At 39.9% G+C, this 72,089-nt stretch overlaps 1 pseudogene; it reads left to right on the top strand.

The window, feature by feature from the left end:
* Positions 1–14,530: 14,530 nt before the first annotated feature.
* LOC118842600 lies at positions 14,531–69,673 on the top strand (annotated as a pseudogene).
* Positions 69,674–72,089: the final 2,416 nt, after the last annotated feature.

The following is a 72,089-nucleotide window of genomic DNA, read 5'->3' as shown; positions in this document are numbered from 1 at the left end:
ATCCCCAAACCATCTGGGATTTAGAAACATAGTTTTAGAGCTGGAAGGGATCTCAGAGAACAAACCCAATCCCTTTTTGTTACAGATGAGAGAACTGAAGCTCAGAGAGGCTGTGGCTTTCCAAGGTTATGCTGGCAGTATCGGATGTAGGATTTGAATTCAGCTCCTCTGACTCCCAACATTGGTGCTGTTGATACTCTTTCCACTGGGCCTTGCTGCTACTTATAGCTCTGATGTTAGCTGGTGACAGGGTGACACTTTACATCTCTGACCCTAAGTTTTCTTTTTAGTAAAATGAGTGATTCTTTAGAGGTTTTTTTTTGGGGGGGGGCGGGGTGTGTTTTTTGGTTTGTTTATTTGTCAATTCAACAAACATTTATTTAGCACTTGCTATTTACAGGATGCTGTTAGGCATTTGAACCTTACAACAGGCTGTTGAAACAGGGATTATGAGAGAGAACTTCTGTGACTTGTCTGTGGTCCCGTAGCTAATAAGTGTCAAAGGTGGGATTTGAACTCCATTCTTTCAAGTTCCAAATCTAGCAGTCCTTCCACTGAGCCAGGCCATAATCCTGTAATAAAACTCCACAAGGAACCTTGTCTCCTAATGCCAATATTATAATAAGATCCCACTGTGCTTTTTTTTTTTTCACTCTCTTCTCACTGAGACAAAGGAATGGTAATGAGAGCTTTGGGAACACAGGTGTTGGATAAATACAGTCATATGATTCTCCTCCTGAATTAGTGTATAAAAAGGGTGGCTAATGTGCCTGATAGAAGAGGTCAAACTCAATTCATTCTGCCTCATGAGAAAACAAAAGTGTTCTTTTATAGGGCAATATTAGGAAAAGTTTCTCTGTACCATTTGATGCCAGGGGGTTAGGGTGGTATTTGGGAAGGCCTAGAAGAAAAAACTGGCCTTTGGCCAATAGAATATATGGAGCCCTTAGGCAAGGTCCTCATAAGCTAGAGAAAAGTCTCTTTCCTAATGAGCACATCACTGGAAACAGGGTTTTCCCCTTCTTCAAAATGGACTTCAAGATTGTCTTCTTTTCTAAAACCTTTAGCTAAATGCACGTGGTTTGGTCACCTTTCACAGTCATAATAATAGCTGACATTTATATAGCACCTTATTAAGTGTTTCCCACACATTATTTTTTCAATTCTCACAACAACCCTATGGGATAGATAATGCAAGAATTACTATCCTATCCTCATTTTATAGATGAGAACACTGAGGCTAGAGCAGTAAAGTGATTTGTCCAAGATCTCATAACTAGTAAGTGTCAAAGCCTGGATCTGAACCCACATCTTCTGAGTCTGAGACCAAAGGGCTTATCACTCTATGGCACTGCCAGTATCTATCTTTGAAGAGCTATTATTTATTTTACATGTTCTTATATTCATTCTGTGTTTGTTAACCTAATGTGCAAAGCATGTAAAGATGTTACCTGCTTTGTTCCTGCCAACCACATGTGTGACTTGGTATTTGGACACATTGGAGATGACAAACTGTTTGGCTGTTTCTAGATGTGTGGTGGTAACCTGGTGTATGGGTAATTAAGATGGGACTTCTTTTTACTGTCTTCTCTTTTGGAGCATTTATTTAATCAAGTGCCCTTGATGAGTCCGGCCTTTGTTTCTTTGATTGAATCAGGAGTCTTTGATGACCTGCCTACCTCAAGGAAAAGCCTAGTTTACATGGGCTTGAGTGCATGTTTATGATGCTTTTAGGTCACGTGGGTTTGAGTCGCATGCTGTAACACCCTTTGACCCTGAACAGGGTATATAAACTCAGAGATTGGTGTTTTGCCTTTGCGGCTCTCACTCACTGGAAGAGTGTTGGTGTGGAGACTCTGGGTAGCTGCTGGACCCCACCCCCCACCCCCCACCTGGCTTTGAAGAAACCCAGATGTTGATGCTTCTCTGGTAACTATGTATTGCTATGGATGGACTGGTTTTTGTTGTTTGTTCTGTTGATATTGTCTCTGTTTTTAATTTCTATTTGTATTTGCTCTGAAGTTCGAGGTGCTGGCTTTCCCTAGAAAAGCAGATCAAAGAACCTGTGCTGGCAGCTCTTGTTGCTGGTCTTGTTGGGTCTTACACCTCAACAGCTGCTGCTAGCCACATTGTTGTTGTACCAAGTACTGAAGGGACTCAGTGTTTTGGTATGAAATGACAAAGTCTCATGCCCCGTGATAGTGCTACAAGCCAAGGTACTCCAAAAGTTAAAAGAAAGGGTATCTCCCAGTTCACTCCTCTTCCTTCAGCCCTTCACCTGGCATCGTGGAGCTTCAAGACTTCCATTGAGAGGGAAGAAAGGGCTGGTCCTTCCCTATCGGAGCATCATGACAACCACTCTCATGCAGCAGCTAAGGTAGGAAGATTCCACTGGGTGAATTTATACCTAGACCCCTGGCTGCCTTTCCTGCTTTGTATTCATTTCTTGAGTAAGTGACTAAACACCAATCTCAACTGGATGTGTCCAGAGGCAGAGGTTGCTTTGTCTGAGTTTGAGAGTTCCAGAAGTCCTGGGTCCACTGACTGAAACTGACTCAAAGCAAGAGGAATTTTTTCATTGAAGAGAATTACCACCAACAAGGGGAAGAGCCCAAGTCCCTGGACTGACTCACCAGAAGACATGAATTCTGAGAAAGACAATGCCGAGTGGAGATTAAATGTAATCTGCCTAATCAGAAATCATGCAAAATGCTTTATGCTTTTATGAATTTCAAGTGATAGCCTCCCAGGTGTTAGAAACATACTTAGTCTAGGAAGAAACAATACTCGTTGGAAAGCCAGGAAGGTTTTAATTATATTTTACATTTATTCTTTCTGAATAAATGGGTTCGGCCCCTGAACAGAGTACAGGAGAGTACAAGGACTCAGACAAAAGCCAGTCCTTTTATTGGCTCCTAATTCAAATCTCCTACCTGGCTCTTCATTGGCCAGATGCAGCCCCATGAGCTGCCCATGTCATGCCTCCCTCAAACAGCTCCTTAAGCATGTGTACAAGCCTCTAACATATTACCTAATCAGAAGCCCCCTAGATCACAGCTCTGATTAGAATCAGTCACCTGACTTACATTCTGCTAAAGCTGGGGCAGGGGAGGGGGGTACTTTCAACTCTGTGGAAACAAAACTCTTCCCATAGTTTTCCACACAGGAGATTTTAAAAGTGGTTATAACTTACTAAACCCTGTTTTAAGTTGTTCTGTTGATGCAGAGTCTTTTATGTCTAGCATTTCTTTTGTGTGAAAGAATAAAATACCTATCCCATTCCTGTTTCCTATTAAACGTTGAAGACCTTTTTACTTCTCCTTTCGGGGAGACCTAGACACAAACCAAAAACCTCAAATCATTTGTCCCAAGGCACAAAGGTGAAGGGTTCAATGAACCAAAGACTGTGGTAAAAAGGAACCTAAAGTTTTTCTTATGAGAGATCAGGCTCTTCTAGGACTAAACTTGATCCAGCCACACACATGGGGTGCAGAGGAGGGGAATGGTTTACCGGAGAAGGGAGTGGGCACAGTACACCAGTCACCTGGTCCAGTAGCAGCTCCTCAAAATAGTTGAATGGTATTGAAATTTCTGTAGCTACCCCCATTGTCTCCAATCTGGCTTGTTTTCCAGGTACTTGTTAATCAGGATTGGGGGAGGCTCTTGGGGGGGGGGTGTCATCCAGTTTGCAGCTTTTGTATTACCTGCCATACAGCACATAGCAAGTCATCCTCTACCTGTTAGCCAGCCAGTAGAAGTCCCTTCCCCTTATCTATTATCTCATTTCCTTATGATGTGGTGATTGGGGAGGAGCTGAGACACAATGGCCCATCCCCTTTTGCTGATGTGATCTATCCAAATTGTGTTTATCCCATTATGAAAGTTATCAATAAAAGCTGGCTCCATCTTGCATTTCTCACTGATCTCTATTGATCAGCCCATCAGTGCGTCACTACCTTGATGTCTTTTTTCGATAAACTCCTTTTAATTCTCTTTTCCCCTGAGTTTTGCTTCCTTAATCGGGGCCAAAGCCTGCACAAAGAATTTTCCTTTTAACAGGATGATGCACCTAGAGCTGGAAGGGAACTTAGAGGTCATCTTGTCAGCACCTTTCATTTTACAAATGAGGAAACTGAGGCCTGAGAGGTTACCCAGGTAGTAATAGCAGAGCCACAATTTGTACTCAAAGTTCAGCACTTTTCCCCATTAGACTATAAATTCCTCAAAGGATTATGTTTTCTGTTTGCTTCATAGCCCTCCCTCCACCCTTCTACTCATCTTTACTTAGCAGCATGTACAATGCTCTACTTAGTATTGTATGTAAACACATTTGACTGATTAACTGACTTGTTGCTGGGAAGGTAGTGACTTGTTGCTGGGAAGGTAGCAACGCATTTAGGGTTGTGCTGTCCCTACCCAGAGACAGAGTCAAATATTTGTTGCTGGAGAAGAGACATGAATGATAAAAACCAAGGGTCATCCTAAATGACTTGATACTTGACTTTGGCACGCAGTCAGTCAATCAGAGACTCACAAAATGTGCTCAAGACATTTTGGTCACCTTTAAAAAAAAATATGGGGGCAGCTATGTGGTGCAGTGAATAGAGCACTGGCCCTGGAGTCAGGAGGACCTGAACTCAGATACTTGACACGTACTAGCTGTGTGACCTTAGGCAAGTCACTTAACCCCAATTGCCTTGCCTTCCACCCTCAAAAAAAAAAGAAAATATCAGAGTTGGAAGGAAGCTGAAGGGTCACCAAACCTAATCCACACAATTTTCCAAATGAAGAAACTGAATTCAAGGAAGGAAAGTGACCTGCCCACAGTCCTACAGCCAATGAGTGGTAGAGTTGAGACCAGACTCCTGAGGGCTTTCCACTACTGTTTGTTTGTATGCCCCTCCTTCTCTTGTGTAAATACAGGGTGCTCCACAAAGTTGTAATAAGTATTTCATTCGTCTAGATGTGAAGTGGCATCTGCATTTCCTCTGTGCCTTTTTTCTCTTTACTTTGCAAATTATTCATGGACAGAGACAGTCTCAACCCTGGAATGAGTTCTACCTTCCCAGAACCTGATCTGCATTTCTGTTCACCAGGGGAGCTCAGTAAATACTGTTGACTCGATCGCCTACTCATCTGATTCTAGCCTCGAGTCCACACTTAATCAGAGAGCTTTATTCTCAGCATGTGAAGATCAGAGGTGACACCAATACCAACTCCAATTAGGTGGTAAAGGGGTAAGAGGGGGCGGAGCCTAAAGGGGGAAAAGAAGATCTAAAAAATGACTCAAGTGAAAAAAAAGGAATCAATTTAACAAGGGGAGTCAGCCAGTGGCAGGGACCACCGACAACTGGAGAAGCGTTTTTAATCAAAATAAAGAAATGAGTTTATGCCCATGTGTGGAATCACTTTGAAGGATCATCATTATGATGATCATCAGAGCTGGCATTTCTCTAGCTCTTTAAGGCTGGCAAAGAGCTTTCCATTTACAGTTAATTTCATCATGCGACAGCCCTGGGAGGTTGTTCCTATACCTATTCCCACTTTACAGATGAAGAAACCGAGGCAGACTGAGGTGAAGTGACCACGGTCACAGAGCTAGAGTTGACAGTTTTGAGCCTGAGCAGTAGACGAGATGGTGGTAGAATGGAAGCTCCTGAGGGCAGGGACTGTTCTGCTTTTCCCTTTACATTCCCAGAGCCTAGAACAGAACAAAAAGTCAGCCTTAATTCTTCACTCTCATCCAAAATTTGCCAAATTTTATTCATTCCAATCCCTCACCATCTCTCTATTCACACCACCAGCACTCTAATTCTGCCCACCATCCCCTCTTGCAATAACTTTCTTTAAAAAGAAAAAAAAGTTTATTCATTTATTTTAATACTCTTTTTTTTTTTTGAGGGAAGTAATGGGGTTAAGTGGCTTGCCCAGGGCCACACAGCTAATAAATGTCTGAGACCTGATTTGAACTCAGGTTCTCCTGATTCCAGGGCTGGTGCTCTGGTCACTGCACCACCCAGATGCCCCTTAACATTCTTTTTAAAATTTTGAATCTAAATTGTCTCCTTCCTTCCAGCCCCCTTCCCATCCATTGAGTAGACAAGCAATGTGATCTCCATTAGATATGTAAAGTCATCTTACACTGACTTTCTAACTGGTCTCCCTGTGTTCATCTCTGTAAGAGTTAGCAGGATGAGTCCTGTTTCCACAAAGGTTATCTGAATAAGGAATGCAGTCAACATACCCTGTTAGGCTAACAGTTATGTTTCCGTATTAGGAGATGGGGCCATAAAAGAAAGGTATCTCATGGAAAGAGAGTTTCAGAAAACAGCCTGGGGTTTCCAGCAAACAAAAGTAGGACCAAGGTGAAGGGCCATCTTCACTGGGCCAGCTTAGTAAGGTTCATATATATTAACTTACATGCCCCTAAGGAGGGGATAGTGCCATTTTGTGAACATGCATCACCTGAAGTGGGAGGGGGGACATGTAATAGGTGTTCTGGGGAGCCTGTGAACTATGCTGACTCTCACCAATCAGAGTCAACTAGGAGGGACTGGTGGCCTGTTACAGGTACAAAGGACCCACTCTCCCTTCTGTAGGGTGTGAGGGAGCTCATGATGAGTCCCACACCCGCTCCTGCAGGAACTTATTAAAATTCCAACTACTTCACTCCTCTTGAGTCTAGTTTACTGCGCCTATTTGGGCACAAGGGGTTACTTCTCACATCTCCAACCTCTTCCTTTCCCTCCAATCAGTCCTTCACATAGCCACCAAATGATATTCCCAATATGGAGGTCTGACCTCACTATGTCGCCCCTCTGGCTCCCCATTGCCAATACAAACTCCTCTGTCATTTTTAGCCCTTCACCATCTAAATTCAGTCTGCCTGTCCAAGCTTATTAGACATTCTTCTTCTTCTTCTACTCTATGCTCCAACTTAGCCTATTACTGACCCATGGATACTCCATTCTACTTGCTACCTCCATACCTCTGCATAGGTCTGGAATTCCTTAGAATTTCCCTTGCCTAGAATTCTTCTTACCTCCATGTCTTGGAAACTCTACCTCGCTTCAAAGCTAGCTGCTTCATCTTCTCTGAAAGTCTTGATCATTAGTGCTTGGCTTCAGTCAAATCATTCAGTATTTACTTTGTCCACATCCCATATTTACTTCTCTGAGAACATGTTGTATCTCCTTTGTGAAAGGGACACTGTACACTAAAGTCTCTGCTGCAGAGGCTAGGCTAGTCTTACCCTAAAAGGTAGGGAAGCTATCCCTGTGCCTTGATTGATTCAGTGAACTAATGATTGCAACCACCTAATCACCTAAAAATGCTGACTCTCAATAAAAAAAAGGGAACAAGCATTTATTAAACACCTACTATGTACCAGGCACATGCTAAGCCCTCTATAAATATTATCTCATTTCATCCTCACAACAACCCTGGGAGATGGGTGCTATTATTATTATTCCTATTTTAAATTTGAGGAAACTGAGACAGAGGTTAAGTGACCTGCCCAGGGTCACACAAATGATAAGTATCTGAAGCTGGATTTGAACTCGGGTCTTTCTGACTCTAGCCCAGTGCCACCTAGACATCAGTGTCCCTTAGATTTGATACTTCTGTGTGAGTCAACACACTCTTCTATCCCAATGCATCTTTCTGACCAGGAGCTTTCTACATGATGACAAGGGAGAGTCATATCTATCTGAACCAGTGCTGAATCCTCGTTAAGTTTCTTTCCATGCCGTTGTTAGAGAAACTCTTTTTTGGAGGGGGGAAGGCAGGGAAGGAGGGGTGAAGTTTCTTGCCCAAGGTCACACAGCTAGTAAATGTCTCAAGTGCCTGAGGCTGGATTTGAGCTCAGGTCCTCCTGACTCCGGGGCTGGTGCTCTACTCACTGAGCCACCTTGCTGCCGCTAGATAAACTTTTTTTTTAAAGCATTTTAAAGCAAGTTGTTTGTTCAGACTGACCTCAGTTAGGCCTGGCTCACAAATTACCTTATAGAATATAAACTTCCTAAGGGCAGGGAATATCTCACTCTTTAATTTGTATACCCTGGGTCCAGCACAGTGCCTGGAATATAGTAGGCACTTAATAAATGCTTGCTGATTGATTTACTGATGACATAGGGGATAATTAATGTTCATTTAGATGAATGCCACATGTACAGAAATAGAGAAGTTTGCAATAAGGGGCAGGTTTACAAAAGGAAATAATGTGTTAAATTGGGGATGTATTGAATTTTAGGTACCAATGTGACAATTCTGGTTGGAAAGGTCTAGCATGCTGTTGGAGTTGTATTAGAGTTCTGAGGATAGATGGGGGAATATCTATGTCTCCATCCAGGGGCATAGGGGAGGCAGCTCACACCAGCTCATTAGAACCAATTATTAAATTTCCAGAGTGAGCATTTATACCTCAGAAATCAGCAAGCACTACTAAACAGGGCTTGGTTTATTGTTTTGTTGATTGCTTGGACTTAAGAAAGGAATTGAGAAAAAATGTAAATACTGCAGATTAAAATTAAAAATGTGCTATGCATACCTCCCCCCTCCAGCCAGCTGTTAAACAGTTATTAGCGTACCACTGTCTCCATCTATCTACTTATGAGTATTGTCTTCATAGAGGTGATCATTGAATCCATGTGATGAAATCAACAAGTAGTGGAAATGTTAAAAGAAGAAATAAGATCCAAGGACAGAGACTTGGGAGACATCTATGTCTTGTTTTGTTGATTATCTAGACATGAAAAAGTGATTGAAAAAATGTAAAATTAAAAGTGTGTTGTGCATACTTTTTTTTCTGGAGAGCCAGTTGTTAAAACACCACTATCTCTATCTGTATACATGTGAATTGTTGTTGTTTGTCCTTCCTTCTTGAAGTGGACCAATGACGTCACAAGATCAATACCTTGACCTTAGAGTGAACTGGTTACATATGAGTATCATCCTCATAGAGGTAATCATTGAATCCATGGGATGAAATCAATAAGTGAAAGACTGTTAAAAGAAGAGGTGAGATCCAGGGACTGAGAGAAATGATTATTAATAACCAACTATTTGGGGAGATCCAGAGTTTCCTCCTTTTCTATAGTCCTCATTTCAAAGCTACTTCACTCAAAGTGAGAAGCTGAAAAGACCTTAGCCTGAAAGGGCCAGGGTCTCTCAATGCATCCTGGTTCATCTCCAGTCATCCCAGTGAATATCAGGCCACTGAACCCAGATGGCTCTGGAGGAGAAAGTGAGCCTGGTGACCTTGCACAGCCCTCCCTCACTCAAATCCAAGTCAAATGCAAGTCATGTCATCATTTCCCTGATGTCATGGTCCTCTTGAGAAGGGAGGACAAACACAACAACATTTCAAAGTTCAGTCTCTTAAAGGACACTATGATAAAGAGATTGAATTAACTCTACTCAGTCTTGGTCAGACCTCACCCAACCTTACCAGGAATCGATCTAAGGTAGGGAAGCTCATTGTATTCTACTCAAGTTTGAGTGGGGATAAATTCTTTGATAGATTGTCCAAAGCTGGGTGGTCTGGGTATAGAGATAGTCTCTTTGTCCAAGAATGACATGATGTTACTCTTTCTGCACCTCATTGGAGTAAGCCCACTTATTATTATACTCATTCTGTCATTAATTGTTTACCAGAGTTTATTGCACCCTCTAGAATACCCACTTTCGCAAGGGCATATAAACTCTCAGCTCCCCTCCTCCCCCCAGCACCATGGGGCATTTGAGAATGCAACTGACCTCTGTTATTAAAATGCTAGCATTATTATTAAAAGGACTAATTACCCAGAAATTATATCTCTCAAACTTTTTTAATGTCACAGTATAGAGACTTGGGACACATCTATGATTAAAAGGCAGGAGGAGGAACATGAACCTGCAAACATGAAAGAAAGAGAACCAGGAGAGAACAGTGTCAAGGAGGCCAAGGGAGCAAAGGGTTCTGGGAAGAGAAGGGGTAGAATGTGAAATGATCTGGAACATTTAAAAAGGATGAGAACTGAGAAAAAGCCATTGGATTTAGAAGTTAAGAGGTCACTGGTGACCTTCGAGAGAGCATTTTCTGTAGAGTGTTGGGGTTGAGGAATTAGTGGGTGGTGAGGAAGAGGAGCTGTTCCTTCTAGGATTCTAGCAGTGATGAAGGGGAAAAATGGAGGGTCAGAGTCTGAGCAGGAGCAAGAAGGGATTTTTTTCAGGATAAGGGAGAGTTAGTCATGCTTATAAGCATAAGGCAAGGAACTAATAAGTAGAAATATTGGCATTTTGGCTGTGTTTGGCTGTATTTCTTGAACTAGGCTTGTAAATGTCTTCTTTTAGCTGTCTCAGAAATTTCCTAGCTATGTGGCAAGTCCCATGACCTCTCAGCCTCTGTTTTCTCATCTGTAATATTGACAGGGATGGGATTCACACTGGACCCTTAAAAGGGAAAGACCACGTTTTGGGGACCTGGACCCCAAAGCCCCTGAACCCAGATCTCTGATGTTCGCCTGAGGCACGGGCCATCCAGTCAATGATCCTTTTAACTGCACTTTCACTGAGGCTCTTCAGCCACCTAACTCCTTCCTTTGCCTGCACATGGCCCCACCCCAGGCTACTTGCCACCCCTTAATCCATTCAGATCTTCCCACAGCCTTTCTGTATAAAGTATCAGTCTTACCCTCATCAGTTGCTCAGATTCTCAAAATCTGGCCCACTTCTGTTGGCATCACAAATAGCGCAGACTCACTAGGAATCTCGCCCACCCCAACTGGGGTTTTAATAAAGTACCTGGGCTGAAGAAAGGCTTGAGTGGGCAAATTCTTTCGAGGCAGACCTGTGCTCCTTGCCCTGGGGCTTCCCAAGACCCCTAGGGCACAACAGTAGGGGAATGATGATAACACCTACTTCACAGGATTGTTGTGAGGATAAAATGAGACCATATCTGTAAAACACTTTGAAAACCTAAATGCACTACACAAATGGCATTTTTTGTTCTTCTGATTATCATTATTCGTATGTATTGCTATTACCACCTAAAACTTCCTGATCTTGTCCAAACTTGATACAAACAATATTTATGATTAAAAATGCTAAGATCATAAATGGGCACTAATTATTTTATAAGCATTTGAGCCAAGACTGATCCACAAGATATTGCTGACATGCATCATTCCTTCATTCCTTCAATATACTTGTGATCTCCCTGGCATGGGCTGTCCCCTTACTCAGGAAGATCTCATCCCATTCACATTGTCCCGTCCCATACAGTCTCTCTGTAAATCTTCCTAAAATGTTAAAAAGTCTTCCCTTTGGTCTTTTTTAAAAATTTAATTTATTTTTTGATTACATTTTAAGTTTCAAACTGTCTTCTTCCCTCCCTCCCTCCAAACCCCATTGTATATATGTGTATATATGTGTGTGTATGTATATGTATATATACACATACACATATATATACATACACAGACTACATGTATTATAAATTATATATACTATACATACTATATATACATACATACACACATACATACATATGCTCTATCTATATATCATGCCACGCATGCTTCTATTTATCAGCTCTTTCTCTGGAGAGAGATAGCACCTTCCTTCATAGGTCCTTTGTAGTTGATTTGAGTGATTATAATATTCAGAATAACTTAGTCATTCACAGTTATTCTTCAACCATCTCCTAGAAACCAGTGCAATACAAAGGCTGTCTATCTATCTGTTATCCCTTATTCTTGCTACTTCACAGGTCTACATTCTTTAATGATCATATATGACCTTAGGGACATTTTTAAAGCTACCTCTGGTGTGCAAGTCATTGTTGGTAAGATGCTAGAGTTTGTGCTTCTCTGTCATCTGTCCATCTGTCCATATGTTTATGCATTGTCCTTTGGGTCACCAACAATTTTGTTCCTCTGAGATGATGGTGCCTCATGACTGGCAGCTATACCATGACTAGGAAAATATTGGCATAAAAAAGAGGGGCTTTGGCAGCTGGGAGCAGCTTGAAATTACTGGAAGTACTGCACAATTTCCCAAATGTGGACCAATTCAATAAATATTAGATATGTACCAGGCACTGTACTAAACACTGGGGATACAAGTAAGAAAAGCGGTCCCTACCCTCAAGGAGCTTCCACTCTAATGGAGGGAGACAACACAAAAAGAAAGCTGGAAAGAGAGGGGAGACACCAGAGGGCAACCTGAGCAGGGGCATCTTGTTCTTTGGAGTTAAAACCAAGTAGAACTGCAGATGGAGAGTGGAGGGAGTTGTAAAGTTCAGGTTCTGCCCTCTATAAAAGAAAGGAAGAAGTTCCCTGCTCTACCTTCCAGTCCTCCAGTCAGAGGAGAGAGGAGTCTAAGGGAGGTGGGAAGGTGTTGAATATCTAAGGCTGAGTGAGCAGAAGACGAATGAGATCTAGGGTGATCAGCTTATCCTGGGAGCAGCATCTTGTTTGTGGAGTTGAAACTAAGCCCAATCATTTATTCCCCTTAAATTCTATGCCCAGTCTTTTTGTCCATCTATAGCCCCTGTCCTGGGGGCAGCTAGGTAGTGCAGCAGATAGAGTGCCAGGCTTGGAATCAAGGAGACCCATCTTCCTGAGTTCAAATCTGGTTTCAGACATGTATTGTGTGACCCTAAGGAAGTCACTTAACCCTGTTTGCCTCAGTTTCCTCACCTGTAAAATGAGCTGGAGAAGGAAATGGGCAACTATTCTAGTATCTTTGCCAAGATGGTGTCAGCAAGCATCAGATACAACTGAAACAATTGAATAACAACAGCCCCTGTCATATATATGTGTGCGTGTGTATGTATGCATATATGTGTATACACACATACATATAAATATACGTACACATACACATGTCTACGTGTATGTGTGTGTATGCATGCACATGTGTATATGCACATATGTACACACACATGTATATGTATATTGTGGGCATGTGTATATATATGTAAGTATGTATGTATATACTGACAGATTAATTCAGGGTGCTGTTCGTCCAAACACAAGTTACACTCTGTGCAATATACATTCTTCATCTACTTTGTCCTTTCTTTGTGTATTGGTAGGCTCACTTCTTCTGAGTCACTAATGAGGACTCCATTGGGGAAACCCTGTAGGATTCTGGGCCTCCAAACAGTCAGCTCAGTGTCTCCCACAAAGAACATTCCCAGAACCAAAGAGAATCCCTCTTTCCATTGGACTTTGTATAGGACATTTTCCACAGCATTGGCAAATGCTGTAGGTGAACTTCCGTCCCTGCCGAACATCTCCCTTGATACTGATGCTCAGTGCCTGTCAGTGAACAAGAATATCTCTGCTTATATCAGTCAAGGAATCTCCTAGTGTCTTAATGTATTCATGAGAGACACTTTGTTGGAGAGACTTTAAGGCTTCATTTCACTCTATCAGATCAAATGTTCTATGTAATCGACAAGCAACAGACACAGCAGGCCTTGAATTCTAGTCACCTTTTAATTGTGCGACAGTAGAGATCTGTTCTGCAGGGGAAATTTGTCTGGGGAAAAAAAAAATCCTAGATATAGTCCCTTCTCACATTATCATTGAGGGTATCTTCTGATGCATGAATTTTTAAAATTTGGACTGGCCCTATGATTTCATTAGTGCATGGACCTCCCATTGAGGTAATTCCCTCTACCCATGGAGGTCAGCACCTGCTCTATGACTTGTAGTCTTAGAAAGTTGGGGGAGGGGAGGGAAACTGAGAGGTTCCATGCCTCTTTTCCAGGATCACACAGCCAGTATGTATCAGAGTCAGGACTTGAACACAGAGCTTCCTAACTCTAGACTGGTGTTCTCTCTATGGTGCTATGTTATCTCACTTTGGTAGTGATGGGAAAATAGAGGTAAGTGGATTAATAGATGCTGATGCATTTTTTACCATCTCTAAATAACAATAATGATAAGAATGCCATCTGTTCCCTTTTCCATTCTTTGGGAAACTTTCCTTGAAAATGGATCCCTGGGTGCCAGTACTATCTTTTGCATAATTTTACCAGGGTAGAGAATCATCAAAATAGCAATAGGACAGAGGTCATGATATGTCTCAGCAAAGGGTAACAAAATGCAAACCAGAAATTATACAGGAGAAGCCCAGCCCCTGTGGCAGACCCTTAATAGATATTGTTCCTGCCACACAGGCTGGGCTAGTTTATTCTCTAAAAGTCAGAGAAGCTGTTCCTAAAACTAGGCCCAGCCAAAGGCTTGAGCCATTGATAAAGCTTCCCAATCACCTAAGGCATTAAAAACCAGTTCACAAGGAGTCAGTGCCCTTACGGCATGGTGGCTGTCCCGCTGCCATGTAAGCCATCACAGCCACCTGACTCATCACACTCTGCCCAGATAAGTCTCTGACAGTCCATGATGCCCCAGACCACATCTCCATCTCTACCTCAGCAGCTTCTTCTCATCTAGCAATATCTTCACTCCTATGACCTTTTCCTCTGATTGGTGAGTTCCTCTCCAAACCTCCATTTAAGGAAACATACACTCTAGCCATCATGCTCTCTTTAAAACCCAACCAGCCCATGATATCCCAGACCACATCTCCATCTTTCAGGTACCTTCCCCACTCCCCCCACCTTTCAGCTCCCCTAGAATAACTCCCCTTTTCTTTCTCCACTTGAATATAACCTCCTTAAGGACAGAAACTATCTTTCTTTTTGTTTGTATTTGTATTTCCAGCACTTCACACAGTGCTTGGCACATAAGTGCTTAATAAACATTTTATCTTGCTAGCCAATTATCCATCTATTGATCTATCTATGTATCTTTCTATCATTTACCTATATCTATTATCTCTTTGTCTATCAGCTATTACCTACCAGCTATCATCCATCTATCTATCTACCTATCTGTCTATCTAATCCACCCATCATCTATCTATCTATCCATCATCTATCTATCTATCTATCTATCTATCTATCCATCTATCTATCTTTCTATCTGAATGGTGATGAGGAAGACTACATATACCTGAACCAAAGCTGTGTTCTTGCTAAAACCCTTTCCATGGTACAACTAAGTAAACTTCTTTTTGTGAATAAGAAGTGAAGCCTAAATTTTGGAACAAAACTTATTTGTTCCCTATCTCCAGTATAAACACAGGAGCTACTTAATGAAGAATCCAGTCACAATTACACAATCATCTTCCTCATGGTTGATATTGGCAGTGCCTTTTAAAAACCTGCCGAGTTCTAGACTCTTTTTCTTAATTCTTTGGATGATCTCTGTTCAGTAGACAAAGAAAGTTGGAGACAGTGTGTGGTGTAATGGAAAGTAAGCTAGACTTGGGGTCAGAAAAGATCTGGGTACAAGTCCTTCTTCTGAGACTTACTGGCTATCAGAGCTATAACTTGGGCTTTTTTTAAACCTAAAACAAAAACATATGGCAGTGGGGTAGTGGACAAGCAGTAGAAGCTGCAGTACTACAAAGAATAGTATGATTGGGAGTGAAAAGATGGGTATGGGGGAGTGTCTAACCTCAGTTGTAATTATACCTGAAGAGGAGGTGACCTATTTTCCAGATTGTTTGCCAAGGAAGTCAACAAGGTTAGGTCAATCCGTCAATAAATATTTAAGTGCCTTCTAGGTGTCAGACACTGTACTAAGCCATGGGCATACAAAAAAAGGCAAACGACACTCCCTACCCTCAGGTTGCTTACAGTCAAATGGAGAAGTTTACAATCTAATGGTTTGGGCATGGTGAGGAGAAAGAAGTATGTCCCCCAGACTCAATCCTGGAGAAAAACTCCCTTTATCCCATGCTAGTCAGGGCTCTGCTAGCTACATGATCATAGTTAAGACACTTAACCTCATTGACTCTCAGTTTCCTCATCTGTAAAATGGTCATAATAAAACTTGTAGTAGCTACCTCATAGCATCTTTATGAGGATCAAATGAGATGCAATAATATATGGAAAGTGCTACATACATTTCAACTCTTATTATTGAGAATTTAAGCAATTTTCTTACAATTACAATTCTGTTGGGCCACCCTACAAAATGACAATCAGGATGGAGAGCTTCTGAGTTCTAGGTCATACTGTAGAATTAAAGGGGATGAAAAGGAAGTCATTGCCAATGAACAAAAGCCTTCTTTTAATTCCTCAGCTTGAATTCCTTCCAATGGCTAACAGACTCACATCAAAACAGGCAGGTGTTGGATTTGGGTGTTCCAAACCTAAATATGCAAATGGACAGCAAACAATGGTGTAGGATAAGCAGTTAAAAAGACTTGGTCTTTTCTCCAATTCCAAACATCTAAGCAGCAATTTCTATCCCCAAATGTGTGTGGCCCAACAAGTTACAGCCTAAAATAAGTTTCCACAAATGATAAACCTTCCCAAAGAGTTGATTATATGATGACTGATGGCCTCTTTAAGTGCATGTAAAAGACCTTCAATGTGGTGTGGTAGAGGGAATGATGGACTGGAACTCAAGAGACCAGGAGTTGAGTTTTATTTGACCACTGAAAGTATAATCATGGACAAGTCACTGAGCCTCAGTTTCCTCATTAGTAAAGTGAAGGGCTTCAATTCAACAACCATCTATTAAGGTCATATTATGGGTAAGACACTTTGCTAGTCCTTGGAGATACAAAGGCAGTAATAAAACAGTACCTGCTCCCAAAGAGTTTACATTCTACTGGGTTGGATTAGATGACCCCTAACACCTCTTCCAACTTTGACAATTCATGATTTTTCTCTACTCTTCATATATAACTGAGGACCATTCAGGCAGCCCTTGAGAGTTCCCATCAGAAAAGATATCCACTCATGCCTAAGAGGACAAGTGTCCCTTCAAGACAAAACATCACTGTAGTGGGATGTGCAACCAAAAGAGTTAACACAAACTTAATATAATTATACTTCAATTGACTTACCATTTCAGCAATGCAGATTGCAACCTTTCTTTGCCTTCTCCTTGTGTGTGATTTTTTTTGTCTGCGTTCATCTACAGATACTTCATCAACAAGCTATGAAATGTACTGGGCCCTCTTCACCTCTGACTCGAGTTTCCTTGGTTTCTTCTGAGATTCAGCCTCCTCTTATGTGTTGCCTTTCCCTATTAGAACATAAATGCATTGAAGGCAGAGGCCCTTTCCTTCTGTGCTCCCAGCAATTAACACAAAGTGTGGATATCTTAATATCTTAGTAAACGCTAGTTGACTGACATAGGTATAAACTACTGCTTTACTCTGAGATTAACTTCCATGTACATTGCAGGTATCTTTTATTCTTGGTTACATACACACTGTCTCTTCCCTTAGAATGTGAGCTCCTTCAGGGTAAGGACAATTTTTTGCCTTTCTTTTTATCTGTAATGCTTAGCACAGTACCTAGTTTACGGTAAGTGTCATATACTTGACTGATTGCATGACTTTCTCCAGATCGTTTGACATCTCATGAGTAATAGGGCAATAACTGGGCTATCCATCTACTAACTTTCATTGTTCCAACATGACTACACCTTTAATGCCGCTTCTTGTAAAAAAAAAAAACAAAATATTGTTGACCATACCCTGGCAACTTAGCTATACTCGCCATGCATCACTGTCTCCATCACCTTTTTGAGTCACCTACAATGCCAATTCTTCAATAATTCTGGTGTGCTGTGACTCAGTTATTTAGCATTACCAGGAGAATACCTGTATTATGAATATTTACTTTGGATATAAGGGGCAGCCTAGAATCATTGAACACACTTCACAATTACTCAAATGCAATCTAGCCCACTCTCTTCCTTGTATTTAGTGCTAGGGTCAGCTCTTTTTCCTTCAGTCATTTCTGCCCAATTTATATGCTAGCAGCTGGTAGATGAATACAGTGGGCTATCCATCCACCTTCATGTTGTAATTTGGAAATAGGCATTCTTCATCCATTTTGCCTCCATTTTCAAAAAGGGAAGAGAACTATCTGTAAACTATAGGCCAACAAACTTGACATAGAGTTCTAGGAAAATTCTGGAATGGTTTATTAAAGATGGTTGGGAAACATATAGCTTGATGATCTTAGAAAAACATGGATAGACTTGCATGAAATAATAAAGAGCAAAATTGAAAAGAACATTGTATACAGTAATAGGAATATTGTTTTAAGAACAACTTTGAACAGCTAAGTCATTTTGACTATTATAAATAACCAAATTAACTATAAAAGATATAAGAAAGAACATGCTATCTGCATCCAGAGAAAGAACTGATAAATAGAAGTATGTATAGAATGATTTTAGATACATACATATGTGTGTCTAATAGTAGCCATCTCCAGGGCAAGGTATGGGAGCAGAGGGAGGAAAGAAAAAAAAGGGAGAAAATTTACACTATAACCTTATTATATATTTAAAAGAAATTGTACATTATGCACAATAGATTTGCAGTTTCATGTGCAATCATCTTTTTTATTATGCTATGATATGGAAATACTTATTTTATTCCATAAATTAAAATTTTAATAAATAAAATTTTTTTTAAAAAGAATTGTAAACAGATTTAAAGTGCCAGAATTGCTCCATCAAGAACAGGTTATACCAAATTACCCCAATTTCTGTTTTTTGACAAGATTACTGAACTAGTAAATAAAAGAAATGCTATGCATGTAGTTTACCTAGATTTTAGCAAGCTTTTAAATGATGTATCTTCTAATAGAAAGATGTAGATAACACAATTAGATAGATTCAGACAGAGGTGTGCTGGAGCCAGATCAAACTGTTGGAAAAAAACAGTTTTTAAATTTTCAGTGTGAGCATTTATGCCTCAGAAATCAGCAAATACTACAAATAAGGGTTTGATTTATTATTTTGTTAATTGTCCAGACTCAAGAAAATGGAGAAAAAATTTTAAATCCAAATAAAACTTAACAGTGCAGAAGATTGTGAAACACTCGCCAGCACAGCCCTAGATTCAGATGACTGGTTGGGAGCAGTTGTTAGTAACTAATGTCAAACTGGCAGGAGACAATCACCAGTGGAGTAACCCAGGAGTCTGTACTTGACCCTGTGCTGTTGAACATTCTTATTAATGACTTGGATAAAGGCATGAATGGAAATGACAGGATCAGGATAGAAAAGGCTCATAATAGGCTGGAGCATTGGACTGAATCTAATTAGATGAAATTCAATGAGGGATAAATATAAGGCTTAGCACGTGGTATATGAAAACATCAATTTCGTGGATACAGGATGAGAGGACGTGGTGAGGCAGCAGTTATTCTGAAAGAGATCTGGGGATTTTAGTGGACTACAAGCTTAATATGAGTCAGCAGTATGATGTGGCAGCCAAAAAAGCTTTTATGAGCTCAGGCTACATTAAGAGGGGCAGAGCTTCCAGGAATAAGGAGGTAATGATCCCACTGTACTCTGCTCTTGTCAGACCTCATTGGTAGTATTGTATTCAATTCCAGGCACAATAGTAAAATAAAGATATTGATAAACTGTAGAATGAGCATGGGAGAGAAACCAGAATGGTGAAGGACTTGAGTCCATGTTGTATAGGAGGAAGAAGGTAGGGATTTTTATCTTGGAGAAGAAAAGGGTGAGGGAGGAAGGAAGTGACATGACACCTGTTTGCAAGTCTTAGAAGAGCTATTAGGTGAAGAAAGGATTAGACTTCGGGCAGAACCAAGAATGATGGGTAGAAAAAGCAAAGAGGTCAGCCTAATGTTAAGATAAACTTCCCAAAAATTAGTGCTGTCCACAGTGCTGGGTTCTCCTTCCTTGAAAGTCTTCAAGCAGAGAATGGACACCCACCTACTTGCTTAGTATGGTATAATGGTGACTGCTTCCATGTATGGATTTGACTAGCTAGCTGATGAAGCCCCTTACAACTCTCAAATTCTGGGATTCTGGGATTCCAGGGTTTTTTTTTTTTTCTTGTGTAGATTGTTAAGCCAATCTCTTTTAGGAGGCCATAAAGCAAATTAAAAGAGCAGATTATAAATCTTTCATAGCTATGTGTAAGAGATATGTTCTTAACCAAAAAAGAGACAGAGTAAATGACAAAAGATAAAAATACATAACTTTGATTACATGAAACTGAAAAGCTTCAGCACAGACAAAATTAATACACCCTGAATAAGAAGGTTCAAATGGAGGAAAAATCTTTGTCTCATATTTTTTAGATAAGAGTTTGAAATATAAGATATATAAACAACTAACATATATTTGACCAAAAGTCATTCCCTAATAAATAAGCAAAGGATAGAAAGAGTTCTCAAAAGAACTACAAACTATTAATACCCATATGAAAGAATGCTTCACATCACTAATAATAAGAGAAATCAAATAAAAATGAACCTTGGCTTTCACCTCACATCCAGCAAATTCACAGAAAAGACAAAAGATGAGAATAGTCATTGTTAGAGGGGTCGTGGGAAGATAAGCACATTAATGCATTGTTGGTGGAGCTGCAAATCGGCATAACCATTTTGAAAAGCATTAGAGAATAATGCAAATAAAGCAATTAAATACGTATAACCTTTGACTCAGAGATTCTACTGCTAGATTTGTGCTCCAAGGAGGTCACTGATAAAAAAGAAAGACCCCATATACATTAAAATATTTATAGCAGTACTTTTTGTGACAGTGAAGAATTGGAAACAAGCAGAAGATCAATTAATTAGGAAATGACTAAATAAATTATGGTACATGAATATAATGGAATATTAATATTCTATAAGAAATAAGGAATATAATAAATTCATAAAAACATGGAACCATTTACATAATCTAAAGCACAGTGAAGTAAGCAAAGCCAAGAAAATAATATATACCATGTCTACAACAATGTAAATTAAAAAGCACAAAAAATCAAAAGTGAACAATGTAAGAATTATCAATAATAAGTATGACTCCAAATAAGAGATATGATAAATTAACCTCACTTCACTCATTCACAAAAGTGAGAGATTTGCTGGTATGGTATCTTGCTTATATTTTCAGACTTTTTCAATGTATTGCTCCTTTTGGCATCTTCCTCCTCTTTATTTTTTACTTTCTTTAAAATACTATTTATTATATGAGATTTGTTATATGGAGATGGAGAGATATTGGGAGGAACTTTGATGTAAAACCAAAAGATAATAAAATTTTATTTTTAAATAATTATACTTTGACATTGATTTAAAAAAATTTTAAGTTCCCAATTTGCTCCCTCCTTCTAGCCCCTCCTGTGCCCTTTGAGAAGCAAATCAATACTATACCAATATACATGTGAAGTTATGCAAAATATATTTCCATATTAACCATGTTGCAAAAAAAGACAAGAAAAATTAATTAAGTGAAAAAAGGATGTTTTAATCTCTACTCAGAGCTCATCAATTCTCTCTCAGGATGTAGATAGCATTTTTTTCCTTATAAGTCCTTTGGAATTGTCTTAGATCCTTGTATTGCTGTTACTGTGTCTAATGTTTTCCTGATTCTGCTTACTTCAATTGTATCAGTTCATACAAGTCCCTCCAAGGCAGCCTAGCCTTACCAGATCTAAAGCTGAGTTATAAACAGGAATCATCAAAACTACTTGGTACTGGCTAAGAAACAGAGTGGTGGATCAGTGGAATAGATTAGGTATACAAGACACGGTAGTCAATGACTATAGTAATCTACTGTTTGATAAATCCAACAACTCCAGCTTCTGGGATAAGAACTCACTATTTGACAAAAACTGCTAGGAAAACTGGAAAATAGTATGGCAGCAACTAGGCATCGACCAACATCTTATACCATATACCAAGATAAGGTCAAAATGGGTACATGATATAGACATAAAGGGTGATACTTTAAACAAATTAGGAGAACAAGGAATAGTTTATCTGTGAGACCTATGGAGAAGGGAAGAATTAATAATCAAACAAGAGAGAACATTATGGAATGCAAAATGGATAATGTTGATTACATTAAGTTAAAAAGTTTTTGCACAAACAAAGTCAATACAACCAAGATTAGAAGGGAACCAGAAAGTTGGGAAATAATTTTTACAGCCAACGTCTCTGATAAAGGCTTCATTTCTAAAATACATGAAGAACTGAGTCAAATTTATAAGAATACAAGTCATTCCCCAATTGAAAAATGGTCAAAGGACATAAACAGGCAGTTTTCAGATGAAGAAATTAAAGCTATCTACAGTCATATGAGAAAATACTCTAAATCACCATTGATTAGAGAAATTCAAATTAAAACAACTCTGAGGTACCACCTCACACCTATCAGACTGGCTAATATGACAGAAAAGGAAAATGATAAATGTTGGAGAAGATGTGGGAAAATTGGAATACTAATGCATTGTTGGTGGAGTTGTGAACTGATACAACCATTCTGGAGAGCAGTTTTGAACTATTCCCAAAAGGCTATAAAACTGTGCATACCCTTTGACTCAGCAATACCATTTCTAAGTCTGTATCACGAAGAGATCATAAAAAAGGGAAAAGGAGTCACATGTACAAAAATATTTATAGCAGCTCTTTTTGTGGTGGCAAAGAATTGGAAATTAAGGGGATGCCCATCAATTGGGGAATGGCTGAACAAGCTGTGGTATATGAATGTAATGGAATGCCATTGTTCCATAAGAAATGATGAGCAGGCAGATTTCAGAAAAACCTGGAAAGACTTACATCAACTGATGCTCAGCGAAGTAAGCAAAATGAGGAGAACATTGCACAGAATAACAGCAATATTGTGCAATGACCAACTTTGATAGATTTAGCTCTTCTCAACAATCTAAGACAATTCCAAAAGACTCACAACAGAAAATGCTATCCACATCTAGAGAAAAAAAAATCTGGAGTCCGAATGTAGATTGAAACATACTATTTTCTCTTTTTTTGTTTGTTTTTTTCTTTCTCGTGGTTTTTCCCTTTTGTTCTGATTCTTCTTTCACAACGTGACTAATGTGGAAATATGTTCAATATGACTGTACATGTATAGCCTATATTAGATTGGAGGCCATCTTGAGGAGAGGGAGAAAAAGAAGGGAGAAAAATTTAGAACTCAAAATCTTTTAAAAGTGAATATTAAAAACTAAAATTATATTTAAAATTTTTTAAACAAACTTTTAAAAAAAGTCTTCCCAGGTAAACATTTGTTTTTAAAATATTTTTAAATACCATAGAGCTACAAATGGAGGTTCTTCAGCTTTCTGAGGGTTGATGCAATCAGTGCAACCAACATGGGATCTCAGGTTGCATAAATAGAAACGCAATATTGAGAAGGAGAAAGGAAACAATCGTATTCTACTCTGCTGGGCCCAGATCATATCTGAAGCAATGTCTTCATGTTTGAATGCCATATTTTAAAAAGAATGTTGAGAAATTAGAGTGAATCCACTGGAGGGTGAACAAGATGGCAAACGGGACTCAGAACCACGCACATGAGGATCCCTGGAAGGATATGGACATGGTTAGCCTGGAAAAGAGATGACTTAGAAGCTCTATCATTTACTAGCTATGTGACTGTGGGCATTGACAGTTTTTTCAAATAATTCAAGAGTGTTATCACATGCATAAAGGACTGGACTTGCTCTACCTGGCCCAAAGGGTAGAATCACAAGATTATAGATTTAGATTTATCTAGTTCATCTAGCCCTCATTTTATAGATGAAAAAATTGAGTTTCTGTGATTCTGTGAAATAAGATCACACAACCACACTCTCGAGACTTAAGTCAATGCAGGAAACTGGAATCAAAGGTGAATTTAGCCTGAGAAGAGTTTACAAAACCTGTGTCTGTGGTTCCTTTTGGAGGGGAGCTGTTGATTCTTGAGATTGATAAGCCACCACAAGGGCAAGAATTTGAAAATGGAGCCAACTGTGTTATGTGCAGGCCTGTTCCAGAATTCCACCTCATAGCTCAAGAGTCTAGCTGGACCTTGGAGTAACTTCTATCACTTCAATATGAAATCCCACAATGTTCACCTATGAGACTCTTTGGCATGGTATTCACTTTGCTGCATCATTCACATCATGTCCTGTTTCTCCATTATCAAGACCATCTTCATGAGCACAAGCAACACCCCGCATCTGAAATCTCATCCGGGACCTCTTTCAGTTACTCTAAATGAAAAGTAATAATTATCCAATCGTAAAAGGGCGTATCTGGAAAAGAAGACCACACTGAAGGGAGGAGAGGTATTGAGAGGGAGAAAGACTACATCTCCCAGAAAGCTATGTGTATGTTTGAAGAGTGAATAGCCCCAAGGCAGGAAATTGGGGGTGGGAGAGACACTGAGGAAAAAGTCTCTAAAAGATTGAAATGTGGAAGAAGCGAAGGATAGAAACAAGAAGGGATAATTTTATCTCTACTCTGCAACGGCTAACGATGGAAGCAGTAGTGGTAGCAGAACTCTCTATCAATCAATCAACAAGTATAGATTTAGAGCCTACTATGTGCCGGGCGCTGTGCTAAGTGATAGGGATATAAATGCAAATAATGAAAATCCCTGCTCTCCAGGCACTTACGGTCAAGATAAGTACATATATGAATATATATAGCATAAATATAAAGTGAATAAGTAGAAATATATGCAAAGTAGTTTGATACATGGCAGTTTAAGAGGAAGGACACAGGAGCTGAGAGGATCAGGAAAAGACTTTCTACAGAACGATGGTGTCAAGCTCAAATAGAAAGGATAACCCCTGGCTGCATGTTAATATCGTTGTCGTTGCATTGTATTTTTCTTCATTTTGCTAAACATTTCCCAATTACATTTTAATCTGGTTGAGGTAAAAGGTAGTACTTGCGCTGCTTATTAAAGAAAGAGGAGTCCGTGAGGCACTAGCAGAGTGCCTCATGGGCTATGCTGAGAACTCAGTGCTCCTAGGATTTGCCGCTACAGCGAAATGGAATATGAAGTGGCTCAACTTCATATGAGTGACAGCTGCCGATGCTGTCGTGAGGCAGGACTGTTAATGTCCTGGTCCTGCTGGAATGGAACTGAAAGGAAAAGTAAAGGCAGCGCAGACTAGCTAGCACTACCAGAAGATATTTAGTGGGAGCGGCCATGTGACATGGACTGCCAAAAGTCTTAAATCAACAACTTAATTCCCCAAATGACCCGACTAGTCAGAGGTTTGAATACCTACTGACCCATAAAACACACAGAACCTGAGAAGCATTGAGGGGGTCCCCAGAGTTGTGGATAGCTGAAGAGACAACACACACACAACATATTACACACCATAACTACTTTCAGATCACATAGCCTTTTCGATCTTGGCTAATCTTGTGCTGGGCAATGCTGTCCTTAGCTCTTTCCAGCTTACTGGAGTTATGTCCTCCTATCCATGTGCCTGTTGGGTTTAACACATATTTGGATTGGGAATTACCTCTTTAATTATCATTATACATTAAAAGTCCAGGTGATTTTCAATAGGAGGTCTCATGTTTTCTTTTTTAATGGACCTTGTTCAAAGAAGAGAGGCAGAAGACTACTACGGCTGCTGCTAAGGTTCCTCAGAAATGTAGTGCCAAGAGAGCAAAAACTGACCAGAGAGTACAGTAGCATCCTATGAGATCTAGAACTAGCCTGTTGTTAACAAGACTCACCTGTGTTCTCTGCTAGAACTTGGGTGCCATTCAAGAATCTTACAGGTGCAATATCCTTTTTACTTTACTAGAAAATCATACGACATGCATGTGCCAAATTCTTCCTTGAAAATATAGATATTTATGCATTGAATACACAAGATTTAAATAATCATTGCATCGAGAGTAATTTTAAGTTAAAAAGAAATATGTCAATCAGATAACTTATCTGTATGGGAAATTTAAAAAAAAATTGGGGGTGGAATAGTTTAAAATATATTTTCATTAGTCTTTTGTTTTTGCATCACCTACATTTCTCATTATATTCCTCTCCCCTTCCCCTTCCAAGAAAGTCATCCCTTATTACAAAGAATCAAAAAGAGGGGAGAAAACAGTTCAGTAAAACTAACACCTTGCAAAAGTTTGACTTTCTCTGCAGTGTTTCCCTCACCTCTGTAAGGAAATGGGGAAAGTTGTCTCCTTATCTCTCTTCTTTAGCACTCTGTGGTCACTTTAATTTTGTAGCATTAAGTTTTGATTATTTTGTTGTTAAGCTTTCCAATTATATGATTAAAGGAATTGTGTATTTTGTTTTCCTGGTTCAACTTATTTTACTTCATATCAATTCATATGAGTCTTCCCACGCTATTCTGTATTTGCCAAAATCATTGTCCTTTTTTTCTTTTTTTGTTATAAACTTGACCACGATCAAGATATACTAATATTTCCATATACAAAAAAGGACAGAAAAAGAGTATTTCATATGAAACTGAATTCATTTGTACAGCTTGGTCTTTATAAAGTACATGTTTTTTAATGTGGTAGTATTAACACTACCTTGGTGGTCTTTGTTCTTTTCTTAACTTCCTTCTATTCTCTTCTGGGTATTTTAAAAATGTTTTAAAATGTTAAAATTTGATGACCTTTTTTTTTTTTAAAAAAACATAATATTATCACTCACCTTCTTTCTCTTCTTTTGCACACACTTTATTTAATATTGGAATTAGTCTTTGAATGTTTGATAGAATTCACTTTTGTTCATGTTTAAAACTTTTTTGCTTTATTGATTTCCCCTTCCTCTTTTTCATTGATGAAATTATTATGTTATATATTAATATAATATATATTAATTTTCCCCAAAGGACTGTTTTGATTCTGTCCCAAAAATTTTGGTAGATTATCTCATTGTTGTGATGTTGTTTCGGGAAAGTATCTACCATAACTATTATTTGGCCTTTGACCCATGACTTCTTTAGGATTATACTATTTAGTTTCAATATTGATTTGTTATAGTCTGTTAAGGATATGCTTAATTTTTCTGATTTTCTGCATTTGTTTATAAGGGTTTTATGATCTTTTCCATGGCCAATTTTTGTAAATGTGTCATGAACAGCTGATAAATATGTTCAGTACTTTGTACTCTAACTTTTCTAAAATTTTATTCACTCCTTTAACTTCTTTCTTATTTATCTTTGTGTTAGTCTTTTCTCATTCTGAAAGGGAATCATTGAGGTCCCCAAATATTATTGGTTTTTTGCCTATTTCTTTCTAAAATTCTATGAACTTTTGCTTCAAGTGTGTGGATACTACGCCATATGGTGCACATATGGTACACCTGTTGTTGTTTTCTTTAATTCATCTGAAGCATGATAAATTCTGCTCTAGCCTCTCAATTTAACTCTTAGTTAACTTTATATTTTAAATGTATTTCTTGTATATAACATTTTGTTGGATTCTGCTTTCTAATCCATTTAATTGCCCTCCTACATTTTATGGGGTAGTTCATCCCATTCATGTTCACTCATATGTAACGATCTATGTGAGTAGCTTCTGCTCCTTATATCCATTCTGGCAGTCTAGGGTCCCAGAGATGTAATTTTAGGTCCTTGATTAATGGAACTCACATTGGCTTACAACTCACATTGTTCAGAGCAGTAGAAAGTTTCAGTTTCAGTTGTTGGAACTCAGATTTGAATCCTCCTCTGCTCCCTCCTTTAGGAATATTCAGAAAGGATTTTTTAAAAATTATCCTACTTCAAACCCTTCAACCTAGAGAAGGATTTCTCCCTGAAATAAGGGTGTGATCAGACAAAAGCAAGGACCCTTGATTGATCCACCTAAAAGCAGTACCCTCTTTCCCAAGCCCCTGAAGGAATTAGAAGAATAATCAAAAAGAAGACTCCTTAATTACTTTAGTTAATGGAAATTTCTCTTGGGTTCACCTTAGACCAGCTGGGCAGGAGAACTCTTAAAAGGAATAGTCATAGAGGGATCAAATAGTTTTAGGAAAATGATTATCCAAGTGACTGTTGTTCTGTTTGACAAAGTAAGTTGTTTACTGAACTGTTACCTAAACTCTGGGACTTTACTCAGTTTTATCTGTAATATATTCTTCATTGAAGAACCTTATAAATTATTGTTATTTTTTAAATTACATAAGATAAATATCCAAGGACTAGAGAAAACTTTCAATTTGGACATTTTTCTTTGTAGGCAGAAAATTATTTAGATTAGAATAATTTTAATTAATAAAATTATTTCTGAAAGACATATCCAAAACACAGAGTGCAATATTTTTTTCTTCTCATTGACTTCCCTCACATCAACCCTCCCCCTTTCTATGTCCTCTGGTTTTTGGTGCAGTTATGTACTGGACAATGGAGCTTACTTATTTTTTTTTTCATTTTAAGCTTCACTGATCTTTCTGGGGGCCTTATCAGACATTTGCTGGCATTTATACTGAAGTGGATTTTTTCACAATTTTTTAACATCTTATCTTAACTAGAAGTCTCTACTTTCATTTCTTGACTCAGAGCAGTATTCCATTACATTTATGGCACAATATGTATAGCCATTCCCCAATCAATGAGCATGTGCCTACCTTATTTCTAGCTCTTTGCTACCACAAAAAGCACTGCTACAAATATTTTTCAGAATATATGACCTTGTTTTTAAAAAAAAAATCTTCTTTGAACCTCCTTGGAATATATGCCTAGTGATAGGATCATTGGGTCACTTTTTAGCCATTTTCATCAAACAATTCCAAATTGTTTTTCAAAATAGTTAGACCAGTTCACAGCTTGACTAACAGTGCATTGTTGCCTGTCTCCTTATATAAGAAGAAGCAATCCATGCCAAAAATCCTAACAAGATAGTTTAGAAAAAGGAATAAAGGACATGAAAAGGATATGGAAGGGGATGGTGCCATTCTGGAGATTTACTAGGTTTCTCAGTGCATGACCTTCAATAGAAGCTCCAAGCCCCTAATAGTCTATAAAGTTTTCTAGCAAAAAAAAAAAACAAAAAACCAGGAAAAGCTATTAGATGTTTAAAAAAACAGCCCAAATGCCTCAGTTCCAGAAAGAATTGTCCCCCCAAAATAGGAAGCTCCAATTCTGCCCTTCATATTTATCTCTTCATGTTCATATATCTATTCATCATATATATTCCGCTTACCATACCAGTTTGTAGATTGAAGTTTATCAAAAGTCCCACTTCCTAGCCTAGCCTAATATGATAACAGTCAAATAAATTTGTAATTGATTGATGAAAGTGGCTAAAAAGAGATCCAACGACCTCGTTGCTTTTGTCGCTGTTCAGTCGTTTCAGTCATGTCTGACTCTTTGTGACCCCATTTGGGATTTTTTTTCTAGCAAAGATACTGGAGTAGTTCGACATTTCCTTCTCTAGCTCAGTTTTGAAGATGAGGAAACTGAGGCAAACAGTGTTACGTGACTTGCCCAGGGTCACACAGCTAGTAAGTGTCCAAGGCCAGATTTGAATTCAAAAAGAGGAGTCTTCCTGACTCCAGGCCCAAGGTCTGGCGCTCTGTGCCACATAGTTGCCCTGACCTCACTGCAAGGGGAGGACAAAAGCAGAGAAGGAAGAAGGGTTTTAGAGGTATGGGGAAACGTAAGCTATTCACACCCTCTTCAAGGCATACTGATCCCTGCTCAATAAATATTTACTGACTGATTCAATGAAGGTTTCACATAATCATAGACGACCTTTAACTTTTTAGATGCTTCCACATTTATGATTTCCTTGTTGTCATGACATCTTTGCATGGCAAGTAGGCAATACATTTTTACATATATTTGATTGATGAGGAGTACAGACATGGAGAAGTTAAATGGCTTGACCCAGATGGAGCATCTAATTAATAGCAGATCCTGGACCCAGCTCAGGCCTCCTGATTCCTAATCTTAGAGGGAAGTGTAGTTGATATGATTCCAAACTCCTGGTTTCAAGTCCTTTAAGCTCTGCTGCTAACCTGACAGATCCATCAGTTAATTCTCACTCCATCAACAAAGAATTCCACAAACTCTGTTCTGGTTCTTTTTTTCTCTTTTCTCTCTGCACTTCTAGTATAATCTAGCCCCACTTCTTGTCTCCTTCTAAACTTTAAATAATTCCACAATGCTTACCAAATATAGCACAACTCCTCATGTTTCCACAGTTTGACTCTAACCTTAACCCTTCCCAGTATGATGGAATCTGTACTGGACTCAGAGTCCTAAGACCTGGCTTTGAATCCCACCTACTAGCTGCATGATCATGGGCAAGTTACAACCTCCCAGATCTTCAATTCCTCCATCTTTAAAATGGGAAAGGTAATACTCTCACTACCTATTTCATGGGATTATTGTAAGGAAAGTGCTTTGAAAATTTTAACACAGTACAGTAAAGTGAGTTAGTGTTAACTCAGGCTACTCTCCTTTATACACTTTACTATCTAGCCAAAATGTACTATCCCCTTAGTCCTATTTCCATCTCTCCCTATCATTCTATCTTTACTCTCTCTGGCCTCAAAGCATGGTATGTATTCCCTCTTCCTCCTCTACCTGTGAAAGTCCCTCTCTTTCTTCAAGGTCCAACTCAAATGCCACCTCCTCCATTTAGCCTTCTCTGATTCCTCCCAGCCACTCCTCTTTTTTCCCAAATGCTCTCCCAGATGAAAATGATCTTTCCCTCCTCAAATTTCTCACTGAACTTTCCTGTACCTCTCCTTTGCACTTATAAAACTTTATCTTATGTAGAGGAGTATCCCATGCCCCTCAATCTCAATAAATATAACCAATAAGATGGTCTACTCCTTGGCCCATTTATCATGTGAGAACCTCTCTTTGATTTAATTACAGAATCAATCAAAAGTATAAACTTGATATAAATCAAATGATAACAGATGAGCCACTCTTGCAGTTATGGCTAAAGAGAATCAGTCTCACCCAGTGGAGCTTGGATACCATAGCAAGCCAGTTTGGAATCCAGGGTTCCAGTGGCAGGTCAGTGTAAAAGTGGAACAGTTCCTAACAAGCCCCTAAAAGATAGACCACTTAAGGGCAGCTAGGTAGTGCAGTGAGTAGAGCACCAGCCCTGGAGTCAGGAGGACCTGAGTTCAAATCTGACCTCAGACACTTGACACACTTACTAGCTGTGTGACCTTGAGCAAGTCACTTAACCCCAATTGCCCTGCCTTCCCCCCTGCAAAAAAACAAAAAGAAAAAAAGACCATTTGAGGATGAGGGGAAGGAGAGAATCTCTGCCATTTCCATCTTGATCAGAGAATGACTTGTGAGTTCAAAGATTTGGATTTTGCATCAATGATGGTAGGAAGGTCCCTGGACCAACAATAACTTATGGAAGAATCTGTATCAGAAGCTAAGAACAAACTAGACATACAAAGGAAAGGCAGTTCTAGGATTCTACAAGTGCAATGACCCTTGGAGACCAAAAAAAAAAGCAACCTACACCAAAGGGAAACTTCACAAGGACTCCATAAAAGACTTCCAGAAGCCAGGAGCTGTGAGTTGCTCCTTTACCACATTTTCTCTCTAAGATTCAGCTCACTCATCCAAGGATCCATGCATTAATAAGAGGAGAATGTGTCACAGGCTTTGGGAATGTACCCGCTGTTACTACTACACCATTTCAATAAATACTCCATTTATAAAAGCTACCTAAATCTGCCTAGCTGGTAATCAATGGAGGAGCACACTGGATGGGGGCTTATGAGCAATTTAATAGAGAAATCACTTGCAACCCCTCAGAGCTACCCTAGAACCCAGAGGAAACATTATAGTTAATTGTCCTCATGGGGCCCTGCCTCTCAGTGGGAGTGGGAGTTGAGTAAGGAGCCTAGAGACACTGTCACATTTATGTCATGCTTATTTATGCAGATCTCTTCATTTTCTTTACAGTAAAAGCTCCATGAGAACAGAGTCTGTTTTGGAAGTATATTTGTATCCCCAGTGCCTAGCACAATACAATAAATATTTCAATATTTGTTGAATTTAATTTATATATAATATTTCTATTATTAAATATTATGTTGTTATATATTACTAATATTATATATAAATATTATAATAGTTATATATATTAAAAAGACATTTTAGTATTCCGTGGGTCTTCAGACATCCCTGAATACTTACCTCCTATATGGCATTAGACAAAGTCACTTAACCTCTCTGACCCTGTTTTCTTATCTGTAAATTGAGAGTAGAGCTAGGTGTCCTCTGCAATTTCTTCTGTCTCTAAATCTGTGATCCTATGATGTATAAAACCACAAAGAGGTGAGTTTACAGTGCTTCCCTAAAGCACTGAGCAGATTTTTCCTGAAAATGGTGTAATGGAAAGAGATCAGTGGATTTGAAATATAAAAAATAAAAAAAAATTTAAATGAGGTTTTAAATTCTTCCTCTGGTGTTTTATATGAGCTGTTCAGCCTCAGAAAAGCCATTTCCCCCACTCTGGGTCTCAGTTTCCTCATCTGTAAAATGAGGGAATTGAATTAAAACCCCTTCCAAATTTAATTCCTACTTCTCTGTAAAAATGCCAGCTGTCTGATCTGCCTGCCACAATAAAATGCTCAACATTTCACAGGGCTTCCGTTCTGACTGTCTGTGGTCTTACTGTGTGGATGTTCAAGAGCTCTCAGAGCTGCAATAAAGCCCAGATCCTAATCCCTCCTTTTTGAAATGGCTTTGGAGCCTGTCTAGGTCTAGGAGAAAACTAAGCTTTTTGCTCAAAAGAACTACCCTTGCCTCCATCTGATATAGAGGAGAAATCAGGTCATCATGTTATAGCTTACTTATGTTGTTTGAGGAGTAAGTGGTTTGAGGTATGATATATGCAATGTTGCTGGCAAATCAAGATGACTTTTATTAGACTTTCTTGAAATTCATTTTTGTTATCTTGCAGACTTTTGTATCTCCTCTTTGCCTTAAGTTTTGGGATGATATTTTTTGGTTCCTGTTTGAAGTCCTCCCTTTACTTCTTCTTTGTAAGGGCAAAATTGAAAATGACACCTGTCCTAATGGATTCCTCCAAAAGCACCATGCTGTTGGGATTCATTAGTTTCACATAGAATTCAGGAGGGGGAATGAGGAGACCATATATTTCTAAGAACTGTGGTTCTTCATAGGGGTGATTGAAGTCCACTGTTGCACATTTATAGCTATGAATCTGGTGCATGTGAGAAAGATCACTGGACAGGAAGCAGTTTCTAGCCATCACACATTAGGGTTAGGACCTTTACGTTTATAGAGGACTAATTGTGGAGGGAAGGATCAGTTTTAGCTCCAGCTTCAGTCTGGGTCTCCTTAACTTCTCCCTGCCCCCCGAAACCTTGCTTAAAAAGAACTTTGGGAACTTTGAAGGATCTGGAGGATTTAGGGCTATCTTCCAACTGATGCCTTATCACTTTCTCAGTGGATAACAATGTCTGTATTGGGTGCCAAGGACAGAATGGACATAGATTCACAGCTCCACAAAAGGAGAACAGCAAAGAAACTAAACCTGCCTAAGGGGAATATCTCAATCGCCTCATAGACGGGAGAAAAAAGACTTCTAGCATCCAGGAGTTATGGCACATGTGCTTTCTAACCTCAGCCTACTTTCCCATAAACTCTATATTTGTAGGTGAGTGCCACAGACTTTGGGGGGCTGTTCAGTGCCAACTGTTTATTCTTACTCTACTATTGTTAGTAAATACTGCTTTCAAAAAATTACTTAAGGTTGACTGACTAAATGATTCTCAACTGACAACCTTAGAAGGAAAAGCACCAGTGGATGCTCAAGCCATGGCAATAGAGAATTACTCTTGAATCCGCAGGGGTGCCCTTAGATCCCTAATGGGGAGATATAGCCAAACTCTGAAGACTTGACATCAGTGGAAAAGAATGAGAGTTCAGATAAGGATCCTTTAGAATTTACATGGAATACCTACTCTGCTCTAAACCAGCATTGCTCTTTTTTGTCCTTTCAGGTTGGCAAAGAAATCAAGTCATTGATGTCTGAGGCAATTCCTGGGCTCTTTGGACCTTATCATTATGGTTATTATTTTATATCAGCTAAACTTCTGCAGAATCTGAGAATTTCAAGTTGGAAGGGACCTTTGCATCCGTTTAGTCCAACCCAAAGGAATCCATACTATAACATACTGGACAAGTGGCCATCCATATTCAATTTGAAAACTTCTAAGAAAGGGAAAACCCAGCACCTCTTAAAGCTATTCCATTCCACTTTGGATTGCTCTAATTTGAAAGCAGTATTGCCCTCCCCAACTCTTCTGCTGCGTTGTAGTGTCCACTCATTGTTTCTGGTTTCTGCCCTCTGGGATCAAACAGATCAAGTCCAATTTCTTTTATACATGAAAGCCCCTTAGATAGTTAAAGAAAGCTCTCATTCCACCCCTGAGCCTTCTCTCCTCCTAGATAAACATCCTCAGTTCCTTCAATCAATTCTCCTTTATCTTGAACTCAAGACCCTTCATCATCTTGGTTGTCCTCCTCTGGACATTTTCTAAATTATCAGCATTCTTCCTCAAATGTGGTGCCCAGAACAAAATACAGTACCTCAGATGAGATCTGACTAGGGCAGAGGACAAAGGAACTATGCGTTCCTTATTATACTGTATTATTCTATTGAGATTTATATTATAATACTATATTGAGATATATTCCTCAATTATTATATCATATCAATTATCATTGAAATATACCCCTCAATTATATTATATCATTATTTATATGTTATTGTGTTTTATATATATTTAAATTTATATCAATTATCATATATCAATTATATTATTATATTCAGATAGACCCCTCAATACAATCTAATATTGCCTTAGCTTTTTGGGCTGCCATATTATGTCACTGACTCATACTGAGCCAGCATTCCACTAAAAAAACCCAGGTCTTTTTCAGAAAAACTACTGTCATCCATGCCTCCTTCCACATCCTCTAATTGGGAAGGAAATTATCAAACCTAAGTATGAGCTTTCCCTTTATGCCTGTTTAATATCATCTGATTAGATTCCTAATGTTGTAGCTTCTCACGATCTTTTTGGATCCTAACTCTATCATCTCCTAGCTTTGTGTCATCTGCAAATTTGATAAGAATGATGCCTATGTCTTTATCCAAGTCATTAGTAAAAATGTTAAACAGCCTAGGACAAAGCCCAGATCTCTGGGGCTCTTTATTGGATATCTGCCATGCTGGCATTGAATCACCAACAAGGACTCTTTGAGTCTGGTCATTCAACCAGTTCTAAATACATCTAATTGCATTATCTTCTAGTCCACATCTCTCCATTTTTTCCACAAGAATAATAGGAGATATTTTTTATCAAATGCTTTGTTAAAATCTTGGTGAATTCTACCATTCTCTTGATCTACCAATTGGGTAACCCTGTCAGAACAAAGGAAATAAGATTAATCTGGCATGGTTTCTTCTAGATGAAGTCGGACTGACTTCTTGCAATCACCCATTCCTTTTTCAAATGTCTACTATCCATCACTTTAATGATCCATTCTAGAATTTTGCCAGAAAATGAAGGCCAACTCACTGGCATATAATATTTAGGATTTGTTCTCTTCCCTTTTTTGAAAATTGGGATATTTACCCTTCTCCAATCTTGAGATATCTTCTCTGTTTTTCATAACCTTTCAGATATTACTGGCTGACTGAACAAGGACATCTTCCATTTCTTTTATCACAGAAGGATGTAGTCCATCTGGGAAAAATAACTAGAATTCATTGAGTGCTCTAGTATTCATAGATGGTTTAAAATATGAATGGCACTTAGTACCCTCTCACTCTTTTCCCACTAATCTGGTACCATCATTATAGAAGCAGAAAAGAAAAGACTCAGGGCCATTTCAAATACGAGAAGCAGTAGACTACAATGAAAAGTATGCCAATTTGAGGGTCAGATGACCTCAATTTTCTCAAAGAATTTGTCTGGGAACAGGAGCAGAGATAAAGGGAGATAGTCAGCAAGGATAGTGGAATCAAAAGAAGTTTTTGTTTTATTGATGAAGGAGATACGAGAGTGTTTGTAGATAGCAGCATAGGAGCCAGCAGATAAGAAAACACTAAATTAGAGAGAGTGAGGGTGTTAGTAGAAACTACATGCTAGAGAAGGTGGAAGCAGATGAGATGAAAGGTTCATTTGAAGGGATTGGCCTGGGCAGAAGAGGAACCACCTCTTCATCTGATACTATCCTGAAGGAGGAGATAGCAGAGATGTCTAAGTGATGTTCATTGAGGAGGAGGAGAGAAGAAGATGCTTCAATTTTCTCCAGGGAAATATGAAAATAGGTCAGAGGTATGCCGAAGCCAGTTCAAAGCAACTCATGAGAGCCTGATGTTACATCTTCAGTGTGAGCATTTACACCTTGAAAATAGGCAAATATTAATCAGGGTTCGAGTTATTGTTTTACTGCTTGTCTAGATTTAAGAGTGATGGAGAAAATGTTAATAATGCAGATTAACCTTAAAAGTGTGTTATGTGTATATTTTTTTCAGAAAGCCTGTTGTTAAATATTTACCAGCATAGCATTGGAACAGATCCTTAGTAGAGAAGGTAGGAGAAGAGGGCATTATGAGAAGAGATGAGATGATGAGATTTGGAATAAATTCTGTGGAAAGCAGGATAGAAATCAATTAGGGAGGAGTAGAATATTTGCCTTTCTTGCAGTGAGGACCCAGCTGAAATTATATGACATATTTTTAGCAAATTCAATCAGCATGGCTCTATGATTTCCAGGCTAACATTAGGTTCATCCCCCACAGTCTATCCTTTCTATCCCCAACATCCTTCTCTCCTCATCCCCATCCCCATCTGTATAGCATACCCCATTTCAGTTGGGGGAGGAAGATGAGGAAGAGGAAAGAAAAGGAATAAATATGAAGATGGCAGTGTGCTATGGGAGAGGAAAATTAAAGGTATCTAAGCACAACCCACTCACCTCACAAGAACTCCCTTTCTCTAGCACAGTAACTCCTTCCATAGATGATAACAGTGGGGAGCAATATAATCAACTGATTAGAAATCAATATAATACTCTGAAGTAATAACACACTCTACGAAGAGATAATGCTTTCTGTTCAGCTGAGAAAGTAGAAGTAGTATATAGGGATCCCTGTAACTCTGCGCCCAATGTCCAAAGTCCATTTGGGAAACAAATCAAGATTTGGGATCACCTGCTGCACAGGCACCAAGTTAATACAATGCCCCCTGGAACCCAGGGAACCATTGAGGACCTCACCCTTTTCATTAAACCATCTGTTTTCTGACTCCAATAAAAAGGCATCCTATCCCTATGTCACTTGATAAATATAACACCAGTGGCAGAGCCTGGCAGGATGGGTTTTTATGGATCAGGTTATCGGTGAGAACCTATTTAGTCACATATTTTTATCATTACTCCCCATAAGTCCCCGAAGCAACTCTTCATAAGCATAGAAAACTGAATTTGGATGCCAGGGCAGCAGGGATGAGGCTGAAGATGAGAGAGAAAGACAGGATGAGAAGGTTGAAAGCTTCTTAACAAAGAGGCTACAACTTAGCTCTCTGCATCTTTGTACAGATTGTGCCTCATGCCCGGGTTACTCTCCTTGCTCCCTTTCTGTCTCTTACGATCCCCTGGACCCTTTTTCTGAAAATTTTAGACAAATACTAAAATTTAAATACCTAATAAGAAAAGAAAAAGAAACATATTATAAGCTTAAATATAAAATAAGAAAAGAAAAACATGTCATGTGCACAGCAGAACATAGGAAAGGATTCAGAACGTATAGCAATAACATTCCATTTCAAGAAAGCCTATATATTAAATACTGCGGGTTATGTTGAAAGCTGTCCATCTTTTCTTTGCTTCCTTGTAGATTTCCTTTTGTTCTCTGCTGTGCACTTTTTACTTTGTTCTTTTTTCCGCCTTCCTCCCCCTTCCTCCCACCTGAGGTTACAACTAAGCATGGGTATATTTATACATGCATATTGATACATACATACACATATACGTATATATGCATACATATACACACATATATACATACATAAACGTATACTTTCCTTAAGAGGTTCTACTACTAATCTTTGTTTTTATGTTTGTGCATGTCTCTTTTTTCCTCTCTCTCCTAATTCCTCTACTTAACTTCTACCCACTACCTTGCCCTCCTATTACTTAACCTACCCCCCTACAATAATCTCTTCCTTATCTTCTCATTCCCCTAAATCTGTACACCCTTTTAACCTATTCCCTCACCATCCCCTCTAAAGACCCTCCTTTATCTTCCCAAGAATTCCTCCTTTATCTTCTCATTCCCATTGATCTAAACACCCATATTTATATATATAATATATATATATATACACAGACACACGTGTATATTTACACTTATGTATATATACGCATGTGTGTATGTTTGTTTTATATATATCCCCTCCCCCAATAAAACAAGCTCTTCCGGGGCACTCATTGGTTTATTTTTGTCTTTGTTCCTCTACCACATATGCATAACAGGTGCTTGTACACAAGAGGTGTTTGTACATAACAGGCAGTTAATAAATATTTGTTGAATTGAATTTTCAGTGGAGTCTCCTAGCCTACCAGGAGAAGAACTTTTTAGGTCTGATCTAGGACATGCCATTGAAGTAATTCAGGAGTAGCAGGGGGCCAATGGCAGGAAACAGAAGATTAATGGAGGGCTTCTAAGGCCCTGCTGTTAACCTCATGCTCCTTCTAAATGTAGTACCCCAAAGTTACAATACTTCAGTGTTTGTAGATGCTGAATAGCTAGTTTTGTGGCTGGTAGCATAGGGGAGGTCTTTCAAATTCACCATTACTCGGAGAGAGACGTGATCTCTGACTTTGTGTTACAGTTGAAAAGACTGTTCTGGAGAGGGGAAATCAAAGGAACAGTGCCATTAGAGTGGCTGGACAACACTTGACTGATGTAAGTGATAAAGGGGTTGGTATATAATGAAACACTGGTTTCACCTATAAATATGAGTCAGCATCAAGAAGAGTCTGTAAATTACTTAGTTGATATGGTTGGTCAGGAAAATAGAGGCACTCTTTATCCTATTCCCTCTCCCTCCCCACTAAAGATCCCTCCTTTAACCTCTCACCACTCCTTATCCCCTTAGAGTTTTATTTCTTTCTAAATTTAGAAGGCTTTAATACTCTTCTAGATGTATGTGTGTTTTTCCCTCTTGGACCTATTTCTAATGAAAGTAGGTTTCCAGAGCTAACCACTTCCCTCCCCCATCTAATTCCTCTGTGTTGGTTCTTCCTCTCGCACCTTGTTTGTATAATTATTCTTTTAGCTGTTCTTGAAGGGTTTTACTTTTTGAAGTCATATCATACTCAGGTCTACCCCAATCTTTCTTATAAGCTACCTAATCACTAACAACAATCTTAGACATAGGTTTCACATTTTACATACATAAAAGGTAAACATTTATCCTTATTGAGTCCCTTGTAATTGATCATTGGTACGTACCTTTTATTTCTCTTGGCTCCTGTATGTCAAATCTATTGAGTTCAAGTGTTTTGTTTTTTTTTTACCAAAGTCCTGAAAGTCTGAAAATTCATTAAATGTCCATATTTTTTCATTCAGAATTATGCTTTACTTTGCCGGGTATGATATTATCAGCTGGAAGCCCAGTTCTTTTGCTCTTCAATATATAGTGTTCCAAGATCTACAATCTTTTAGTGTCGCCACTGCTAGGTCTTGTGTGATTCTAATTGTGGTGCTGCCATATGTAATTTTTTTTCCTTAACTTAGGGGTTTCAGAATTTGACTATAATATTCCTGTGAGTTTTCCTTGTAGGATCTCTTCCAGGTGGCGAATGGTGGATTTTTTCAATTTCTAATGCTTGTTCTAATGCTTCAGGACAATTTTCTTTAATTATTTATTGTATTATTGTATCAAGATTCTTTTTTGATCATAGCTTTCAGGTAGTCCAATTGTTCTTACATTTTCTCTTCTTGATCTGTTCTCCAGATCAGTTGTTTTTCTTATGTTTCACATTCTCTTCTATTTTTTCATTCTCTCTCTCTCTCTCTCTCTCTCTCTCTCTCTCTCTCTATATATATATATATATATATATATATATATATATATATATATATATTTCTTCATCTCTTATGACTTTGCTGGCTTCCCCTTGCCCAATTCTGATTTTAAAGGAGTCATTTTCTTTCTTAAGATTCTGGATCTCCTTTTCTGATTGGTTGACTTTCTTTTCATAATCTTCTTGTTTTTCTTAGATTATTTTTATTTTTCTCCTTAGTTTTTCCTCAATCTCTCTCATTTGATTTCTTTAAAGTCTTTTTTAAGTTCTTCAATGAATTCTTTTTTGGGCAGGTGCCCATTTGACATTACTCTTTGGGGTAGAAGAGGGTTTCTTTGCTTCAGTATCCTCCTCTGAAGACAAACCCTGGTCTTCTCTATTTCCAGGGTGGGATTCTTTCTCCTTTGCTCTGCTTTTTTTTTTTTTGGTTGTTACCAAAAATGTTAATTTTTAGTTTTTTATAGTTTTTAGTTTTATAGGCTTAGTTTTATAGTTTTTATAAGCACCTCTAGTCCTGGGATATGAGGCTTAGTGCTTCTGGCCTCTGATCCTCGTTAGTTCTCCTCTCTGACCTTGAACTCAAACCAAGTCCTACAGCCTCCTGTAAGTGCCCACAGCCAGCGGTGTCCTGCCCCACTGCTTCTGCACTAACTGGGCTTATGCTGGGTTCTTCTCCCCTTGAAGGTCTCCACAGCACTGCTGGGTCTGGCATTCCTTCTCAGCAGGGGTTCCCTAGATCTTTCCCAGCTCAGACACCCAATCCCCCTTACTGTCCCTGGGGTAAAAGCTCCTGAGGCTTGGCAGAGGCAGCCTCCCAACCCAGCTAACCCCAGGATTTGCCACTTGTTTAAGCAGCTTACCACTTGTTGTTAAAGTGGACCCCAGCCTGGAGGTGTTTACTCTTCACAGGAAGGAAATCTCAACCTGGGATTTTTCTTCAGGTCTTCTCCTGATTGTGCCAAGAGAACCCCTGTTCTGCCCCTACTCTTCATTTCAACCTCTATTTATTTTCAACCTCTATGTTCACCCTGAGGTACTATTTTATCTCTTTTGTGGAGGAAAATCTTGAGGGCTTGAAATTTTCTGACCTACTCCACTATCTTCCCAGAATCCTCTCCAACCTTCTTGGTTCTTAGAAGTCCAACTCCAATGGAACCTTCTACATGAGGCCTCTCCTGGTCCTCCCCAACCTTCCTGCAGGTGCCAGTGCCTCCTCCACAAAGTCATCTTGTATTAATTTTGTATTTATGCATCTGTGTCTCCTCCAATACAAGGTCAGCATTTTCAAGGGCTGGAGCCATTTCATTTTTGTCTTTGCACCCCCAGTCCCAGGAACACAGTGGACTCATAATAAGTGTGCATTTATTTGAGAGTAAACATATGTAATTTAATTCTGTAAACATTTATTAAGTGCTGTCTACTTACAAGGTACTATACTCTGTATTAGAGACACAGAGATTAATAAAGGTCTTGCTCTTAAGGAGATCGCTATTTAACAGCATAGGCAAGACATAAACGTAGATAACCATGATACACGGCACGATGTAATAACTTCAAAGGATGAGTACAGACAAAGTGCTATGAGAAACTTGAGGTGAGAGAAATCATCAGAGATTAGGAAAGACTTCACAAACTAGGTTGGGCCTTGGAAAGAAAGTGATTTTTTTCAGCAGGTAGATATCATAGCATTGTGGATATAGAATTACGAGGGATCTTGGAAGCCATTTATTCCAACCCTTTCATTTTACACATGAGGAAACTGAGGCCCAAAGAGTTTAAGTGACTTGCCCAAGGTCCCCCAGGTAGTAGATGGGATTCGAATGGAGAGCCTGTGACTCCAGGGCCAAGGCTCTTTGGGTGGGGAGGATTTAGGTATGAGGGAAGGCATTATCATAGGCATAAAAACAGGAGAGGGTGGGGTGAGAATGGGGAACCCATTTGATTAGACTACAGAGTTTGTGGAGAAGAATAGTGGGAGGTAGGAGGGATAAGGTTAAGACAGATTAAAGCACGGTTATAAAGTACTCAGGCTCTGGAGTTTATCATTTATTCACTAGGCAATAGGGAGTCATGGAAGGCTTTAGAGCAGAGGTGTAATATTAAAATGATGCGTTAGGGAGATTACTGATGCAGCAGTATAAATAATGAATTGTAGAGGAAAGAAACCAAAGGCAGGAAGACCACTTAGGAGACTCTTAGAATAATCCACTGGAGAGACAGTGGGGGCCTGAAGCTAGATTTCCTTCTTTCCCCAATGCTTCTTATTCTCCAGACTTTGACATCATTCCTCTGTGCAGATAAATCCTCCTACACATAACCTTTGGGCTCCCTGTGGTGTGTTGTCTTCCCTCATAGAATGTAAGCTCCTTGAGGGCGGGGACTGTCTTTCTTTTTGCTGATACAGTCAATTCATATACGTTGCACAGTTCCTATGTTCATATGGACTATTTGTACCCAACCTATGGAGGAGCATTCTGAGTTTGTATTGGTCTGATCAACCACAGTTGGACACACAGTAACTTGACTCCAACGTGGTGATGTCCTTTTGGTCCTCTTCAAGAACAAAGGGCAACAACCAACAGTCAATTCTCAACTTTTGTGAGTAACATGCCTAGGAAACAGTGTGAAAATCAAAAATTTGAATGTTGAGACATTGAACCCTTATGGAAAATTAGGGGTCAGATTCCCGAAACCACCACCAAAAACTCTATTCGGTAGAGGTTACTCAAAATACGTGCTTTTTTGCATACAATTCTTTATAACAAAATTTTAATTTTGACAACATGCATTTTTTTCTAACACAGTAACCATGAAATAATCCATAAAATGCAGTACACAAAATAAAATTGGTAACATGCAAAACATTTTTCTTGCCAGTAATTCCCTAGAATTCTGTGACTTTTTGTGCAAACATTTCAATTAAAAAAAAACAATGATTTCAAACAACGTTCACTTTTCATAACACATGCAAATAAATAGCTAGGTTTAGGATAGGGATTGTTGAAGACTGCCAATCTCCACAAGCCCCAGCCAAGCAATGCCTCCATGCTAGAAAAATATTTTTAAAATGTGCAAGCCCACCTTTCTACCTTCCTAAGCAGGACATATAAAATGTGAGCCATGCTTGCTTTGATTATTAAAGACCATACAGGACTTCAGGGTCATCTTACTGATTATCAGTTCTTATTTTCAATTCATTTCAACAAACACTTATTAAGCACCAACTATGTGCAAAATACTGAGGTAAGTACCTAAGTAATCCATGAGCCAGGTACTAAGCAGTTGAATTCATTATATGGTAGAGACAGCCAGTAGAGTAGAAAGAACATTGGATACTGGGTTCATTAATTAGCTATTTGACCTTGGTCAAGTCAAACAACCTACCTGGGCCTCACTTTCCCATCTGTAAATGGAAGGGTTTTAAATAAATTACCCTAAAGCCCCTTCCAATTCTAGATATATAATCCAGTAATCCTATAATCCTATGACTTTGGGCTTGTCACCAGGAAAATTAGAGGACTAGCCTCTGTAACCTCAAAGGTCCCTTCCATCTCTAAAATCCTATGAGTCTATGCTCCTGTTAGAGTAAGGAGCGTTACATTCTCCGTCTTTGTGCACGTCCAATGCTTAGCTTTTTCTTTTTCTCAGTTCTCATTCATCTTGATCTCTCTGTAGCCTTTTACATGGTCGATCATCCTCTCCGCCTTGATACTAGGGTTTTGAACACTCTGTCTTGGTTCTCTGTCTCCTTTGCTGGATCTTCCTGCAGATTACATCCCCTTTCTGTAGGCATGCCTTGGGGTTCTGTCCTTACCTGGTGATCTCATCAACTCCCATGGATTTAATTACTGATGATTATGCTGATTATTCTCAAATTTACCTATCCTGTCCCAGATTCTCTGCTGACCTCCAATCTCACATCTCAAACTGACATCTTGAACTTGATGTCCAGTAAATATCTTAAATTAAACATGTCCAAAACCAAACTCATTCATTATCTTTCCCCCTAAACTCTCCCAGATTCCAAACTTCCCTTTTATTGTCCAGTATACCACCATCATCCCAGTCCCTAGTCTTACAACCTAGAAGTAATCCTGGATTCCTCACTATCTCTCATCCCCTACATTCAATCTGTTGCCAAGACCTGTTGATGTCACCTTTTCAACATTTCTCAGATATACTTCCTTCTCTTCTCTAACATTGCCACCACTCTCATGAAGGTCCTTATCGCTTCACATCTGGACTGTTGCAATAACCTGCCTCAAGTCTCTCCCCACTCCAATCTATCCTCCATTCAGTCTCTAAAGTCATTATCCTAAAGTACAGGTTCCACCATGTGAACCCCCTACTCAAATAAATTCCAGTAGCTCCTTACTGCCTTCAGGATCAGATATAAAATCCTGTTTGGCATTCAAGGCCCTTCACTATCTAGCCTCCCCCAACATTTCCAGTCTTCTTACACCTTACTCCCTACTCCATATTCTTTGATCCCATGACACTAGCTCCCTGGCCATTCCAGAAACAAGACACACACATCATCTCTGCTCTGGGCATTTTCTCTGGCTCTCCCCCATGCCTGGAATGCTCTCCCTCCTCTGCTCTGACTACTGACCTCCCTGGTTTTTTTTAAATCTCAACTAAAATCTCACCTTCCACAAGAAGCCTGCCCTAATCCCTCTTAATTCTAGTGTCTTCCAACCTCTAATAATTTCCTATTTATCCTGTGTATAGCTTAGCCGAACGTATTTGTGTTCTTGTTATCTCTCCAATTAGACCGTGAGCATGAGGGCAAGGACCAGCTTCTGCCTCTTTTTGTATCCCTGGTGCTTAGCACAGTGCTTGGCATGTAGTAGTCACCTAATAAATGCTTGTTGACTGACACATAATAGATGCTTGATAAATTCTTATTGCTAGATTCTCTTCTATTTTTTGCAAACATTAGTGATGTGCTGGCTAGATTAAGAGGTTAGGATGAATCAGAATCTCTCTCTTTTAAAAAAAAATAGGATTTTTTTTTTTTGTCCATTCTAATCTTGTCTTCTCACAGACAAGTCAGAGCTTCTGGGTACAGGGTGAAGGCCATGTTTTTAGATTGTTTTAGCCTTAGGGAGCAGCGTTCTTGAAATTTCATTCCTAGAATCCTTTGTGACACTTCTTATTGCTGTTATTTGTTGTTCTAAGGGTAAGCTATTATTTAATCTTATTTTCCTGCACCTTGGGGCTATCTTTACTGGAGGGTGAGATTTAAAAAAGGAAAGCAAAGTCATACATACATATATATATATATATATATATATATATATATATATATACACATATATATCTCGCATTAAGTTTTAGTGAATACCACTAATGCCACCATGACCACTACGCATCAAGACAAGAATAATTGTCATCCCTTTACTAATTGGCATTAAGCAAGTCACTTGATCTTTATGAGCTCTTGTTTCCTCATCAGAGAAAAAGGGATGATTATACCTACCCTCTCCATTTCACAGAGTGGTTGTATAAAAGCACTTTGCAAACTGTAGCTCCCTGTGCAAATGTCAGGTAGAATCAGAGCCAAAATTAAGACCGTATGACAAGGGCTTTGCCCCAAGGCAACAAAATTTAGAGGCCACAAAAATTTGACACATACATTCCTTCAGCAGTGTAGAATTAAAAAGGGTAACTAGTTCTCCCTCCTGTCACTTGTTGTCTGAAGACCAGTCTGACTGTAGGATGATAAAATTTTAACACTAGCACATCTTGAAGAGTACCTTCTAAGTTACAGAAGGGTTCAAATCTGTGTCGGTGAAGGGATGACCTATAATGAAACTGTAGATCTTTGAAGTTCAAAAGCCCAGTGCCAAACATTGCCTTTTATCGACTCCTCTAAAAGCAATTTGGATTTAGAGAAGATGGAATCTTGCTGAATAACAGTTTCAGGGAAGTATTTAAAAATAATTGAGGTAATGTGGTTGGGGAATAATCTTAAATTAGTTCATCTAAAAATAGTCTGATGCAATCCAGTAGCCAGACCCTCTTAGGTTTCCTGTTCACTTGAGTTCAACATTGGTCTACGGCCTCCTTTGACCTTGGGAGGCCACTGGCAAAAGATAAGAAATCCCCTCAATGATTCTAGCCCTTGACCACATGTATCTAAACTTGACAGCTATTTCCACATTAACATCAAGATCATAGAGGGCGATCATAAGATGATGGCTTGCACAGGTAAGGTCATATACTCCTACCCACTCATTTTTACAGATGAGGACCCTAAGCCCTAGACAAGTAAAGTTACTTGCTCAAGGTCACACAACTACTATGTCGTAGACTTCAAATTTGATCTTCGATTAAGAATTTGAATTTGAATTATCAAACATGGAAAGAGGAGTCATGACTTAGAATTGGAAGCAGTCTTGGTTGGGTGAAACGAGGGATTGGGTAAAAAAAGAATTGGTAAGTCTATTTTGATATATACCTAACTGGGATCCCTTCAAACAGCTGAGGCTAGAACACTAAAATAGAATCAGATGGGAATGGTTACGAGAGGTAATGTCAGCGGGCAGAGATGATTTATCTCTGTCTACAATAAAGAGGCAGTTGGCAGGGGGGAGGGTACCGGTATCAGGCTGAACTGCCAACCAACAGTCACCAATAGAGGGTGGGATCCTTGGAAGAGCGTGAGGAGAGGGGGCAGGGTTTCTGAAGGATTGTTGCCTTGTCATCCATCTGAGTCCTCTAGAATGTGATGGTCAACACAAGCCTGTTCCCTTACTGTCTCTCTTCTCTTTCCTTTTAGAAACAATCAATAAATTATTTTGTCAAATTGTGGACATAGCATAATGCAATAGAGAATTGTACACCCAAGTTCTCATGCCATCTTTTGCCGCTGCGTGACCTTGGGAAAGTCCCTTAACCATTTCCATGACTGCACTGCTTCCCTCAAAGGGTTCTGAAGATATTTGAATGTCCTCTGAAAAAATGTTAAGATGCTGTATGAGTAACCCCTCGCCCAAGGACATTGCCATGGAAATTTGTAGGGAGAGAACGATGGCCCATGAGCATTACTGAGAGTCTCCCTGGTTCCAAGGGCTTTTGATTTTGGATGTGTGTGCATAAGTGTTTGGGAACGGGGCGGGGGGAGGGGCGATTGTTTCCCCTTGAAACTACACAACTGAGATGGAGAAGACTAAAAGAAAACTGTGAGCCAAGCTACCTGCCTTCACCCACCACCCTCTTTCTTCTGATGAATCAGGAGGAAGCAAAAGATTGGGCACTGTCCCCGGGGCAGAAAGGAGGAGAAGCAGCTTTTCCTTATCTCAGGCTGAGGTAGGGGCAAGGAGCCATTTAGAGACAGAATTTCTCCAATTTTATGAACCTGTTCATACCTCAGACTTCATTTTGAGCGCAGAGAGAGGATTCGCAAGGAAATGAACCAATAGTTGAAAGAGTTGGAGGCTGGTGTTTGCACCCAGCACCCAGCAAATCACCACCTGGCTCTATTAAAATACTACATTATTCTAATCAAAAGAGAGAAAAGTGAGGAGAGGGAGAACTGGGGCTTAGTGAAGGGAAACAAATGGATGTGGTTGTTTAAACTCTACCCAGGGCCAACCAGAATAGAAATAAAATCCAAACCCTCTCTTTAATGCTCTGGTCCCAGACCCTAAAGGAACCCTATAGAATTCACAGCAGGGGCATGGGCCCTAGAGCCTCCCACCTACTCAGTAGGTTCAGGTGATTTCAACAAAGGATATTTGCAAAATACAGGGTGTCCCTAAAGTCTGGACACATAGACAAAAATGCATGTTTTGAAATATTTGGACTATTAACAGACCTTAGTCCCTTTGACTTCTTTTTCTGGGGTATGCTAAAGGAGAAGGTGTACTCAATGAAAACCACAGATGCAACACACTTGATTGAACGCACAAAGAGTGAATGTGCTAAAATTGATGGCAATGTGGAGTTATTGCATCAAGTTCACGTGAATCTTGCAAAGCACATCAACCATTGCATCACAAATGATGGAAATCATATTGAAGATATTATTTGTTAATATTCCAATTAAAGAAAATGTGGTTGAAATTTTCATTCATTTCATTTCTTGAAAATATGCAGTTTTGCCTATGCGTCCAGAATTTAGGAACACCCTGTATTTTCAGTCTCATTCAGCTAAACATCCCATTGTTATAACGTTGCCCTTTGGATTCATAAGGACCTAATTAAAGCAAAATGAATGAGTGTAACCTATCACACTTACTTTCTATATCCATATTATGTGTATTGTTTGGAGAGTTGGTTTTGTTTTGTTTTGAGTTTTTTTTGGCCAGAATAGTGATAGAGGGAATTCCCAGTGAGTAAGCTCCTATCAATGCAGATGGTCAATTGCAATTTATTTTATTTAAGCAATTTACAACATATATATATATATATATATATATATATATATATATATATATAATTCATACAATTTATATACAATATAAAATTTACATAATTTTATAACTTTGGTTGCCTAGAGCCAGAGAAGTTAAGTGACTTGCCAAGGGTCAATAAGGTTCCAACATAGAGACATAAAGTCTTCCTGACTCCCAAGCCAGCTTTCTCGCCATTATATTACATAGCTTCATTTTGGGCATTAACATGTTTATGTCACTCAATCTAGTTCCAGTCTTAGTAATCAAGAGAAATAGAAAGTCCACTAAAAATGGTCATCCATAAGCCTCAGAAACCATAACACACAAGCCAGAAGACAGTCAGGGAGCCTGGCGCTGGCTTAAGGTGCCTCTGGAAGGCAATCAGGCATTTTTATTTTCTTCACTTCTCTAGGGAAGGAGAAAGAAGATGCGGGGCCCTACGCTCCTGAAAAATTTCAGCATTGCTAAAAAAATTTGAACACAAATTTATCTGACCATGACCTGCCCTTCCCTTTGTTTGCTTGCCCTGGCTGTGATATTTCAAGAATAGATGTGAGAATGATGATCTGTAGCCTTGAGGAGGCAAGGGATTTCCGATAGGACTTCTGACACGATTGTACTGCAATCAGGTTGGCCTAGTACATTTAAATCTCCATCTATTTTTGTGATCCCAGTTAATTTGCTGCCTTGATATGGGAGTAAGAGGAGCAAACAGGCTAAAACTAGGTGATGTTTACTAAAGTGATTTGTACTTGAACTTTAAAGTACAAAATACATATGAATTATTATTATAATTACTCAGGAAAATTCAAGTAGCATGAAGAATCAGAAGAGAAGAGAATTGGCAAAGGGAAGCAGCATAATGTTTCAAGGATGGTATCTGTCCCATGTTTCTTTCCCCACCCCCACCCACACCTCAACACTCAACAATCAAACATCCTGGCTACTCAACAAAAACAGAACATGCAAACATCCCTTGGAAATGCAGGATTTGCTTAGGACCCCAAAAGCATTCTCTCCCTGGACCTGATCTTTTGTTTGACTGTTTAGTAGCTTCGGGTCTGTTAAGAAGACAGGGAGAACTCAGCAAAATCTGGCCGAACACGATTAACCTTTTCCCTTTGATTTTAGAGTTATTACCTCTCTCTCTCTCTCTCTCTCTCTCTCTCTCTCTCTCTCTCTCTCTCTCTCTCTCTCTGTCTCCCTCCCTCTCTCCCTCCCTCTCTCTCTCTGTCTGTATCTCTCTGTCTGTATCTCTCTGTCTCTCTCTCTCTGTCTCCCTCCCTCCTTCTGTCTCTGTCTCTGTCTCTCTCTGTCTCCCTCATAAGTCAGTGGAGTGAGAGATGCTTCTGGACTTCAGGTGGAGGTTGGACTGAAAAGCAAGGCTATCTCTATGGTCTACTCCTCAGTCTCTAAATATAGTTGGTGGGATGTAGTGGATAGAGTGATGAACATAGAATCAGGAAGACCTGGGCTTGAATTCTCTTCCTTAGGGTTCCTTACCAGCTTACCAGGTGACCATGGGCAAAGTCACAACCTCTGTGAGTTTCTGCTTTGTCATCTGAAAAGTAAGAGGTCTATTTCCTATAATTTGTTGTAAGGCCAAATGAGATAATAAATGCAAAGGGTTTTTTTCTTTTTTAATATTTTATTCTTTCCCAAATTACATGTAAGGACAATTTTTAACATTCATTTTTTTGAATTGTGAGTTCCAAATTTTCTCTCTCCCTCCCTAACCTTCCTGAGATGGTAAGGGATTTGATATAGATTATAGATGTTCAATCATGCAAAACTTATTACCATATTAGTCATGTTGTGAAAGAAAACACAGACCCAAAGGAGAAAAAAAACATGAAAAAAATACAGAAAGTGAAAAATAGTATGCTTTGATCTTCATTCAAACTCCAGCAGTTCTTTCTCTGGAGGTGGATAGCATTTTTCATCATGAGTCCTTCACAATTGTCTTGTATAATTGTCTTGTTGAGAATAGCTAAGTCATTCACAGTGGATCGTCATTGCTGTTACTGTGTTCAATGTTCTCCTGGTTCTGCTCACTTCACTTTGCATCAGATCATGTAATTCCTTCCAGGTTTTTTCTGAAATCTGCCTGCTCATCATTTCTTATAGCACAACAGTATTCCATTATATTCATACACCACAGCTTGTTCAGCCATTCCCCAATTGATGGACATCCTCTTGATTTCCAGTTCCTTGCCACCGCAAAAAGAGCTGCTATAAATATTTTTGTGCAAATAGGTCCTCTCTACTCCCCCAACCCCTGCTTTTTTAAAATCACTTTGGGATACAGACCTAGCAGGGGTATTGCTGGATCAAAGGGTAAATTGATGTATCAAAGGGAAATAGGCAAAGGATTTTGAAAAACTTTAAAGCACCATATAGATGTCATTTAGCATAATAATAATAATTATTAGCTCCTTCGCTTTCCCAGCTTCGCACCTTGACTCATGACGTCCCTTTGCTCCCCATATTTCTGCCTACTAAAACCCTGACTGCCCTTTGAAGCCTTCCCTTTCATTTTAAGCTTCCTGGATTTTTCCTCTTTCCTCTGAAAACTAGGCATGTCCTCCAGTACCTACGGACTCTCATAGCACTTTGCACCTGTTCCAGGGCACTTCGCATATGCTACCTTGAATCAAAATAGTAATAACCACAAGTCACATTTACATAATACTTTAAAGGTTTACAAAGCACTTTTCCCCTAATAGCCCTTATGGGGGAAGTGTTGCCAGTATGATTGTGCCCATTTCACAGATGTAAAAACTGAGGCTCAGACCAGTTAGATGGTGTAGCAGACAGCGCTCCAGTCACAGAGTCCTGAGTTCACACTTGCTGTGTGACTGTAGGCAAGTTGCTTAACCTCTCTTGGCCTTCCATTTTCTCACCTGTAAAATGGGGCCAATATACTCCTTACCTACCTCCCAAGGTTGTTGTGAGGATCAGATGAAAAACGTACGTAAAGGGCTTTGCGAACAATATAGAAAGGCGAGCTACTATCGCCGTTGCTATTATTAAATTACTTCTCTGTGGGCACAGGTGGCTAACCAAGTGCTAGAGACAGAAATCAAACCCAGTTGTCCCAACCTCAAGTACTCGTTCTTTCCTCTACCTACGCTTCCTCACCTCACTGTGGTTACTTGTCACCTTATTTCCTGTGAGACTGCAAGCTTCAGAGACATGACATCTGGCATCATCCAATTTGTGATCGTTCAGTCATTTCAATTGCATCCAACTCTTCATGACCCCATTTGGGGTTTTCTTGGCAAAGATACTGAAGCAGTTTGCCATTTTCTTCTCCTGCTCATTTTACAGATGAGGAAACTGAGGCAAACAGCATTAAGTGACTTGCCCAGGGTCACACAGCTAGTAAGTGTCTGAGGTCGGATTTGAACTCAGGAAGAAGTCCTCCTGACTCCAGGTCCACTTCACCATCTAGCTGCCCATCATTCAGTTCCTAGAGATTTAAAGTGTCTCCCCATTCATCTTGGCTTAGCGTCTAGGGAACTGTCCTCAGAGTTAGGAAGACTTCGGCCCTGCCTCTGACACATACTGACTCTGAGACTCTGGACAAATCAATTAACCTCTCTGCTCAGGGTCAGAGATGTCAAACACATGGCCTATAGGTTGCTTGTGGCCCACAACCCTTCTGAATGCAGCCTGAACCAGATTAAAATGTAATTGGTAAATATTTAGCAAAATAAATAAAAATACCATAAAACAATAAAACCTAGATAATGCTAATATGTGGTTTTCTAAGTCTATATGTGGCCCATAGAGATCTTTATGTTTAGTGGCCCCCATTTTTATACGAGTTTGACACTACTGCTTCAGGCAGTTTGCACTCTAAATTGCAGAGGAGATGCTGCCTGCATTGATCGAGGGAGTTTCTTAATCTAGGAGTTGCCTATACCAATAAATTCCTATACCAATAAATAACCATCCCCATCTGTTTGTAGACACAAACCATGTGAAACTGTCAGTGTCCACATACATCTTTCCCGGCCATGGATGTGGTCTGTCTTGTTGTAAGGATGGTCACTCCTAACAGATTCTTTGAATGATCTATGTTTTCATCATACGTACACCCCTTCCACCAACCCAGGTTGCAACCAGTCCGTATCTTCTCATCCCGTGATCACTCTTCTCCATGCCCTACGTGGCACTATCTTAAAGGATCTACCAGTACACTAGAAACCTTCTTGCTCTTTCTATACTTATACTTTCTATTTCTATAGATAGCAACCGTTTGCTAGTCAGGCTGTTGATTGTGTTCATTCTAGGTACCATACTTCTGTTCATGCAGCCTCAATCCCAGGAGAGTTTTTTGCAGCTATATCACACTATTGACTTACACTGGTCATCCAGTACCCTAAAAATCCCCAAATCCTTTTACAAGAACTTCTGTTAAGCCAAGACTCTCCCATCCTGTACCTGGACAGTTGGCTTTTTTCATCAAAATGTGCAGGTCTCCCAACTTTGTCAATACTTTGATGGATCTGTGACTTCATGAATGTGGAAAATCTCTCCATTTATGTTGTTCGCACCCCATCTGCACTTTTTCATCCTACACAATATTTCTATCAATCCTTGATAGGCAGGAGGTCCTACCTCACCTGCCAAGGGTTCCCTTGGTTTTTCACTACATCACAAGGATAACAGTGGAACACACAAACTGTCCAATGCTTACCCTTCCCTCTTGCCATGTGATCAGTCTGTCTTTTTATCTCCAACATTTCTTTGATGACATTTTTACTCTACTTTTCCACTATGATTCTTTGTTCATAATGTGTTACAGTCCACTTACACTCACCATGTGGCTCTCAATCGTCCTCATACTCATGTTTAATTCTTTGGAGACTGTAGTGTTCCATGACCCATAGTCATACAACAGTACTGGTAGAATATTGTCATTCAGTCAACAAACATTTATTAGGCATTTGCTGTGTGCCAGGCACAGTGCTAAGTGCTTTATTTAATTTTGTTATAGTGAGCAGTTTGGAGTCCTTAAAAAAACTTTGCAATTTCCCAAGGGAAGTCCAACCCACTCTCTACCTACTAACCAATTCCAAACCCAATTCATTTTCCATTTGCAGTATCTATCCAAGATATGAATACTGACAGATGAACTCTATAGGATGTCCACTTCACCACATATTATGGTCCGGTCAATAGGTATGCTTTGTCTACTTATCTTTTCCTGTGCAAAATGTTAGGCCAAACTGTTGTCCATGGTTATGAATCTCAGTCAGGAGACCAATGTTCTGGGGCTTGATGCAGCCAGCACAATTTCTACCAGAAATAGGAGTCCTGAGAGAACCGCCTCATCTATACAGGGATCTCCCTTCTACAGTGATAATCCAATAACAAAAATTAAATAGAGGAAAAAAAGAACAAAATAAAAAATGCACAGCAGAGAACAAAAGAAAACTTACAAGGAAGCAAAGAAAAGATGGACAGCTCTCAAAGCAATGTGTAGTTTATTATATAGGCTTTTTTGAAATGGAAATTTATTGCTACATATTTTGAATCCTTTCTTATGTTCTACTGTGCACATGACATGCTTTTTTCTTATTTTGTATTTAAGTTTCAATATTTAAGTTTATAACATTTCTTTTTCTTTTCTCTATTATGTATTCAAGTCTAAAATGAAATTTTTAAAAAATGAAATATAGTCCATTCCGTCTAGGAGTCACATTCTCTTTCTTCTTTCCCCAAAGGCTGTGCCATTTTTAATACATACTCCTCCTGGGTTATGTGGCTCTCCATTCATAGTTAAAAGAAGAAGAAAGATAACAATAGATTTTATTTATATAGTGCTTTAAAGGATACAGAGAATTTTACCAATATTATCTGCTTTGAGCCTCACAGCAGCCCTATGAGATAAACTACTGCAGGTATCATTGTTTTCCTTTTACAGATGGGGAAACAAAGGCTCAGAGAAGTTATGTGAAATTCCTCTGCTCACAGAGCCACTTAGTGTCAGAGACAGGATCTGAACCTTCATCATGAATCAAAAGAGGTTACATTTTTATGGGGAGCGGGAGGGGAGAGAGATGCAATATGTACACAGAGACTGTAAGATGAGATTCGTAAACATCTGTTAATCAAGCTTGGCTGGATCACAGAGTACATGGAAGGAAATGGTATGAAATAAGACTAGAAAGGAAAGTTGGACCCAGATCATGGAAGATCTTAAATGCCAGGTTTGGAGTTTATGTACACAGATAGATAGACCAAGAGGTAGCAAATAGTTTTTAATAATAATAGCTAGCATTCACAAGGCACTTTAAGGTTTGTATAATGTTTTATATGGGTTATTTCATTGATCCTCACGTAAGCCCGGGGAGATAGGTGCTATCATTATCCCCATTTTAAAGACAAAGATAGATGTTAAGTGACTTGCCCAGGGTCACACAGGTAGTAAGTGTCCGAGGCTGAATTTGAACTCAGGTCTTCCTGACTCCGGGTCCAGGGCTCTGTCCACTGTGCCTAGCTACCTCTGCTCCCAGGGGCAAACCACTAGTTCCAAATAATCCAATCAATTCCCTCCAGTAATGCAGATACCACCTCATCTATCCCTGAGTAGCTGGTACAGCACTTGACCATTCTTCCTGCAAATCCTCCACAGGGAATCCATCCAGTGTGTTCTGAGGACCTTCCTCTAGTTCCCTTGACATCCCATGGATCTCAACAAAGCATAAAAACTGCCTTTACATAAAAGATGTCCTTGGCTTATTCTTCATTCTCACTCTGTGGCCTACAAAAACATAAAGCGGCCATTCACAGAACATGTACCAGCGATATCTGAGCACATCTCATGGTATTAAACTTGCCAGCACCAACAGGGAGTAAATACAAGTCAAGGATCGTTTATAAAAAGAGTAATTGCTTGCCAGAGAATTCATTTTGCTCCATTTTCGAAGTCCAAGGGCAAGGTCTGTTGTTTGGATCTCAAAGGAACAAAATGTCCACACTTTAATCTTCTCTTATTTTTAGTTGTAGAGAAGAAAAAATTGAATTACCTTGGTATTTCCTCTCTTCCTCTCATCCCCCACCCCCCTACGCCCCGCCCCGCCCCAGGCTAAAATCTTTCTCTAAGAAATACAGTGAAAAAGTTAGAACTGAGCTTTCTTCCAAGTCCATTAAAAGCCCGAGAATAGATGTTCCAAAACAAAAACAACACAATTATCTCCTGAAACATCTGAATTTGCTGACTGACGCTTGGTTTCTCTCTTCTTTACCGATCATCGTTATAACTACACATGCATACAGAGACATTTTAGTCCTCCCTTGCTCACCTGCTACATGCAAAGCTTGTTTGAAAAGCCATCCTTGCCATTGACGACAGAGAAGAATGTGAAATATTTGGAAGCAAGGGCCCCTCGCATCGTGGGATTTGGAGAGCTGACTTTTCTCTCCTGCTGTCAGCCCTCAGTTAAGTGCTGTGGCCCGCTGATATCAGGGTCATCTTCAGTTTGGGATTTTTACCTTTCCGGCCGTATCTGTTCCACGGCAGGCTTCCAGCTGTTTCAAATTTAAACTCAGGGATGATAGGATTATAGGTTTCCATCTGGAAGGGACCCTAGAAGCCAGCTAGTCTAATTCCACCATTTCACAGATAAGGAAATTCGTTCAGTAGTTTTTCAGTTGTGTCCCACTCTTTGTGACTCCATTTGGGGTTTTCTTGGCAAAGATACTGAAGAGGTTTGCCATTTCCTTCCCCAGCTCATTTTACAGATCAGGACACTAAGGCAAACAGGGTTAAATGACTTGCCCAGGATCACACAGCCAGTTATTGTCTGAGGCCAGATTTGAACTCGGGAAGAGGAGTCTTCTGAATTCAGGCCCAGCATTCTATTCACTGCACCACCCGGTTTCCGTTTCCTTCTCCAGTTCATTTTACAGATGAAGAAACTGAAGCAAACAGAGTTAAGTGACTTGCTCAGGGTCACACAGCTAGGAAGTATCTGAAGCCAGATTTAAGTTCATGAAGTTGTCTGCCTGACTCTAGGCCTAGCACTTTATCCACTACTCTAGCTCACTGTCCAATGAGGAAACTACTGAAGCCCAGAAAGGTTGTGACTTGCCCAGGGTCACCCAAGTAATAAATGTCAGAGATGGGATTTAAACTGTGGTCTTCTCAGTACACTGTTTTCTCATACTCTTCTGGTTTGAGCAGCTAACCTGCAGAGGGGCTAGCGCATCCCACTAAAAATGTCTACATCTCCCTATCCCAAACTTGTTTTTACTAGAAAATTATCTCTATGGCTCAGAAGTCATTCTATAAAGATGCACATTCAAAATGTATTGCTTCACACACCCTCCAAAAAAAAGATCTCCAGCAAACTGTAGTGGGGAAAGCTGTAGCTTTGTAATCAAGAGAAATCTAGATTCAAATCATGGTTCTGATATGTGCTAATCGTGTAGCTCTGGCCAAATAACTCTCCCCTCAGCCTCAGTTACCTCATCTGGAAAATGGACACTGCATTCCTTGCATCCCCTTCCCATCATACCCACATGCGTGCGCGCGCACACACACACGCACACACATACACAGGATTGCTGTAAAGGAAGCAATTTGTAGGCTTTAAAGCAGCCCAGTACCAAGATAATCTTCTTACAGATTAGAAGGGCAGCTAGGTGGAGCAGTAGATAGAGCCAGGAAGACTCACCTTTGTGAGCTCAAATCCAGCCTCAGACACTTACTAGCTGTGTGACTCTGGGCAAGTCACTTAACCCTGTTTGCCTCAGTTTCTCATATGTAATGAGATGGAGAAGGAAATGGTAAACCACTCCAGTATCTCTGCCAAGAAAACCCCAGATGGGGTCACGAAGAGTCAGACATGACTAAAAAACAACTAAACGGCAACAACACCACAACACTATGCCAAGTACAGTACTAGATGCTAGGTGCAAAGACAAAACCAAATACTCCCTGCCCTCAAGAAGCCTACATTCTAAAGTGGCAAACAACATGTTTACATACAGGAATACGCAAGACACATGTGAGTTAGACAAAAGATCACTTTGGATGGAAAGGCATTAGCATCCTTGGGAGTATCAGAAAAGACCTCTTACAGAAGAAAGTAGACTTAAACTGATTCTTTTTTAAAAAAAAAATTTATTCTGAACTTTAAAACCCTCCAAAAAGTATTTCCATACAAACAGCAGAGTACACACCAAAAAAAAAAAAATTAGTTCTTTGTGAAATCATGAATCAATCTCCATTCCATATTGTCTGTTTTGTTTTAACCCTGTCCCCGTTTTACAGATGAGAGTACTGAGGTGCAAATCAGTAAGGAAATTTGCTCAAGATCACACAGCAAGCCAGTGGAGGAGCAAGGACTAGAACAGAGGCTGGCAGACCTCCCCCTCTTCCCGTTAGATCATGCAAAAAGTTGCTCGTTCAAATTGAAAAAGGGGATTTTAGGCTTCAATCCTTCCCCAGGCCTACCCTGCTGTCCCCTACAGTCCTGAAGTAGAGAGAAGAGAGGCAGATGCTTCTGAGTTAATAAAAGTGAAATTCAAGTAAAAGAAATTCCTAGGGGCTGTTTACTTGGTGTTCCATGCTTAACGGGATTTAATGTGCCCTTTTGGCTGAATCCTTTCCCTGGGCCAGGGCCCGGCCCCAGCCAGGCTGTACTGGCCTTCGGTGATAGGTCCCTTCTGCTCCCCAGGGACACCATATCAGATGCCTCCCCATCTGCCTGATAGGTCACGTATCTATCCCTTCCTTGAGCATTGCCAGCTCTCCTGTACTGATTTCCCTCCTCTTGGTCTATGAGCATCATGGGGAAATAGCAGTTTACTGTCTCAAGATGCAGAATAACAGCTAACACTATGATTCACAAAGTATTTAACGCAAATCATCTCATTTGGCCCTCACAACAACCCGATCAGGTAGGTGCTATGGGTAAAGTTGTTGATGCTGACACAAACCAGAACCAGAACCGGAACCAAAGCCATAAATTTAGGAACTAAGGAGGGTTATTTTCACCATCAAGGGCAGAGATTCACAGAGGAAACAAAAGGACAAAGCTTATTATAGAGGTTTCAATTTAACAGGAGATGAATTGGGTGTGGGGTACCTTAGGATCGGACAAGGCACGTTGCTGGGAGCTAGCAGGGTAGGAATGGGGGATGTGGTATCCTGTGATTGGACAAGCGTGTTGCTGGGCTAGTAACAGGAAAGACTCTTCTTCAGGTTAGCTATATCTGGTCTAAGAAAAACTGCTCTTGTTTTATCAGCAGTCAGGAAGGTCACAGACAGAGTGGGGATTGCAACACAAAGGGTCAGGGGCAAGATAGAAGAAGTGTAGACAAAAGGGCATTGCTTTCACTTTATCTGCTACCCACAGTACTATTATTATCCCAGCCTTGCAGACGAGGAAACTGAGACCTTGAGAGAGGTCAAGTGACTTGCTCCAGATCACAGAACTAGTAAGTGGCCGAGACAGAATTTTAAAAATTTTAAAAAAGGAATAGGAAGCCACCAGATGGTCTTTCCTCCTCACCTTGTCAGTCAAACCCCAAGACAGCTCTTTCCTGGCCCTTCTCCAGCCATGGAAAACTCCCTAATTTCCTCCAGTTCAGGGTATGTGAAGTCCCAGTGTCCTGGACACATTTTATTTCACTGCTTCTGGGCAAAAATTACTAGTTACTAGTTCTAACAGTTGTTGTTGGGTTTTTTTTTGAGAGGAGGGGGTTGCTACCCTTTTTAAAAAAACTACATTACTTTGCTAACTGGTGCTAGGTTCAGTTCTTTCTATGCTGCTGAAAGCAAATACTATCAGTGCTTTGTAACTTTCTGCACCCTGGGCCAAAGCTCAGATTGCCATGACCTAGTTTCACCTCTGCAATCTGGTTGCAACCTATCTTCATAGCCTTATTTCACATTAACCCGCTTTAGGAACTCTATAATGCCGTCAGACTGTACTACTAGATATTCCTCATACTCAACCTTCCATATTCTACATTCACACAAATTAACCCCCATGCTTTACGATGGCCTTTGGAATCAGACTTTTAATGTGTCTTCCTGATGCCAATTCTAGCACTCTGCCCACTTTGTACCACCCCTAGCTTCCTAGACATCTCTCATGCTGGTCTTCTTCCAGAAACAGTTGGCTAATCGATTTTAACAGTAGCTGCCTGATTGTACTTCCCCTGGACCCAAAAATGACTAAGCCTCAAGACAAACAAATTAGCCCCCATGCCTGACAGTGACCTTTGGAACCAAGTTCACTCTCCTTACCCTGGCATACCAGGCAGGCCTGTTGTGAGCTGTTATAACTCAAGGCCCTCTACTTCTGTCATCAATTGCTCCCTAAATGTCTATTCTCCCACCTTTACCCCTTTGGTTCTGCCATTTCCTGTGCCTAAAATACCTTCTCCTGCAGGTTCTATTTGTTGCAATATTATTCACTCTTAAAAGCCTGATTCAAGTGTCACCTCTCTCATAGCACCTTCCCTGATGTTCTCAGTTAATAACTATCTCTCCCTGCTTGGGCCTCACATAATATCTGCTGTGTACTTTGTGGAGTTCACCATCTAACAGACATCTACGAGACGTATAATGGACTCTGTCATCAAGGCCTTCATTGGTAGAGGGAGCTGGTTTGCCTGGGAATTTACAGGTCTGGTCTCTATTCCCCAGCCCTTGGACAAAAGTATAAGTGCATCTTTGCCAAATTTGTAGAAGGCACTAAATTATGAAGAATAGAAACATGTTTAAGGATAGAGTCAGGATCCACAAAGCTCTTTGACGGTCTAGAACCCTGTGCTAAATCTAATAAGGTAGCAGGTAAGAGGGATAAGATTTTAATCTCACACTTAGGTACAAAAAAAACCAGCCTTGCAAGTACACAATGGAGGGGAGCCTTCTAGATAGCAGTCTAGGGGGGTCGGCGGCCTGCAGTTCAATAGGAGTCAACAGTGCTTTATGGGGGCCAAAGAAAGCCAATTCAATCTTAGTCACATTTAGAAAGGCAGAGTCCAGGAGGACAGAGCTCAGAGCTGAGCACTATATTATGCTCCAAGAATGAAGGACGAACAACAACAACATACACAGTCTCACTTCATGTGGGCCATCTCTGTGTTCACTTTGGGGAGCCATGTTTTAGGAAATCATTGCTAAGGTGGAAAGTGGCCAGAGGAGAGCAGCAAGAATGATGAAGGACCTTAAAGTTATGCCATATGAGACTTGGCTGAAGAAACTAGTGATTTTTAAATCGGAGGGGGAAAAATGACTTGATAACTATCTTCAAGTATTTGAAAGGCAATCATATGGAAGAAAGGTTAGATTTATTCTGTTTCACCCCAAAAGGCAGAGGCAGAAGCAATGGGAGAAACTGTAGAAAGGGAGATTTGGGCTTAATAGAAAGAATAATTTCCTAACATTTAGCTCTAGCCAAAAGGAGAACGGACTACCTAAGGAGGTGATGAGTTCCCTGCCACTACATGTATTCAAACAAAGCCTGGATAACCACTGGCTGGAAATGTTGTAGAAGCACAGGTTGGGCTAGGTAGCTGCCTCTCAGATCCCTCCTGTCTCTGAGTTTCTGTTCTTCCTTTACACAAATGTTCTCAACAGGAATCTGGGGCTGTTTAACCTTACTGGTCTCTCTCAAACCCTACAGGTCTCTCTCCAACCCCTTTTGACAACTCAGACCTCCTTTTCATTAGTGCTAGTTTAACTATCCACTAGCAATACTTGTCTAGGTCATTTGTCATCATCCTATTAACTCAACATTTGTCATTCAGAAGTCTGTAATATGCAAACACTCTGTCCTACTTTCCCCCACTACTCCCCTCTTTATTCACCCCAGCCCTACTTCCTTAATTCATATCCTTCGCCATCACTTTTGGAAACTCCAGTCCATTGGGGTTTTTCTGTTTCTTTTTTTGTTTTTGTTTTTGTTTTTTTGTGAGGCAATCAAGGTTAAGTGACTTGCCTAGGATCACACAGCTTGTGTATGTCAAGTGTCTGAAGTCACATTTGAACTCAGGTCCTCCTGACTCCAGGACCAGTGCTCTATCTCCAGTGCACTGTTAACAAGTACTTTTGATGGCTTCCTTATGCATTCACTCAACATCTTAATGCTAACTGAACCCTGTCCTTCTCCTTAGGTCTCTACATATTTAGCTGACCTCTATACTGATTTTTACTTTATTATCCCACATCCCTTGTCTTCTGGGTTACTACCCAGAATAGAATCAACATACTTCCTGCTCCCCACTCTCACTTCCAGATCTTTGCTCCACCCCCATCACCCAACAGTATGTCCTTTGACATTGGTTCCATCGGGCCACCCTTTCCTCCTCATCCTCATCACTGTCATCTACTGACCTCTTGGTCACTCTCCCATCTTTCTCTACAATTTTGGCACCAGAATCAGGGTGTTTCTCATCATACTTTGCCTTGCTGTCCTCCCCAGATATTTTAATATCCATTTTGAGACCCTTTCTAAAACCTCATCCTCACAGTTCCCCAAATGCTTCACCTCCTCTAAGGTCCTTCACTCTACTTCATTTTGTTGTTGTTCAGTCATTTCAGTTGTGTCCAACTCTTTGTGACCTATCTGAGGATATTTTTGGCAAAGATACTGGAGTGATTTACTATTTTCTTCTTCAACTCATTTTACAGATGATGAACTGAGGCAAACAGGGTTAAGTGACTTTCCCAGGGTCACACATGTGAGTATCAGAGCCCAGATTTGGTAGTGATACATTTGTCTTCCCCCACAACTGTTCTAGCTCCATGATCCTAAACTCTGAAGCTGCTTTCAATTCCCCTCTTCCCCTCCTCAGAATTTCTCAGTGTCCCTCATCCAATCCCTTTCTTTCCTTCCATACTCAGAGACAAAATAGGCTCCTTCTTGCTAAAGCTAACTCTCCCACATCTACCCTTGACCCCTGCTCCTCCTGAATTTCCCTGACCTTGCTATAGTCATCCTATCCCTCTCTTTCATAAGTTTTCACATAACCTCACAGTTGGAAGGAACCTCAGATATCTTCTGGTCTAACTTGTTACCTCAACAAAATCCTACACAGTCTCTCTGTCTCTCTATTAGCTCCTTCTGCTCAGCATACAAACTTGCTAGGGTATTGCTATTCTCAAAAAAACTTCCCCTTGACCCACACAGCCTCCTCAAGCTATCAGTTATCTCTTTACTGCCAGATTTCTAGGAAGAATAGTCGATACTTGGTGCTTTCATTTTCTCACCACTCACTCACTCCTCACCCTCTAGCAATCTGGCCTCCATCCCCACCTTTCTACAGAAATAGATTCCTACAAGGTCACTAATAACCTCCTTATTGGTAAATAAATCCTCTTTGCCCTCTGTCTGTTACTTGATAATATGGACCACCCCTTCCCACTGGTTACCCTTTCATCTCTTAGCACTAAACTTTCACATTATTCCCCTCCAGCTTCCTTGATTAACCCTTTCCTCTTTTGATGGGTCCTTGCCTTCCGTTAGTCTGTTAAATGTGGGCATGTCAATTTTCTTTCCTAACTTTGTATTCTCTCTCTTAGGGATCTCATTTATTTCCTTGACTTCAATGAAGATAACTTATAAACTTCTATTTCCACAACCAACCTCTCCTTGGAGCTCAACTTCTGAATGTCTTACTTCCTCCTACACATATACACTGGATGTCCGACTGACACTTCAAATTCAGCTTGCCCAAACTCATCATCTTCCTTCAAGTCACATGCCCTTCCTCTTATTCCTCTAGGTCTTTATTCTTAATTCCTCTTTTTCTATTGAAGTAACTACGGCCTTCCCTTTTGCCCTGGCTCAGAAACTTCAGTGATCTTTGACTCTTCCTTTTCCCTTCTGCCCCACATTCAATTAATTGGAATTCAGGTCATTTCTACATCCATAATACTTCCTATAGACCCTCTCCTCTATTCCAACTATAAATACTCCAGTGCAGAGTCTCATCTCTTCTTGCCTGGATGATTGCAAGGTCTTCCTGCTATTGGTCTGTAATTCATCCTCCACATCATTCACTTAATAATCTCTCTAGTGTACACCTCTGATCATATTGTTCCTCTTTTCCAAAAACTTCAGCTTCTTTCCTTGCTTATTGGTACAGACTAGATTCTTTCGTTCTTCCTCCTCCTCTCTTCCTACCCTCTGCAAAAGAGATACAGAGAGGATCAGTGGAAAAGGTTAGGTATGCAAGACTCCATAGTCAATGACTATAGTAATCTACTGTTTGATAAACCCAAAGACCTCAGCTTCTGGGATAAGAACTCACTATTTGGCAAAAACTGCTGGGAAAACTGGAAAATTGTGTGGCAGAAACTGAGCATAGACCAATATCTTACACCATATACCAAAACAAAGTCAAAATGGGTACACGATATAGTTATAAAGGCTGATACCATAAGCAACTGGGAAAGCAAAGAATAGTTCACCTGTCATCTATGGAGAAGGGAAGAATTTATGACCACACAAGAGATAGAGAACGTTATGAAACGCAAAATTGATGATTTTGATTACATTAAATTGAAAAGGTTTTGCACAAACAAAGCCAATGCAACCAAGATTAGGAAGGAAGCAGAAAACTGGGAAAGAATTTTTACAACCAGTGTCTCTGATAAAGATCTCTTTTCTATTCTTTTTCTTTTTTTTCTTTTTTTTTGCAGGGGGCAAGGCAGGGCAATTGGGGTTAAGTGACTTGCCCAAGGTCACACAGCTAGAAAGTGTGTCAAGTGTCAGGGGCTGGATTTGAACTCAGGTCCTCCAGACTCCAGGGCTGGTACTCTACTCACTGCATCACCTAGCTGCCCCTAAAGGTATCATTTCTAAAATATATAGAGAACTGAGTCAAATTCATAAGAATACAAGTCATTCCCCAACTGATATATGAACAGGCAGTTTTCAGATGAAGAAATTAAAGTTATCTGTAGTCATATGAAAAAATGCTCCAAATCACTATTTATTAGAGAAATGCAAATCAAAACTCTGAGGCACCACATCATACCTATCAGATTGGCTAACATGACAAAACAGGAAAATGATAAATGTTGGAGAAGACGTGAGACACCTGAAACACTAATGCATTGTTGGTAGAGTTGTGAACTGATCCAACCATTCTGGAGAACAATTTGGAACTATGCCCGAAGGGCTATCAAACTGCACATACCTTTGACCCAGCAAAACCACTACTAGGTCTGTATCCCAAAGAGATCATAAAAATGGGGAAAGAACCCACGTGTACAAAAATATGTACAGCAGCTCTTTTTGTGGTGGCAAAGAACTGGAAATTGAGGGGATGACCATCAATTGGGGAACGGCTGAACAAGTTGTGGTATATGAATGTAATGGAATACTTTATTGTGGTATAAGAAATGATGGGCAGGTGGACTTCAGAAAAACCTGGAAAGACTTATATGAACTGATAGAACCAAGAGAACATTAGTAACAACCACGCTGTTCAATGACTAACTTTGATAGACTTAGCTCTACTCAGCAATGCAAGGATAGTTCCAAAAGGCTCATGATGGAAAATGCCATCCACACCCACAGAAAGACCTATGGAGTCTGAATGCAGATCAAAGCATACTATTTTCTCTCTCTCTTTTTTGTTATGTTTCTTCTTTCTCATGACTCATACAACATGACTAACGTGAAAATATGTTTAATATGAATGCATATGTAGAACCTATATCAGATTGCACGCTGTCTTGGGGAGGGGGGAGTGGAGGGAGGTGAAAAATTTAAAAGCTTGTGGAACTGAATATTGAAAACTAAAAATTAATTAATTTAAAAAAAAACTTCATGGGCCATATGGTTTACAGGATCGTGAAGAGTCATGACTGAACAACAAAAGGAAAGCGCTCAAGTTCTGTGTGAATGTTGCTGTGGGTCTGAAAGAAACACTTTTAGGAACCCTTCATTAAACAAATAAACTTCCTTAGAAAAATTTTTAAAAATTAAAAAAAGAGAGATACAGACAGAGCAATCATAGAAGTTTGAGGAGAATCCAATCCCTCCCCCCTCCTATTCCTTCCATGGTCCAATTCATACATTACTTGCTGTATGAAACCTGAGCCTCTCCTCTTTCCCACTAATGTCTTGTTCTTTCTATCCTCCAACCCATATTACAAATTTTTTAAAGCCTCTTAAAATCGAGCATATTACCTTACTCGGATTTCTGCTATATATGAAACTACCAATCACCAGTGTTTACTAAGTCCCTACCATGTATCAGGCACTGTGTTAGACATTGGGGATACAAATATGCAGAATGAAACCATCCCTACTCACAAGAAGCTGATAAAGAAAGTAATAAGGATTTATTGAGTATTTCATGTTCCCTTGTGTCACAGTTATTTGTGTACTTGCCCTTCCCCCTCATTAGACCATAAGCTCCTAGAGAACAAAGTCTAGGGCGTAGCTGTCTTTCAATCCACTTCAATGAGCACCATGCCTTATACATATTAAACATTTAATAACTATTGAGGTTAATTGTCCGAGGCACACAGATAGTGAAGGCAGAACGAGGATCTGAACACTCTCCTCCTTTTGCACGCTCTGACTTAGAATCCCCTGCTTTGTTTTGGATTTGTTTTGTATTTTTAACCAAACCATGCTGTGTCCAAATTAAATTCACTACTGACTCCTACATAAGTGACTGAACCTCTTCCCTTTTGCAAGTGAAAGTGAGAGTCTGAAAGACAGACCGGGTGGCAACAGACCAGACACAGATTCTGCCTCTCTTGTCATTTTAGGTTAAAAGTATGAAGACAATAAAGTAGGTAAATAAAATACTCACTTACATCCAGGTAACTTCACGGGTTTTGGTCACAGCACATCATAGTTCAGACAGCCATTGCCCAAAGCGACCCTTGGGAGCTGTCCATTGCTGAGATTAGCAGTTACCATGGTTTCCGTTTTTCTTGATGGATAGCAGGCTTGTTAAGCAGCTAGGTGGTGCTTAGCACAGTGCCTGGCACACAGTGGGTGATAAATAAATGCTTATTGGCTTGACTAGATTTAGGGGTTTAAAAATTCAAGTGCCCAAGCACAGGATCAATTAATTAACAATCATTTAGTAAGCACATACTATATGCCAGGCATTGAGTAGACCCTGAGGATACAAGCCCAAAGAATGAAGCAATCCCTACTCTGAAGGCATTTAATTCTAACAGGTGAAAGAACAAGTCTATATATAAACAGAATGAATGTAAAAGGTAACTATAAAGAGTTAAATATAATGTAATTGGGAGAAAAAGGATAGTAATTGGATGGAACAAGAAAGGCTTCGTGGTTGGTTCTGCCTCTGTCTCAAAGGATGCCCTTTTCTCCTTTATGTGTTATCTTCCACCATTAGAATGGATTTTTTTTTCACATTTCCCCTTGTTTGAAATTTGCCGTCCCCAGCAAATTCATAACAGTTCTCTATGGTCCCTGAGGAGGCATTAGCACCGTCCTTCACTTGCTTCCCCAGTTCCATATAATAAACTCTCCAAACAGCCAAGGTTACATTATCATACGCAATCCCACAGATGAAAATCACAATTATCTCCAGATACAGTGTTTTACAGATTCACAGAACAAAAAATATTTCATGAAGTTCCACAGATAAGCCAACAAAATTAGAGGCATTTTACAGAGTCTACCGAATATCTCTCTGCTTAGCCTTAGCCCTATGGTGCCCCCTTCCAACCTACAAACAAAAGAGTGAAGACAAAGAAAATTGGCTTCCTTTTGAACAGCAGCTTGGTCCACACTAAATTTTCAAAGCTACATGGAGCTCTCCCTACAGGGATTTGGGACCTGGGGTCAACTTGGTGTTGCCCCTTTTCCCCATTAGAATGTCGCCTCCTTGAGGATACAGATTGCCTTGCTTGTTATATTTGTATCCCCAGTGCTTAGTATATAATAAGTGCTTAATAAATGACCTTTCTCTCAGTCCATCCATCTATTTACTATCTATCTATCTATCTGTCTGTCTGTCTGTCTATACAACTCTTTCACCAATCAAGGCTGTTGACTCTCCTATGTCTATGGACCAATCTCATGAAAACTGATACAGTTTTCTGACTCCCTGATGCAAGAAACCAGGCCAAGGTCATGAGTGGTATAGAAAGGGGTAGATTCTCACCCTGGCTCGTTAAGAAAGCCTGCCTTGCCACACTGGTACATTATTGGTGAAGCTGATCATCAGAGCAGCCATTTTGGAAACAATTAGGAACTATGCAAATAAAGTTACTAAAATGTACATGCACTTTGACCCAGAAATTCCACTACTAGGCTTATACTCCAATGAGTCAGTTAGTCAGCATAATAAATAAATAAATAAATAAATAAATAAATAAATAAATAAATAAATAATAAATAAATAAATAAATAAATAAATAAATAAATAAATAAATGAATGAATGAATGAATGAATGAATGAATGAATAAATAAATAAATAAATAAATGAATAAATTAATAAATAAATAAATAAATAAATAAATAAATAAAGTGTTTGTTAGGCACCTACTATATGCCAGGCTTTGTTTTAAATAGCTAGGAGTACAAAGAAAAACAAAAGACGGGTCCCTGCTCTCTCAAAGAGCTCATAGTCTAATGGGGGAGGCAACATGCAAACAACTATGTAAAAACCAATCTGTACAGTATAAATTGGAGATAAGCAATAGAGTAGAGGTATTAGAATTAAGAGGAATTGGGAAAGGCTTCTTGTACAAGGTGAGATTTTACCTGGGACTTGAAGGAAGCCAGGGAAGCCAGGAGGCAGAGATGAGAAGGGAATGCATGGGAGATAGCCGGTGAAAGAGCTCAGACTTTGCAACAGCAAAGAGGCTAATGTCATTGGATTCCAGAGTAGGGGGAGAAGGAGGGCAAGAACTTAAGGTGAAAGAAGACTTAAAAGATGGGGAAGGGCAGATTATAAAGGGCTTTGAATGCAAAACAGAGGATTTTATATTTGATCCTGGAGTTGACAGGAAACCGCTAGGGTATTAAGTTGGGGGCGGGGGCTGTGTGCCTGCGTCCTCCAGCCCTCTCACCAGCATATCTCTCATCTCTCCGTCTCTGCTCACCACGGCGCTGCTGCACTCCTGCCGCCTGCTCCCCGGAGCCACCTCCTTTCAACCATGCCTCGGCGCAGCCGCCAGAGCCAGAGCCAGCTCTTGGCGGACCCAGGTAGAGATGCCCCCCACCCACCCAATCTTGGAGGTTAAGGAAGCATTTAAGAGGGACACCAACAAGAAGATGAATCTGGGAGTTGGAGCCTACCGAGATGACAATGGGAAGCCTTATGTTCTTCCAAGTGTCCGTAAGGCAGAGGCTCAAATTGCAGGGAAGAGCATGGACAAAGAGTACCTGCCCATTACGGAACTGGCTGAATTTTGCAAGGCATCAGCAGAGTTGGCCCTAGGTGAAAATAACCTATATGTCTCCATACAGACCGTTTCTGGAACTGGAGCGTTGAGAGTTGGAGCCAATTTTCTGCAACGTTCTTCAAATTCAGCAGGGATGTCTGTCTTCCAAAACCATCCTGGGGAAATCACACCCCCAACTTCAGGGATGCTGGCATGCAGCTGAATGGCTATCGCTGCTATGACCCCAAGATCTGCGGCTTTGACTTCGACAGAGGCTTGGAAGACATTTCAAAAATCCCAGAGCAGAGTGTCATCCTTCTGCATGCCTGTGCTCACAACCCCACTGGAGGCGATCCTCGTCCTGAGCAGTGGAGCATCCCTGAGCATCCCTGGTAAAGCAAAGGAAACTCTTTGCCTTTTTTGACATGGCGTACCAGGGCTTTGCCAGTGGAGATGTCAACAAGGATGCCTGGGATGTTCACCACTTCATTGATCAAGGCATTAATGTCTCTCTCTGTCAGTCATATGCCAAGAACATGGGCCTGTACGGTGAACTTGTGGGAGCCTTTACCATGGTTTGTAAAGATGCTGATGAAGCCAAAAGGGTAAAATCCCAGTTGAAAATCCCGATTCGTCCCATGTATTCCAACCCCCCCTTTCAGTGGTGCCTGAATTGTTACCATGATCCTGAATACTCCTGAGCTGAGGAGCCAATGGTTGCAAGAAGTCAAAGGCATGGCAGACCGCATCATTGGCATGGGTACCTAGCTGGTTTCCAACCTCAGAAAAGAGGGCTCCTCCCACAATTGGGAGCATATCACTGACCAGATTGGCATGATTTGTTTCACAGGCCTGAAACCTGAGCAGGTGGAACGGCTAATCAATGAGTTCTCCATCTATATGACAAAAGATGGCCGCATTTCCGTAGCGGGGGTCACATCGGGCAATGTGGGATACCTTGCCCACGCCATTCATCAAGTCACCAAATAACTGTCCCTGGTGAGATGGAACAGAGACAACCTTCCCACCTTCAGACTCTGCTGTTGGAGAGTCAGAGAAATGATTGTGCTGGTGAAGTTAGGAGTTGTGTGAGGAATCCTTTCAACCACAGTGCTTAGTGCTCAGCCACCGCAAGTATCTCAGAACAAGGCCTGTGAGCAGGCTAAAGACATCTGAAACTAGTGTTGGCAGCTTTGTGGCCCTAACTCACACTCCCCGACCCATCCTCCACAACTTTTCCAAAACATTTTATGTTTACAGTAACTCTACCAAAAATCCTGCCCTGAAACCAGAATTCCTCTCCCTCTCCTCTTCCCCCAGTCTTAGATCTCCTGGCATTACAATGTTGTTCAAGGGCTTTCACCTAGGTAATAAATATCACTTAGCCCACGTAACAGAAATCTCTGTGGTGCTAATTAGCTTCCAAAGAAGGCTTGCCCAGTTCTGACTCCCACCTTTTATTGGCCTCCCAATAAGCCAATAAGCCACCTCGGACCGTAGATGCTGCTGTTGTGCAGCTTCTTGGCTTCAAGAAATAACAGAAGGGAGGTGGCTCTCACCTGTTGGACAGCTAAGACTTTTTTAACTTTCTTTTCCTCCCCCATTTTTGTTGCTGTCCTTTCCCTTTGACCCAAAGATCCAAATCTGCCCTAGTTTCCCTCTGCTTGAATTAACCTTTAAACCCTTCCTATCAGGATCCATACACTTGGAGAATTAAGTAAAATGTAATTTGAGAAATGAGCATATTGTCTCCTCCCCTTTCTCAGCCACAGATGGAGAATTAAGTAAAATGACTGCACTTTAATATTGGCATCATCATAAAGTTTTTAATCGTCCCCCTTTTTGCCACCTCCCCATCAGACCGCTTCAATGTGGTTGTGCAATAAATAGCCTGTTTATGACAAGTCTGTACAGGGCAGTCAGTCCTGGGAGATGAGTATTTTGAGCTGTGGTTATATGTTTCTCTGGGTTACTAGCCCAGCTCAGACTTGAACCTTGAAAAGATCACCCTCCATTGTAATCACGTAGGCCTTTACGCAACCTGGTTTCTCTGTTACAATAAAATTATTGTAGATTGGAAAAAAAAAAGTTGGGGGCAGGGGAAGGAAAAAGAAAGGGACACAGTCAGACTTATCCTTTAGGAAGATCACTTTGGCAGCTGAGTGGAGGATGAACTGGACTGTGAAAAGGGTTGGGGCAAGCCCAAGGAGGTCATGGATCAGAAGAAAATCCCCATATACACCAAAATATTTACAGCAATGCATTTTTGTGGTAACAAAGAATTGGAAACAAAGTAGATGCCTACCAACTGGGGAATGGCTAAACAAATTGTGGTACAATGTATTGGAATAGTACTGTGCTATAAGAAAAGATGAATATAATGAATATAAAGGAGCATGGAAAAAATTTACATGATCTAATGCAGAGTGAAGTAAACAGAGCCAAGAAGGTAATACATATATACTACTACAATGTATAGAAAGAATAACCATCAAACAATCAAAGTAAATGTTGCAGAATTATATAGAACCAGGACTCCAAAGAAGAGATATGAGAAGACACTCCCTTTCCTTTATGGAAGTGTGAAGTCAATAGATGTGGTACACAGTATATATTTTCAGATTTTCAATGAACTGTTTGATGTGGTTTGGCTTTTTTTTTTCATTTTCATCTTTTTTTCTCTCTTTAAAAATATTACTTGCTTTGTGGAATGGCCATCTGGGAGGAGGAAAGGGGGAGACACTGAAAGGCACTCTGGTGATATAAAAAATGAAAGATATTAGTAAAAATTAATTTTGTGAGTATTATATTTCTTGCTTTCTCAATGGGTGGGAGAGGGGCTGGAGGGAGGGAAAGAATTTTAAACTGAAAAAATTTAATAAATGTTAAATAAAAAATTATTTCAAATAAAGTTCTGTTTCTGTACCATTCCAGATTGATACAAATCTATTCTTATTGTAAAGACCTCCCCCAAAGTTGGCAAAATACAACATTTTCCCTTTAGAAACCCTGAAGATAAGTCCTTGCTGGCCACACAGAAATTCCATCCTTGGGATCAGGGTGTGCTAGGAATGAAAGAGGATTTCATTTGCAAAAGCACAGTCCATTCCTCTCACCCAAGCCTTTATTATTAGGTTCTTGGCTCTCTGAAATGTTGGTTGTCGTTGACCCCATTTAACAGCATGAAGGTGGGGGAGGAGAGGAAGAGGGAGAAAGAGTCTCACGTGGTTTCCCTGAAGGAACAGCCCCAAAGGGTTGCTGGCACCTGAATGTGCTTCCTGAATCAGGGAGCTCCCACCACAATGGAGAGCAGAGCCAGGAACTGAGCCCCCAAGTCCTGGCTCAGAGCTCAGTTCTAGCCACCTGCTCCCTCCACTAGGTGCTGAAGCTCCTTCTTCCACACTGA

This window comes from Trichosurus vulpecula, chromosome 3 (assembly GCF_011100635.1).
Source record: "Trichosurus vulpecula isolate mTriVul1 chromosome 3, mTriVul1.pri, whole genome shotgun sequence".
Classification (NCBI taxonomy): Eukaryota; Metazoa; Chordata; class Mammalia; order Diprotodontia; family Phalangeridae; genus Trichosurus; species Trichosurus vulpecula.
The sequence above is the reverse complement of the archived record's forward strand: the minus strand, read 5'-3'. Positions and strand labels throughout refer to the sequence as shown.